The sequence below is a fragment of the Sipha flava genome, unplaced genomic scaffold, assembly GCF_003268045.1.
Source record: "Sipha flava isolate LNK unplaced genomic scaffold, YSA_version1 167_pilon_pilon, whole genome shotgun sequence".
NCBI classification, from domain to species: domain Eukaryota; kingdom Metazoa; phylum Arthropoda; class Insecta; order Hemiptera; family Aphididae; genus Sipha; species Sipha flava.
In genome coordinates, this window is record NW_020271856.1 from 54,083 (window position 1) to 126,171 (window position 72,089).

Below are 72,089 nucleotides of genomic sequence, written 5' to 3' on the forward strand. Positions count from 1 at the left end.
TACACCAACTTTTTATGTCAAAAATATAATTTATAGTTGACATATCCAGACTTTCAATATTCCATATCCTGCTCCGTCATAAACAAAAAATATGTAGTATAGTATGTATGTAGTATTAAAAAAACTTCGTGAAAAACTTCACATTGGAAACATCCGATTTTGTTTAGTGCATAGATTTGTGTATAGTTTAGATTCAGCTTAGTACACAGAAGCGGTTTGGATATGATATCTTCGAACGGTTGATCCTGTACGACTTGAATGCGAGAAAACATAACTGTACTGTGTATCAAATTTGAAACACAAAGATAAGTGCAGTTATTATTATGTTGGGTTTCGTTCGAGCGTGTACTGAACGAACAGAAACATGTATGTTTTATCGATATCGGTCCAAACTCGTAATAAATTATACAACGCGGCAGCAATAAATAATGTTTATTACACGTTAAATACAGTGGTAGTATTCGTTCCAATCCACGTGTAGCGTTTATTCACCGGCATATAATTATATCGAAAAAGACAACGCCCGAACAAGTTTTTTATTTTATTTTACTAACCGAATTCGCGTTTTCGATTCGTTTTTTAATGCACCTGCCGCCGAACACAATACACAAAGTGTATATGGTTCTTTATATAATGAAGACAATTGCAAATCACGATGTATGCACGTAAGAGCAGTGGCGAACGAAGAAACCTATTTCGGGAAGGGGAGAGGATACTTCTAAAACCTTACCTTTCTCCTGCGTTATCTTCTGCGCACGGGTACGAATATTTCAATATTATGTTGGTCTGCGTCGTGATCGTCCACATTATTATTATTGTTTATTCATTCGCGTTGACGCTTCGACGATACGACGCGTTAATAAATCAAATCGATCCGATGGCGAAGACATTCCCGCGGAGTAGACGATGACAATGCTGGGTCAGTCGATAATCCCGAGAAGAATATCGGAGTAACATCAACGCCATCGGGCCGACCCGGTTCCAAAAATGCTAAGTCCGAACTAGCGGTTAAGGATGAGATGTGAGACCATGAAGATAAACAATGATTTAACGTAATGTTGTTCAAAAATTTTCAATCAATGGCTACTCATTGTGTCTTCAAAATATTTTGACGACTCCCAAAATAAAATAATAACTATTCTTTTTTATGTGAATGTGAATATATTTGTTCGTAATAAGTATGCAGTTTAATAGTGAATTGAATTTGTTATCGTTTCCCATAACCGCAATCATCTGAGTGTTTATATATTGTATTAGCAACTTTTACCGACTTCCACGATGCTCCTACGCAGAGAACCGCGACTAATAGTTTGAATACTTAGTTCATAACCCGAGCGCTTATCGCAGAATAGCGCAAGTTTCATACATTTAACATTAGTTGTTAGTTAATAGTTAATGCATTTAATAGTTAATAGTTAGTAATTAGCTATTAGATCATTAGCCATGATCAGGGAACGTCGGGACGACAATCGTCATATAATATTTTCGATATTATAGTCTTGATAAAAGTATAGATATAAGACCATGAACTTAGATTATTATTAAGACATTATAAACGAATTTACTAAAAAAAAAAAAACCAAGCAATGTATTAATTTAGTTTATTTATTAAATTAAGATGTAAAGCTTAAATTGAACCTACTATCAGTTTTAAGTTTTTTATTGAAAAAAAATATTTCCATAATATATGGATGTATGTCTTCACATAGTATTAGTATTAATACTAATATTAATATTAAATTGAACCTGTTTTACCTTGAAATTGCCTACAATGATCCACCTTGGTGAATTATTTATTGATAACTTTTAATAATGATGCAACTCGACCTGGATAACGTAGTTTATAAATCCGACACAGTGAATACCTCTGGCTCATGGGCTTTCTCATAGGGGATGGATTCTTCCCATAGTCTTTTTTTTTAGGTAAGATGGAATTTCATGATTAACTGATAAGTGTAATTTAATATTTTAATAAAAATTAAATAAATAAATATTTTTTTTGACTAGATAACATTTTTCATGAAATTGGTATACAAATAACCGATTACAGACCACGGTTACAGATTAATATATGTAATCTAATATTATACTGATGTAAAATTTAAACAACAAATTAGTCTCACGAGAGTCTCATCGATAGTCTCATCGATTATACAAGTGATATCATTTATGTTTATCAATTTGTATAGCGTATTGACGAATTACCACTGACAACCGACTTGTATTTTTATTGTTGATCAAAATGCAACGAAATAATTCGAGTATAATAAATTATCTTTCAATAATTTAAAAATGAATATTATAACTTCATATTTTTCATAATTTGATATTATTTATAGAATCGTCTTACATTGTTGGCCGTCCATAAAGAAATGCCAATTGGTGCCAACGAAGTTTTTGATATGATGCGGGGACTTGGTTCCCATGGCTCACCTTTTAATACATTTCCATATCCCCCCCACCGTTAAAAAGTTCTTAGAACGCCTCTGATCTGGCTTAACAAATTAAATGCATCCCACCGAGCGCCAGAATAGTTTTCGTATTGAATCGGAACAGTTTTCGACAAAAATGAACATTTCTCATTTCAAATGTTCTACAATATATCCGTTTTCGATCGGTGTGCTATTGAAAAAATCATCTTTTTTTCAATACATTTGAAAAGAGTAAGCCGGTATCAAAAATTGTATACCGGTCGATGGTACTGGTACGGACGTTACACGATGACCGAAAACAACAAGGTCGATTATGAATCTCGCGGGCCCCAGTGAATCGGGTTGCGAGCGGATTTCTCGCGTGCACTCGGGACCAGCATTACATTTTGCGAGGCCCTGCGCAAAATTTATTTTACCCATAACAATAGTAATAAGTCATCTATAACCTATAGGCCGCAATTAAAGGCGATAACATGTAATCAGACTCGGTGACGGCTACATGCGATATCGGATAATGACTGATTAAATTTAAGAAATACGATAAAATAAATTTCCTATGTATCCCGGTTTTCCATACTGTGCGGCGCGCCGTACAGGTCGTCGTCGGTGCATACAAAACACGTTAAATATAATATTGTTGTTTTGTCAATTGGTTTATTATTACACACCAACGGGTTTATCTAGAAATCGCACTCTCAAGGCGATCCACATATTTCACGTTTTATTTTATGAGTTTTCCGTACAAAATATTTTTCAATGAAAATTTTAACACCCTAGATGCCCTGGACAAATGTTCCGTTTTGTCTCTCCTTAACACCGGCCCTGCGAGCACCTGTTCGCTGGTCGGACGCGCGACAACGTCGTGCAGGAACACGCGTGCGCTCTGTTCGTACGCGTCCCCGTACTCCGGAACGTGGACAAGAGTGTGCACACCCGCTGACGCAGCCTACACGTGACGTAGCGGCAGCGGGCCGTTTCGGTCGACCGAATCGCGTGCAGCGCATGATGGTACATGTGATCAATACAGCGTTCGGATGGTTCCGAAATGGTCCCTAAACCGCAAACGTCTAAATAAACGTTTCGGATTGATTGATATCTGGCTGTCCCGGCGTTGTCGTTTATAAATAATTCAAAACCGACGTCCGAACGTGTGTACGACACAAGCATTAGTGCGCTCGTGCATTATTCAATTTATTAATACATATATGATTCCACGACGCTCGCGTTTTGACAGGGATTTTCGAAAAATCAAACCCGTTGGACCGACCGTCACGTGAAACGTAATATTTGGACGAGAACAATCATCTAACCGTCGCCGCGTTGTCTTTCTCGCGCGGTCCGGACGTAAAACGATGATAACGCGGTTTACTGAAGCGTCCGATCGCCATCGTATTGTGTAATATATCTCTGGTGTTTATTCATTTACGAATGGTACGTTGATTTAGTTGTTTTTCCGATTACTTTACACGCAATCATATTGTGCTCGGTTTTTCTTTCGTTTTCTTCCCTCTGTTGTTTTCCTTTGTTCCGTTGATCATCGTCGTTTGTACGTTATACAGATTGTGTTTTGGCGTGCACTTGTATTGTAATCATATACGATTTATTATGATTAGTGTAAGAACACTTCTGGGCACCCGCACGAGTTCTCCTTAAAGTACTCGAATAAATGAACAATACATACGCGTGAGCGTGCGTGTAAAAATTGTTTGCCTACGTATCTATGTACCAGTGTTCACTTAAAAATTAAATTCCTTTACGTTCATGTTAATTTTCTTTCAAGTGAACACGTTCATTTGACCGTTGATTTAATTTTTTTTTTTTTTATATATATATATATATTTATGATTTACCAACCTGAATTCAGTATAAATGGAACTTTTACAAAATGTATAAGGTATATTTTAATTTATGTCTAAAACATATACTTAAACATATTATATAATCAGTGTTTATTACTCACACATATATTTTTAAAACGGTAAATAAATTTGAAAGCCACAAAAATCGTTCAAATTCATTAAAAAAAAAAAAAAAACGTTGTTTACGTTCACGTTCTATTTGAAAAAAGCAGGTGGTGTTTACAAAATATAAACGTGAATGTGTGTTCACGAACGACGTTCTTTCAAAAAACCGTTCTGTATAATAGGAAAACGAGTGGTTAAACACTGTGTTTTGTTCGTATTGGAAGTTTTTTACAAGACGTTATATAATTTATTTTTTTTTACTTAAAACATTTTTCCTGTCCCATTTATCGTTTAAAGAAATACCGATGACTTTCAATTTACAAACCGTCATCAAAATTACTACGAAGATTCAAAAGAAATCATTTTCCCTTTGCTATATCAATACGACGTATTACAATGCGGTCGATTAGTTATAATCGTTTTTTATAGTTCGGATCTCGCGTGAGGGAGTAGATGTAGAGGGGTTTTGTTTTTAATCTCTGCTCTGTGGCCTCCTTTTTTGCACCGTAATCTTTAAACGATTATTCGTCACTTATAAACAGTTGGTTGAATTATTAATCGGTAAATTATTAAACGGCGTATTGACAACAATTCGTTTGAGAAAAGTTAACGCCTTTTTCAGACCATCCGAATACTTGTTTCGGAAAAAAACAACAAAAATAACGTTATACGGACGTGAAAACGGTTTACGATAAGAATACAACAAAGGGAAAATAATTGATACTTTTTCCTGGTTCACGATGCAATAATATACGCGAAGGAACGCGTGCGTATGCATGTTTGTGTGCGTATGATTTATACTCGTACGTTGTAATGCATACACGTACGCGGTGGCGGATGTATTATTTATATTTTAGCGTTGCCGCGTTGTTGTTGTTGTTGTTGTTGTTCGAGAACAAATTATGTGTAAGCAAAAACATCGAGCGTTCGAGGGTTGCGCGAAAGGGGTTGAACGGCTGTTAAATTTTCGACCATACGTCGACGGCCGCGGCTAATAAGACATGATTAATGGACGTGCGCCGGTCGTTTTTTCCGCTAATCCGTTCGCCGCGTACACGTTACACGCACCCCGTCGTGGAGTTACTCGGCAGACGTGGAAATCATCGTCTCCGTAACAATCGGTGTACGGATCATTTTTTCCGGTCTCAAGCTTTTCTGCGTTCCGCCCGCATTCCGTCACGGTAAATATTGTTCGCGCGCAACTAACATGTTATATAGTCTCAAACGAGTTGGATTGTTTGATTACGAATATTTTACTGTTTCTATCCAATCGTAATCTCGTCAACAGTTGAGTTGTACACAAAATAGTGCGTTTTCCGTAAATAAAATCGCGTTTGTACATTATAATCATAATTTGATGTTACAATAGTTCCCTCAATCTCTCTCCCTCTTGACATATTATTTTCCAAAGATTTGAAAATATACAATTGTAATATAGTATTCCGAATCGAATAAACATGTCAAGTAATCGTCAATTATAAATCAATCGATGGGTACGTGTATGATATAGTCGTGTCAACAGCTTAACATTGCACATCATATTGCGATAAGTAGTGCGGTGCTAAGCTATAGGTATAACTCAACCGGCTGTAAGTGATGGTCAGAATTTTCACAAAATTATACTTAAAAAATTCTAGAAAAATTAACTGAATTAATATTTATTTGCATAAAAAAAATGTTCTCGTTCGATAAACGAGACCTAATATAGGTGCAAAAGCCTATACATCTGATATCACAGTATTATCATATTTTACGCTTATGTTTTCCATAAATCAGAATTTGAAAATTTGCATAATTTAAGCATAGAGAAAAGAAGTGAGCATGTTTAAAAAATCACACTGGATATTATACTGAACTGTACGTTCACGCCCCCGGCTATGTAATATTAATATTAATACTATAAACGGTATAAATAATAGTAGCATAAACGAACGAATTTATTGCATATGATTACATAATGCATATGTGATGTGTATATATATAGAAACCTGGTCGTATCGGATTTCCGCTCAACGACCTGTGGCAAATACGAATATGTGCTATGACGTTGCGGCTTTTCGCGCTTCGTCGGCCGCTGTATAATATAGTTTAACCTATTTACAGTATATTATGCCATGCACATTTGTATTTATTTTTTTATCAAGCCACAAAAACAAAGATTATCAGTTGTACATTAAACATACTCATTGCTAAAATACAACTTAAATAAAAAATGAAATAATAAAACGAACACAGTAGATAATTTATACGATATAACTATGTATTAAATTAGTTTTTAAAGTTCTAAAATGTCGTTCAATTGACTGGATCTGTACGCAATTCTGACTCTAATGTCTATGTATTCTCGACTGGGTTAAATTATGTGTGTTAACAGTCAGTGATATTCTCTCTGCGTTTAAGGTTAAGTCTAATGTTAAAAAGGGTCCATTTCAGTTGGCATTCATCAATTGCGCTGAAAATCAGCTATCATAAAATATTTTCGTATAATAGTTCATATCACATCATAATATATTAATTATAGAATACATTATATTATATTAATATATTATAATATGATTTTTGTGGCAATTTAAACAGTATTAGGTACTCGTATATTCAGTTGTAAAGTACAAAAGTACAAACACTGTTATTTTTAACGGCATTTAGTACGATTCATTATACATTTATTATTTTTTGGACGGCCGCGAACATGATCTTTGAAATATCAATAATATCTTATTGTTTTTGCATTATATCTGTAAAGTATTTATTGAGAAAAATTGACAAACAGATTAAGTAATATGTTGTGAGTTATGATAACGATGGTAACTGTTCGTAGCAGAAATGGAAAGATGGGCTGGACCACACAATGGTTATGTTTTTTTCCAAATAATATACTCCTCTCGTTCTCGTTACAACAGTGTTTTTTTATATTTTATTTAGGGAACATTTACGTGATAATATTTTATCCTACAAATGACTACTTGTATTACTTAATGTTGACTTTGAATCCAAGTAGACTCGGGAATTTTTACTATAAAATCCATAGCCATTAGAGAAGGAAAACAATAAAAACTTATATACAAAATGTACAAGTATAGTATACATTATTATAATTCTGTTCATCGTTTGAGATAGCATTGAAATTTATATTAATTTCTTTTGAAACAATGATTTCGAAATCGGAGTTAAAAACGTTGATGTTTTTTGTGTTTACTAAACCTGAAAGATGTGTTCTCGTATAACTGGACCTACATAATACATTGTATTAGTATATCGAAATGATTTTTCGATAGATAATGAAAATATGTTTTAATATTTAACACACCATTATGTACAGGTATTATAAATTAAAGGTGACTTAGCTATTATAGATGTTTCCAATACCTATATGTATAATAAATATGTATAATAAATCAAATAATATAACATAAGTATATATGTATGTAATTTTCACTTCCATTTTGAAATTATTTTATAAAAATAATAAATAGTTTCCTGGAAAATAATATGAATATAAAATACGCATTCTACGTTAGTGGAGATAATTTTTAAAACAGATTGATTTTTACACATTAAAATCGTTCAGGAGCCTTAAACAATGGCGTATTTATTATTATTTACGCAAGAAATATAACAATTGATTAAGGGAAGGAAAACTATGCTCTCAGGCTTGTGCTCAACCCTATGGTGAAACTCGGAAGTTTATTTTTTAAATTTGCAAACTATAGAGGATTTGCTTTTATTCGATTTTGAACGTTTTATTAAAAATGAAAATACCTTTTTAAAAATTCTGCACGCATTATGTTTTGGCTAGGGTTGTTACAATAATGAATGCGGTGAAACCATTGTCTACGTGTGAAAAATCAGTAACCACAAATTCGGTTCCATTTAAATTGCTAAAAGTAAAACGATTTCAATAGAATTGAACTTGTAAAATAAAAAATGATCGACTCACGTGCATGTTTTAATACTATACAAAAGCATTCGAATGATTTCACGTCACAAGCAGGCATGTCGTTTTGAAAACTGCTATAACGTTAGATTTGATCGCTGCCATTTATAATAATATAATCACTGTTTTATCATAAGAATATATTGTGCATATTGATCGATTAATATAATTCGTCGACCGTAGCGCGAAGTTAGGTTAAAATCTTTCGGTTCATAAGCTTCAAAAACATCAATGATTGATGATTGCATTGCACTGTAAGCCCAAGAAGATGATTGGTTGGTATCAGAAGCTATTTTGTCGTATTTCATTAAGCTAACTGACGAAAAATAAGACAGTATACGTGAATATTAAAATTCGCAAAGATGAAGGTTAGGTTTAAGGTTAGGCAAATATTTAAAACTTTGAAGCCTAACTTAGAAGAGGTTATGAATAAAAAATAAAATGTTTACCCATCATACTAAGTTCGAAAATCAACGTAATAACTATAATTTAAATAACTTGTAATTAAATTGTAATACTATTTTATGAAAAAGTAAGATATTTATAGAATGTGATCAAATAAATATGTATTCATATTATTACACAAATCATAATAATAATTTTTTTGTTCTTAACTTTGTAAAAAAAAAGGGAGTCCCGGCCCAATTTAAGTTGTAGTAATGAGATTATGGCTTCATAGCTATTTGAGAACCACTGTTTTAGAATAGTGTTAAACAAAAATTTTAGTCTTTACCGTAAATATTGTTATAAAATCTATGATAAAGAGAAAATGAAAATGCTGGCAAAGCAGTTTCTGTAAATATTAAAGACGATCAAATTAATTGGTTCATAAAAGGCATTTCGTCCTACACAACGTAGTACTCGTAATATACTTTTACAGTTTGACTGCTGTTGGATTCTATTAATGGTTCTTTGTTTTTATTTGCTACATAGCGTTCAAATGAAATTTAATTACTTGACAGGCTTGAATCATCCACATATTTTTTTTTTCTGATTACACGATTTTCTTATATAATTAAAAATGGCTATTAACTCTGTATTACTTCAGGAGTACTGGTTTTAAAAATTGTAAAATAAAGAACAAGAGTAAAAAATATTCAAATTCGAAAAATTATGGCTGAAAGTAATATACTAGCATATACGTTGCTGGTCATGAGCATGAATAATATATATATATATATATATATATTATAATAAACAAGACAAAGAATTGTAAGTAAAATATAATCGCATATATCACTTTAAAATCTATTAAATTACATGTTTTCATATTTTTATACACATGTCTTCATGATTTAACACAATTAAACCGTTAGAGATTTCATCAAAAATATTATTTGATTAAAAATCACAGTTAAAACTCCTTGAACAAATGAATTAAGACGCATAGATATATTACAATCTATTTTTATTTCGTGCATCAACTATAGTATATTTTTGAACTACGTTTTATTTACAGTTTTCAAAATATAACATTAAATAAACAAATGTTAAGAAGTTAAAGAGTGATTGTAAATTATGAAACTCCATACATGTATTTGTATGTTTTCTATTTGTAGTGTATAATAATACAGTTATAATTTATCGTAATACATTTACTGGATAAAGATGAATATTTTCACCTAAATACTTGGAAAATATCGTGAAAATTCAATGAGAACCTTTGGTAAAAATAAAATTGTTAGTAAAAAAATGCTTTGTTATTAGAAAATAATTAGGTTAAACTTTATTACACTATCGTCATTACATGCATCCTAAATCAAGGGTTGGTAACCAGCAAACCACATAACAATTTTTTATAGTGCACTCAAATATATTTATGTGTATTTCAGTAATATTTTTCATATAAAATTCAATATAATTAAATTTTTTTGACTTAATATATAAAATAAAATTTAATCGTTTATACTTTTATAACATAAACATAATGTATTATAAAGCATAGACGATTAGATATTATAAGATATTAATTCATAATATTAATTTTCATTCCCAATGAATTAAAGTACAGACATGTGATAAAGTTTAACTTTTAATTTATATTCGAGGGAATGATAATAATTTTAATGTTTACGAAGAACTAACTGATCTTTATGTCCTAAAAAGAACTACCACCAGTATTGGGATTATCTAGATAAAAATGTTTGTTATATTTATCTTATCTAGATAATAAAAAATGAACCGTTGAAAATTATTGAAAAAATTATCCAAGATAACAAAATCAATCATTTAGATGATTAGATAAATTATTCGTGGTCGTAAAAATATTTTTCAGTTTTCCAAAAAGTGTCCATACTAGTGCCAGACAGTAGACATATTTGTTCGTTATTATTACATTTGTTTTATACAGTAACCACTAATTGGTATAATTCGTGGTATATAATATAATATTATCAAAAATAGTGTTTATTTCAGTACCTATTCTCATTAATCATTGATGTGTTTACTTATTCAGAAGAATAGCTTACCTATCGATAGTTGGCGATTGTTGTAAATATTTTTTCTAATAAAATATGGAAATAATTAAATAACACGATATTATGAAATATGGTCAGTGTTGAGACTTATCTAGATAAATTATCTAGATAGATTTTTTGTCATCTTTTATCTTATCTAGATAAATAACGCTAAGTTATCTAATTACTTATCTAAGATAAAATTTTTACTTATCTAGATAATTTTTTCTAAATAAATGTCTGTATTCTTATCAAGATTAGATTTATTTTTATTTTTGTACGGAGACGAATTCAATAAATCATAGATCATCAAAATCGGTCCAGCCGTTTTTGAATTATAAATTCTATAAATAACCTGACTTTCTTTTATACATATAGATTTTGTATTCATAATCATAATTCGTGCATTGTTAATAAGTAATTATTATTCCTTGGTATGACATTTTTTTGTAATTTTCATGTCGGGAAAATATTTTTAGTATTTTTAAACTTACTTTCTTATTTTTCCATGGAAGTTCCAAACATAGTAGGTACCTATTTAATTTTAGTATACACATGTAACTCATACGCTAAATAGTCATTATTTCACTCATGGACCTCGTAAAGTCGTAACTATTTATAGAATAATGAAAATCATCAAATTAATATTATATGGAAAAAAATATTGTTGACTTAAAATAATTTTTTATGTATTCTGTATTCATCCTTTATCTAGATGAATTTGGACATATTATCTTTTATTTTTATCTAGATAAATTTTGCATTATCTATTCCCAACACTGAATATGGTACTGATATAATACCCCCTGGCCACTGCACTACTAAAATTTAAAGTACTATCTGCAGTCCCAAGGTCAATACCACTCAATTCGATGAATTGTTCGATTAAAGACTATTTATATTACAATATACATGGCGGAGCAATAATACAATCGGATAAATATAATAAATATTTTAGTCCCCAAAATTTAATAAGTATATACAGTGGTGTAAACTGAGTGGTGTAAATGTGGCACTTGCAACACCTCATCTAAGCACATCTAGCACCACCAGAAAGTTATTGAAATTTGTATACCTATAGTATTATTTTCAAGAGCCAAGGAAATCAGCGTACTAAAAACAAAATTTGATTGTTTTTTTTTTTTAATTAATATTATAATAATAAAGGTTTTACTGCTAAAATAATTCAAAATTTATTTGTTATTTAAAGAAATCTATGGGAAAATATATAGGTAGTTTATTAGGAAGAATTTTACTTAGGAAATTGGAAAATTGGTGTGTTGAAAATTATAAGCTCTGCACTAACAGAAATTGAATCCAATTTACGTCACTGAGTATATAGCAACGTGTGTACACCTTATCGACCTATCTATGGAAATTAACTGTGACTTTGTCTTACAATAGATTTTGGCATTTTGTTAATACTAAGTGCACGTCTATATAATATAATTGATGTTCACAAATTTAATGAGGCGGTGTTAATGCTTAAATATTTAAGTTAGTAAAATATGTTTCAAAATGTAATAAATAATTGTTATTGTAATGATTATTATGATAATTGTTATTATTAAATGGCGCAATAGTGCTAGCTGCTAAGTTATAGCTTTTCTGCACCAAGAACCAACATTGCTTCATTTTTCAAATTGTATTGAATGTTAATATGGATAAGTTTCTCATAAAATATGATGCAAGTACTCGTAAATGTCATATTGTAACCAATTAGGACTAGAAATCGTAGTACTCCCTTCTCATCTCTTATTTCTTTTTTTACTGGATGTGTATTATTTGGAGAATGCAAAGAAGATATCGCATATCCATATCAAAACAGTAACAACTCAAAAAGTTGGTGTTTTTAGTTAAACGTATATTCGGATTCTACAAACGAAATTACATAAATCAACAAAACAGGTTTATCTTTAATATTCTCCGTCAGATGGCAATGTAAGTACATTTTATTGAATGAATGATACTATGGAACCACCAATAAAACCGGCATTCCTGAAAAAAAGCGTTTTTTTGAGTTGTTACTGCTTTTAAATAGGTGTGCGATATCATGTACACTGGTTAATTATCCAACCATTTGAAATGTTCTATGTTATTATTACTAGTAAAATAATTTATTTATTTATAATTTCAGTAAAATAATTGTTAAGTATAAGTACCTAGTATCAATAGTCTGTGGTTATTATGTTCACTATTTATTGTATTATTGTTCAATTTGTTGAATTATAATAATTTGTGCCAATTAATTGATTATTACAGTTACCTACTCAATCTGCAATACTTCTACTGTAGTCTGTTGTAACTATGTCGATTTTTAAAATATCACTACCATATTGCTAATTGATAATGGTAGTAAATATATAATTTATCTCGAATTTATCTAGATAAAAAGTTAACTTTATTATCTTTATTTAAATAAAAGTATAATTAAATTATCTTTATCTTCACCTAGATAAAATATTTTTAGTTCGTCTTTATCTTTATCTAGATAAAATTTTAGTTATCTGGGCTCAACACTGACTACCACAAAAGAAGATTTGTTCGTAAATATAGATAAATAACTAAACAATTTAGTACTGGAGTGAAAAAAACTAATAAGTATAGCAATTTATAGTGGAAAAAACATGAGTGATACAGCTAAGGATGTGGATGGAAGAGTTAAGAAAAAAATGTTGACCAACGATTATGAAAATACCAATGAATTTTCACTGTATAATTCAACAAGAAGCATTGTGTTGTAAAGTTATAGTGTGGAAAAAATGTATGAGTTATGTAATTTCCTCTATATATTTTATTTGAGATAATAGTTTAGGTCATCGTTAATTTCAACAATTTTTGAATGAAATTTAATTGGAATATGGGGACGTTATATATTTAATACAAATCAGATGGTTAAGTAAATTTGCACTCAAATGAACTAAACTGTACTAATCATTCAATGCCTAGGCAAGAACAATTAAAAATAAAGGAAATTCTACATCGTCATCCATATCCGAATCCTCCCCACTTAATTCTTTAGGCATCTCTTTATTATTTATTATCAATATTTATGAACATGACACTTTTTTACATACATGTATTATATCTTTTATTGTTGAATTGGTCGTAGATGTAATTTTTCGTATTATTTTTTTATAAATATTAACTATTTTCTATGCTTATTATTTTTGGTTAGAGTATTATTCCACCTTTGATTGTTTAACAAAGCATTAAACTGTTTTGGACCACCAACTTTTGGTCTATTGCTGTTCGTTGTTGGTCGATGTGGAAGCCTAGCTTCATTAATTACATTCCTACAGTAATTTTCGTATATTTCTTTGCCTTTAGTTTGATCCGTATCACCGCATAACCATAATTTTGTACTGTAAATAACGGAACGTAATATTGACAGCATCCGTGATATGAACTTAAAGTTATCGGCAGGTTTTATGGGTCCACTCTGGAAAGCAAAACTCCTATAACTTCTGATGCTTTTTTTAATGTTGATAAAGCCTTTTTCCATTGAAGTATAATATGCCGTTTGACTAGTAAACAAGCAATTGATTCTTTCTTTCTTTATCAAATACGTGGTTACATCTACGGGATACAATAAGTTAGTTCCGATATGTCTCAACAATCTAAGGACAGAAAAAACAAGTATTATGATTTTTTACAGACATTTCTGTAAATAACCTTCTAAATTTTAAAATGCTATTACAATTTTGAATCACTTATCATCATATTAATACACCAAACGAACTATAAACGATTCAAGTATACATTTAACCAATGGTATTATTACTGTTGTTATTAAAATATGTGTTCATAAGTTTCAGTAAAACCATTGATTAAATATACCTAAATAGCCCACGCAACGTTATAAAGTGTTAATGAAAAATCGAGGTAATGGGAACCTGATTTCAGAGAGCGCTATAGTAGTTTTCAACACTGTCACAACCCCACAACAGCAACCATTATTGCAGTGCTGGTAGTTCATACTGGTATGTGTGGTTTTGCGTAACAACTAACAAATTATGATAAGCGATAAAATTTAATTTAGCTGACAACTATTTACTGTTTATACTCTCTGCTGATCAATGTTCATCTGTTAATTTTTCGATTTTTATTTGACATTTATATATTTTTACAGTTTTTGTTGTGTCGTTGTTTCGCGAAATTGTATAGCTCTATGTTAGATTATTAATTTCTCGATTTATTCATAACTACTTTTTACTGGTGTCGATATTCCGATTGATATTATGTCTCATGGTTGCGAAGAATAATTTTAAAAAAAACTGGGAACTTGCTTTGCTGTACAGTAGGGGTCGAGTGGATCTCGTCATTGCAGAGTAGGTCAGAAACGTGGCTTAGTTTGAAAATCGAATATTTAAAAAGAAAACTAATATCATTTAAAATCAATACATTCATGACACCGTTCAGAATCTAAAATGAACCTATTTATCTTCCAAAATATAGAGCAAAAAGATTTTGAAAATAGCATTATTTCGGTTGAAAAACATTTTAGGACATTTTTGACTATTATTTAAGACATTTTTGATCGATTCTAGGTCGTTTAAATTCTTCTTTAGAGTACCAACTCAAGAACATTACTTTTCAGAAAAGATGCTACGCTTGATACTTTTGAGCAAGTTTAGAGGGAGAAAAAGTGTTTACAGAATAAAAAATAAAAATAAACATCATTGTAAAACTATTACATTCCTCGCTCCGCTCAGAATCTAAAATCAGATTTACGAATTTCATCTGTTATTTCAATAATTGTTCAATCTGGATGTAATAATTTGTATTTCGTATATTTTGTTAAGTTGATTGGGTACCGGCCAATTTTTCCGTTAAAAACTACCTATTTAACTTCAATCTGTCCGACCAATGTATTGAAGCGATATGAGTTCTGAAAATGTATATGAATTCAGCATGAAGTCTACTTTGAGATCGGTCGAATTACATTTTTTAATTTTGCCCTTAAAATTCCACAAATTTGATCCAAGTTTTTTGAATTGAAAAATATTAATAAGTAATAACATTCGTTGCAATCTAAATATAATATTATTTACAAAACTTTTGTTTCCTTACCGCAGTTTATTTCTATCCAAATACTTAAACTGATTATTGAGTCTGTGTTTGTCATAAACATGATCCCCCATCTTCGTCACAACCTATATTTTATGATTTTAATTATTTCTCAGATATTAACATCGATAATGTCATCTATTGAGAGTTCGCGCTATTATGAGCAATTAAGGCTATTAAATTATTTGTATAGCAGTGGACTATCTATGTATATTTAATCAATGGTACAATAGTGCAAGTAAAATTTAAATACAATTACTTTTCTTTGAACGATGGATATCGAGCATTTACTGTATCTACCATATCGTTCGTCCAACTATTACTCTTTTTTTACTGTTCCAGGTTGATCAACAGCAGGATATTGCTCTTGTCTCCCATTTTCAATAAATCTTTTGGTGTAATAAATGATTTCAACAGTGGCGACGGTATGTGATTGAATATCTTATAAATGTTTAAAGATAAAATAATAACTGCGAAATATTTGGTAATCCTTAACACTTACTTTAGATGGAAGCAAACTGTTATAGATGTCCGAGATCCAGCGAAGATACTTGCAATAAGCTCTCTAACCTTCGTCCAATCTAGACCGTCAAACCCACAACCGATTTTGGAATCCCCAACTTGGTTGAATTCATCGCTTTCATTCTTACCAATAGAGGACTTAGGACCTTAGGACTTCTGATAACGTTTGAGTTGTTGGTTTTCCGCCACTAGTTTTCTTCGTTATCATGTAAAAAGTGATCTCATTACGGTCGTTAACAATCATACCAATCAAAGCAATCAAAATTAGTACTAATTTGATCAAAAGCATATGTATGACATTTATACTTAAATTCCACGGCGATTCCAACTCTCATCCGCAAGTCCTCGGCAACATAATGAGCGACAGAAATATCTCCAGGCAAGCTGAAAAGATTTTCATCGATTTTTTTCAAATAACTTGAAAATATTTAAAAATAATTTTTAATTTATTGAAGATAATTTTATTGATGGTATTATTGTACATATGAAACATTGTGTACTCTCCAGGAAAGAAACGAACCCAGGCGGTGAGAGCAAACCATTTTGAAGAATAACATTATGCACATTCGCTTTAACTTTTATAGTCTAAATGAATTACATTTCTAATAGTGTACAGATAATTATAATTATCAAAAATATTTCTTAAATTATAATATAGTACTTAGTCTGAAATATAATCTGTTATTGCTGTTTTTTATCCCTAAAACTATAAATAAGTAATTAACATTAATAATCATATATACCAAATTCTATCATTTAAAGTTCATTTTTGATTATATCAACAACTTTCGATTTAATTGCTTTGCACTTATTTGCATAACTTATGTTTTTTATTTTTATCGTCAATCTTCTGTACATTTTCATTCGAAAATTGGTTCCTATTATATTTCAAAATTGTATTACGACTTGTTAAACGTTTAATTAACAACATTATTTATAATTTCATAAATATTCTTAACGCCAAGTATAAATATCACAAAGTGTCTTATACATTTACAACATAGCTAACTATTGTTCAAAAGAGTAAAATTTGGTTTATAAAATCCTAACTATTTTGTAAATATGTAAACTGAAGAACAGAACTTTTAAACTTATTTTAAAAGGATAAAAAAAAACACTCATATCCTAGGAGTGTATTAAATTATTTTCTTTTTTTTCGTATACCTAAACAAATTAAATTATAATTAATAATAATAATTAATAAAAATAAAATTATATAAACAATGGATACATATACCATAGCAATTACGTATTTTAGGAAATAATAAAACCAAAAAGTATTTACGAAAAACAAATGATAAATTATTAAAATTAAATTTCCACTTACCGTGATTGCATTGTATATAATTAAATTATATTATCATACATAAATATAAATTTTAATTAATTGTCAAAACAATTACCAAATACGTACCTATGTTCAGGTGTCCCGGTGCAAGTTTCCTGTTTTTTATTAGTTGATTTTTTAACTTCATCTTCAGTTTTTATAATTTCCGATGGTATTTTAACTTGGCTTCTAGCCTGAGTTCTAAACAATAAAAATGTTTAAAATTATTACATTTTAAAAATTATTGAATGCATCTTATTTTTCTCTAGTAGTGTATTTTATATTATTTATAATTACTTTCGACGAGGATTAGATAAAAATTTAAAACCCATTGCTTAATTCATAAATTAAAAAAAGATAATACACAAGTCATGAATTAATTTAATAATTTTAAAATACTTCTGAATAAGTTGCTTTGACTTTGCGGATGCTTTAGGTACATCATGTTCTTCAATTTTTAACCTAACGTAGATTGATCTTGTTTGTTTAGTAAAATATTATTATTCATCTTCTTTTTTCCTTTCAATTCAGACTGATTTATTTTATTAACATTAGCTCTAAATAATAATAATAAAGGAATTATTAATTTAGTATAAAATTATTTATATAAAATTAAATTATTCAATAACTGATAAGAAGCAACGAATTTTTTACATTTATTTATTAATAAAAATATTTAAAATTAATATTCTAGTGATTATTTTTACTCTTTCAATCAAATGTAAGAATCTAATATTTCACCTAATAGTTTTTCTGGTATTTAAGAATATTGCACTTAATTTAAAATGAAGTACCTTAAGGTTATATCGAAAGAAAAATATTAATAGTACTTCTAAAGTGAAGAATTAATTAATACTTTTACATTTTTTGTTGAGTTTCGTTCTTTTTTTTCTAAAGACGCACTCCTAAAATGGAAATTATTTCTAAGTTAAACATTGCTGAATTTAAAAATTATAATATGTGCATTATAATTATGTAAACATCATATAATATTTATTGATTAAAGTCAAATTTTAGGGTTTAAGTACTTTAAATTTACTTTAACTTTCAAAATCTGACATAATCGATTTTGGCGATAAAGTTGGTTTAATTTTTTTTAATTGATTAAGGAGGCTTACATATGTATTTTGAGATTTATTTGTTAATAAGGCGTAAACAGCAGGTGTCAACAAATGAGCTGTCAATACATATATTGCATAAATTTGAGCAAAACGTATAGGAGAGCTCTTAAATGTACCGTCGACAAACCAATAATTAATTTTTTTTTTTTTTTTAATTTAATTTAACCCTCGGCAATTATTACATTTTATCATTAACTCTAAATTTTCTTTAGTAGAAAATATTAAAATACGATCATCTGATGAGCCACTATCGTACTGCAGGAACTGTCTTCCATCTTTGGTTAAAGTATACTTTTCAGGTATTTCGAGATTAAAAAGTGGCTGAGGATACGGCCACAACATTTTGGCGCCCCCAAAGAACTTGCACCCAGGGCAGTTGTAGCCAATTAATTCTTCACCTTAGAAGTACCATTAATATTTTCTTTCGATATAACCTTAGGTTACTTCATTTTAAATTAAGTGCAATATTCTTAAATACCAGAAAAACTAATAGGTGAAATATTAGATTCTTACACTTGATTGAAAGAGTAAAAATAATCACTAGAATATTAATTTTAAATATTTTTATTATATTGAATTTTAAATATCTTACAAACTCAAAAATAGAAATAGAAATGAAGTAATGCCTACAATTTGAGAAAAAAAGATGAATGAACTTTGAAGAATAACTCAACTCAAGTCAAAATTGAAGGCAAAATATTACTTAAAGATGGGTACAGACAAATTATAATTTAAATAGAAACATATCATATAAACATTTATAGTTAATAATACATTTCACTGAAATAATAATCTAAAATATACATTTAATTCAATTTTAAGAATTTATTATATATTAATTTATTAAATTATATAATTATATAATTTATTAAATTATTAATATATGAAAATTGTTTAGAAAAAATTAAAAGGATCACTTCATCTTATAGTACTAATGACAATATTATTTATTTGAAAGGTATCACATATAATTTGAGCTTATGAATGTAAGGATTGTGACTTTTAATTAATACATATTTTTGTAACATTAAGACAAAACAACATATGTGAATAAAAATAATCTTAATTTTTTTTTAACAATTTTTTATTGTTTGTTTGCATCATTTTAACAAGGCTGGGTAAGTTAACGATTTTTTTTAACTCAATAAGTTAAGCTATTTTAAAATAATAAATTTAAGTTAAATTATAAGTTACTTATATTTTTTTCGCTAACTCGTTAAGTTAAAAGTTAACTGAAAAAAAAAGTAACTTAACTTAGTTTAAAGTTAAAATTTTATAATTTGCAAAAATAAAAAAATTGCATACATAATATTAGTTTTTTAACGTTCAAGAAAATTACTGGGGAAATTTAAAATGATACATAAAAGTATTAACTAGCTAATTAATAAATATTAATAACTTATAAATTAATAAAGAAATAATAAACATTCACAGAAATATAATAAGCTAATAAACTAATAAACTAATAACAATGTACTATAAAGTCTAACGAGATGTGAAGAGACCACATGCTAGTTGAATAATGAAATTAAATTGGAAATTATACCACAGTTGTTTTGTGATTAATCCCCCATCGATAGTCGCTTTCATGGTATTTACTATTTTCACAGAATATTCTTAGGATTTTCATGGGTTAATAGTGTTTAAACAATAACAATGTTATAAAAATATAATGATAAAATATAGCCCATATAATGACTATTAAAGTTATTTTTCATATTATTTTCGTCTACAGGAAGTTCGTATCAAAATAGTAAATTATAAATATACTAAAAACCTCATTTAATAATTTGCATTATTCTTTACACTAAAATTAACTTAATTTAGATACTTTTAAATAAAATTAACTTAAAATTAACACGTTAATCTTAAAAAAAGTAATTTAAAAGTTAATTTGTAAAAAAAGTAACGAGTTAATTAACTTAATTTTAACTTTTAACTCATTAATGCCCAACCTTGCATTTCAATTAACTTAAATAATTTTTTTTTTTAGTATTCAATCCGTAGATTGGTCTACAGTAAATGCCTTCTCTATGACTCTTTGTCTTGTGCTTTATCTTAGAGTTGTTTGTATGAATTGACTCCTGCACCTTTAATTACTTGACTTATAGAACATGTTCTTGGCCTTCCTCTTCCACATTTCCCTTCTACCATACCTTCCAGTTTGAGGCTATGGAGTTCTTCATTGTGTCTTAATGTATGACCTATCATATGCCATCGTCTTGATCTTAAATTATTTAGCAATGTTCTTTTTTCTTTGGCTAAATCTAATACTTCTTCGTTTGTTTTCAATTCCATCCATTTTATTTTCTCCATTTTACGCCAACACCACATTTCAAAAGCTCCTAGAGTGGTTTCATCTTTTTTATTCAAAGTCCATGTTTCACAACCATATAATGCTGTACTCCATACGTAAGTTTTAATTAAACATTTTCACGGTTTTAGATCTACATTTTTAGATGTTTGTAATTTACTCTTAAGAAGAAATGCCTTTTTTGCTTGACCTATTCTACTTTTTTTTCCTTTTTTACCTTCCCTCATTATATATTATGCTTCCCAAATATTTAAACTAATTTATTTGTTCTATTCTGTTTTTTTTTTTTTTGTTTTTTTGTAACTTAAATATAAAATAATAATATTATAATAAATATAATAGTTTAACTTTAATATAAAATAAATTATAAAATATAAATAACATAAATAAATAATATTTCGCTGTTTTGGTTTTCGTAACAATGTAAAATTCGCTTTTTCTTATTTCGCTATTTTGCTTTCACTATTTTTCAATTCGCTATTTTTTTATTTTTTTCTCCATTTTGGCCTAGAACCCCCAATCGTACAAGAGTCAACGTTGTGTACGGGTTTATTTCTTAACAATTATTGACTTAATAAATTGTACAGTTTAAGAGAAAAAGAAAATAATCAACAGTATACCTATTAATCAATCAGACTAACTTTCTTTATCCAACTGTTAACGGGACGATTAAGAAACTTAAACTGTTCGAGTTTCATTGAACAAAAATTTTTCCATTTAACACTATAAACGCTATAATTAGTAAATTTCAATACAAATTTCATGTAATTTCCATAACTTATTTATTTTGTTTTCCATTGGACCATAGTCATAGATTAAATATAAATACATGTATATTTAATCTATGCTATAGTTCAGAGATGGGCAACTCAAAATTACTATTTTTTAGTCAATAACAAGCGTGTACCTAGTTTCCAACCTCTCTATCGACTTTAAGTCATTAATTACTGGTAATCAATTACTTTATTAAAAACAATATGTTCTAACTCAGTGTTTGGCAACCTTTATGGACCCTTGTATCACATTCACAAATTAAAAATTGTTCTAGGGCCAGACAATAGAAAAAATGTATATGATATTCAATGACATTTGCTAGTTTTAAAATATACTGTGAGCCGTATAAAAGAGACGTTAGTTACCGACTACTGTTCTACTGAATTAAAATTAAACGTATTAACATATTTAAATTAAATCATTTTTTATGCTGTAAAATTCATCTTAATAGGTAGGTCATTATATCATTATTATAGATAAGATATACGTATCATGCGTAAACTAGATTTATTTAAGATATAACATTAAATCTAAAAATATTCAAATGTGCCTGGGTTCTTTAAGTAACAAAGATACATTTTCAGTTAAACAATAATTTGATTAGGAACCTACTTATAAAGTTCCATTGATGCCGTTAGAAATTATTTTTCCCGGGCCTAGCTACAGGTTAGAGCTAGGTTAACCTAACCTTGGCCGCGGACACCCTTTTCGTTTGATATGTAATTATATATTTGCTCCCCCCCCTAATAAATTTCCAAGTTAAATTTCCATGATTGTCATTGTCTACGTTTCACAATAAAATATAATATACTCATTTGTAGACACTATCAGTACATTGTTATTATAAATTGTATAATTTACATACTATATATGTATAATATAGACACTCCGTATAAGATTTCTTGTTAAATAATCGTAGAGAGAAAAACATAACCTATTTGCTATATCTCTAGTGAATATACCAGCTCGTGAAACTCGTCAAATGAAATGACCTTTACGCAGTAACCACAAGGCAGAAATCCACAATGATAGTAATTATTATATTACGCCATTTCCGAAACATTTTATTTCTGAACAACTTAATTTTTGCGTATTCTATATAATACGAGTATATCGTAGTCTATTTTACCTCGATCATCATTGCTGTTGCCTTATATTGCTTTTAAAATATAGATGAATGGACATTCGTTTATTATTGCCTCGTATGGAGTAATAGCTTACAGTTATGATATTTTGTAAACATTCATATGTAGGTCATTACAACAATAATAATTCCTCATGCGAAATAAGAAATTATTTATTTTACCAAAAACAAATGCACGTTGTATTTTTACTACAATATTCATATTCTATATATACTATTATAAAATAATAATATTTAACCTATTTCTTACAGATTTATATTTGAAAAAATGCGTCTAAAATGCTTTGATCACTTTATTTCAAAATTCAAAGATACCAAAATTCGATAAAAATTAAACGTTCATATCATTACAATGAAATATTAAACCTTTTTGTCTTTAATAACTTTATTGTTCTATACAGTTAATTTCAATGAACATTTGCTACATTTTGTGCTTATAAAGATGACGAAAAAAAAAGTTTCAATTAACCGTATATGAGACAACGGGGAAGCTATTATATAAAGAGACAGAGAAATCGTTTTTCAGACTTTAATTTAGCTGTTCATTAAAATTTATAGTATCTACGGAAATGGAACTATTTCAAATGACAAGATTGAAAAAGCAATTTCATCCAAAGTTAAAGAAAACGTCAAAAACAAAAGATATTATTTACCACAGTTCGTATTTTCTAACGTGAATAAATAAAAATTCAATTAAATTTAATCTTTGTTATAAAGGAGTGTGTTTTATATAATATATTTATTTTATTTTATTTTTATTTGTTATCGACCGAGTTATTATTATTTTTTGAGTAACAAAAAGTATATCAATAATCTGATGTACGTTTGATGAAAAGTCACCCCTCTCCCTTAAAACCAGAATTAATTAAATGCGTGCATTGAGATGCCTATTGTTTACAATATTTTTCATTTTACTTGTCTTATTTTTGTTTTATTTTCAGAACCCAAATAAGTACACTAAAAAAATATATATTTCTTCGTTGGAGTAAATATAAATTAGAAACGCTTAAAACACATGTCTAATTAATAAAGATATAATCTAATTAAAATGTTTAGTGACTAATCAACTTCCAGTTATATATACGTTACTTGTTATCTTGTTTTGTTGTTCGTCATAGCTCTTCAATGATCAATGTGTTCGACTGCAAGATTTAATTTAGTTTCGTATTATTGGTAACATATATTATGTACAGTGAAACCTCCCTTAACGGATACCTCTAAATAGTGGACATTTTTTGGGGAACGGGGACATTTTCACTATTTTTCTACAGGAAAACCTCTAAATATCGGACACTCTAAATAACAGACACTTTTATGGAAATTTTAAATTTTGATTTTAATAATTTCTATCATAAATTTAGAAAAATAATTGCAGAATGTCTAGGTAAAAGTCTACACTCGTAAATCGTCTTTTATTTATATTACCCATTATACTTTATAAAACTGTTATACCTTATGTTATCCGTCCAGTCATGGAAATTTTATGACGTTGACGTTGGAAGTCTACAGGAGGCATTGGCAGCAGTGAAGGGTAGGTAAATATACCTATACGTAAATACATTTCTTCTATCGAAATACAGAAATGTACTTCATTATTCTCCAACACAGTGTAATTAGAAAATGCATTAACCTACGAAATGATTTTGTGTCAAAATACGAAACAATTTAACGTAACTGATTTTTTTAATACATCTTAATTTTAATTTTTATATTATCAATCATTTTATATTTTTACCTGCTCAGTTTTAAAAATACATAAAAATAATTAAAATTAAAATAAATTAAATTTATTATGTACCTATGTTTATCTATAAATAATTTTAAATAAATAAATTTTTTAATTATACTTTCAATTTTTTATTTTTCTAATATTATAATTCTCCCTCTAAATACCGAAAACCTCTAAATAGTGGACAACATTTCAGCCACCAAGGGTGCCCGGTATTTAGAGGTTTCATTGCATTATACATATTAAAACCTATATTATATGCTTACAAGAGCGGACCGGGACAACATGTCAGTGCAGGAAAATGGTTAATAGACCAGCACGCGGTCGTAGTTAATGATATTGAGTTACGGCCAAGTCTACAGAGTAGTCCAGTCCATCGTAAAAACTCTCGAATCTCCGAGGTCAATCTACCCCAGCATGATTATCGGCACGCAATAAGTAAATTCATTTACATGTAAGTCAACAAATCCAATAATCTCAAACGGCTATACCGTCAAATCGATAGACCATAAAATAAATGTTCTTACCACCGACAGTGCCGGGTTAACAAATTTGACGCATGGTACCAGATTTTAAATTTCCACCCTTCAACCCCCCTCCACAAACTAAAATATACATATATAAGTTAGTTAGTTAACATAGTAAAGATTGTTTAATTAATATATATTAATAAACATATCTAACATCGGTAATTTTTAAATTTATAGACCTTAGTAGGTACTAAATATAAACATTTTATTACAAATTTATTCAATATAAGAAATTTACAACTATTTTTTAGCTTTCTGTGCAGCAAACTCTTTAATAATATCATTCCAATCTGTACTTTTTATGGCAATATTCAATAGACATTGGAGCCAACGATGACATATTTTCATTTAATAATTAGGTTCTCTGGTAGTTCTTGACTCTTTTTAAAAATGAGAAGGATCTCTTTCCGCTAACATTTGAACATGGTATAGATATAAAAAGTTGTAAAGCTATTTTCTTAATATAATATTAATCGTTTAACTTTGATGCTGTTAAGGCTTCAAGAAAACTGTGATTATATAATTTTTTATCTTCTGAAAAATATTTCATTATTATTTTAAATTAGATTATCTCATTCTCAAGGTCCGGTTCTAAATCTTCACTATAAATATTTACTAATTGCTTTGATTTTTATCGTAAAATATCATCGTCAATTCCTTTCACTTTTAAAAAAAACCAAACAATTCACATATTTCAATATATGCATTTGTATGCGCTTTCCACTCATATTGATTGAAAATAAATATTAAGCACGTTTGTTTTTCAATCAATCGTGATTCGTGAATCGAACTCGACAACGACGACAACTATGACCACGAAACTCGAGAAAGATATAATAAAAACAATTGCTTTGTAGTGTATAAATTAATTATTTGAAACTATTAATATCAAATGTAATAATTTGACGGTTATAAATTATAATACACTTATAGACATTATAATACAACAAACACAATTGTGTGTCAATGTAACGAAAATAAATATGCATAGATCCGAGCACTAAATAATAATAATATAGTTTTACCGTTAATACGCTGAACGCCCACTGACGAAATAACTCAGCGGTTTAATATAATATAAAACAACTATTATAATTTTATACAATTTTATTAATATTTTTCAATAATAAATTAATAATTTTTCCCAAAAACCCTTATTAACCCGGCACTGTACACTGAAGATGAAAAGTTCTAACGTGTTAGCAGCACTACCTACTGCTGCTTGATCACCCGTTAGGATCAGATGTTAAAATATAAAACAAAAAACAATAATCCGTAGACCATCATTGAAAACTGTGATTTTTTTCACCGTGACTGATGCGAATGGCAATGTTGCAATGTTTCTAGTTTTCTTCGCTGTGGCTCGGCTGACAGCAAAAATAACCGTATAACATACGCCGGCGAGAAAAACACACCAGCATTATTACTACAATGGGTACATCGAAATAATTACGTGTAAACCGAGCACGGCTGTCACCTGTTAACCTTAACGCGTCAGCTTGAACGCCGTCGTGTTTTCGCTAGAAGAAAAAATTGCGTCGCGCCCAAAACGGACGGTTTAAAAATAACTACGTTTTCGCGTACGGATCGGAAACTCGCGCCCGACGAACGACACCGTGCCGTATTGGTCAGACCGTCGCGCGAGCAAATCGAAATTCGGCCGGGAACGCGGTCCGGGCGACCGTTCAACATTCAACCATCGTTACCCGGGTGTACGCGATACTAGTTTTTTTGCGGTTCTCCGCGCATCACTGTGTCTGTTTCTCTTCAGGATCGGTAAATCCGTCTTATTGTTTTCCAGAACCGATACGTACCGTTTGAAATCAACAACGCCGCCGTACTAGCATCTGCACGCCACGTAAGCTTTTACAAGCACTCCAAGAGATACCTACCGCGGCCGCACTCCGCCATTTCGTACCCGGGACAACGTGAACGCTCGACCGTGACCTTTAGGTGATTATAATCCGTGACCTATGAGCGTCAATACTTTGATTGTTGCTATATCGTAATTACGCGTTTCGCTGTCGTCGAACGAATGACGAAATTGAAAAAACTTTCCGTTTTTATCTGGCTTTTTCCAAGTCGTTGGGACCGCCGAACAATGTCGTGTCCCCTACGTAAACACGAATACCGCGATAATCGCAATACGATGCGGCCAATACGAGTTTTAAAAATACACAAATTGCCGGAAACGAATCGGAGCGTACGCGACCTGAACGACGCGATCACCGCAATATCGGATAAGCGACGAAATCGTATCGGATTAGAAGCATCGTATTGCGATCGTTTGATTTATCATATTTACATAAGAAAGAGAACACGGATCCGAAATAGCAGTGGCGCACGCAGGGGGGGGTTAAGGGGTTGTATTTATAGCTTTATTGGTTCTTCATAATATAGATAGCAGGTACATTGAAATGCATCGTCATACCTCTATAGCTCATATAGCTCATTATATACATAATTGAGCATGTCGTATAATAGTCCATATTATAATATGCATTTTTTTATAAATACGGTACGGGCTTGGGGGGCCTTGGCCCCTAAGGCCCCTCCCTGGAGCTGCCCCAACTCAGTAATGTTCAATTTTATTTTCACTATCAAAGATTTTACCACCCTATTGACAATGGCGTACCGATAGGATGGCATGACAGGCAATGGGCCAAGGACGAATGACTCTAGAGGGCCCATCAAGAAGAAATATAGAAAATTCAAAAACAAATCACCATTATAGTATATATATACAGTGAAACCTCTAAATACTGGACACTCTAAGTCGCCATAATTTTGTCTGTTTTTTAGAAGTGTCCATTATTCAGAGGAGGGAGAGGCAGGCACGCCCGCAGAGATGTAGCTCAGGTGCAAAATATTTTTAGTGCCAATATAAGCTGTGGTGGGGCTTTGCCCATCACACCCCCCTAATACTAATTAAATGACATATTATTTATCATTAATGATAGATATAACAAAATATATTTAAAACATAACTCATTTTATTTATAACTTCTAATAAAAATGTATATTATTGTTAACATTAATACATTATTAATCATTGAAAAGCAATGCCAACCGCCTGGAACTCAATCTAAACTTTTCAATAATACCTTCTAATTGCTGTTAAAAAAATTCCTTAATTTTCGTATCTTTGCCGATAAATATTAATCAGACCTAAACTACTTAACCTTTCATTTCCCATTCTGTTTCTCAGTCAAACGACGTAATGTACTAAAAATATAATGACAATTTATTTTATAAGAATAATATATCGAATAAAAAATGAGAAATATAATATAGAAATTGTTACCTGAAAGATCCTCCTACTGAACATGAAGTTGTAGGTAAAGTAATGGCAATTTGTATAGCCATACAACTTCACAGAACATAATATAGAAAAATGTTTCAATCGACGCGATGAATCAATGGATAGATAAAATAAACTATAATAATTCGTCGCTTAAGAAGTAACACCGCCCATCACACTTTTTGGGTAAATTGTGTTAGCAACACTGTCTTATAGGAAATTTCGCGCGGAATTCACTGGTGCTATTAGATTTAGAATAAAGTCAATAGATAACGAACTAATCGATAAAATGATAACACAACATATCTAAAATGTACCACCAATTACACAGAATTTGATTTGATAAAACTGAGATAGGCGGTGTTACTTCTTAAGCGACGAATTATAGTTTTACAATTATTAATACTTAGTAGTGAGATTAGATTAGATAGGCATTCAACGATTATTCTATATTTTCAATGAAATTGTGAAAATCAAAATAAAATTACCATAAAAGTGTCCGTTATTAGAGTGTCCGGTATTTAGGGGTTTTCCTATATGAGAGTAGTGAAAATTTTCCCGTTCCCATAAAACGTCCGCTATTCGAAGGTGTCCACTATTTAAAGGTGTCCGTTAAGGGAGGTTTCACTGTACATATAGTTGGTCGTTATGATGGAGTTTTTGCGCTTAAAATTAGATTTATTAAAATTCAAAAAGCTTGAACAAAATGTATACTTTGCTGCTCGAAGTTAGATGAGCGAAATGAAGCTGAAGAGATTAAAAAACAAATTGAAAATTATAATTTTATTTGCACTTTAGTTTTCAATGTAAAGTTTTAAAAATTATAAAAATAATATAACACTAAACATGGTTTTAATAATTTGTAACTTTAAAGGGCAGAATTTTTTAGGTGGTTATTTTTTTATTGGCTATTCATGATATCTCCAATATTTCCATAATACAGCAATTTCATAGCTTTGCTATATACTTATTAATGAGATTTTTAGTGCATTAACTTATGAACTCTGCTTGTAATATATTTATTAAAATACAGTCGTTAGTTTCAACCACCGCCATTTGGATTTGGAAACTGCTATCAACAACGGGTAGCGCTATCAGGCGAACCGAGCCGTGCGCAAAGAAAAGTGTAGTATAGATAGCGCTCGACGCAAGCAATTGACTCCATCGACCGGTCGGTCCTAGACATAAAGTGATTCCGGGCAATGGGTTTGTTTCGCCGTGTTCTGCCGACGTCCGTGTACATTTCTTCGACCGTTGTGAGTATCTTAAGTAAATTAATAATATTATTACAATTTTTGCGGTCAATTTCTATTTTAATATCATCTTGCACGCGTGCGTATTATTAAAACATAGCCGTTGACGAAATTCGTCAACGATTTGTCGCAAATAGGTACCTTTTAAGTCGCACGTCGACCGACATTGATTTTGTTGTGCCCTATGATGCAATATTTCATGTGGGGCGTATACAAACGTCATTTTTATTATTATAACTATAATTAACTTGGTTTTTACTGGGTGTTATCTAATTTTATTAAAGTCGTCGATTATACGAAAACAGCGTTTATCGAAAAACATTTGTTTGTCTCTGAATGTAAATAGCTACATTGTACATAATTTATTTCTATGATAATTATGTTCGAATAAAATACGATAATTATCTAAGTTGTGATGTCCGCTGTTAGGACCTATTGAATCTAGGTGAACGTCTCGTCCATAAGTTAATGTTCACGTAGTTGCTCAAATAATGATAAACATTTCAACAAGTAGCATTTCATGTGTATTTACATTGGTTGTCACATTGGCCTTGAGCTGTTGGTCTGTGAGTAATGTATTAAAGATTATTATTTTACGTGTATATAGTTTCTGTAACACAACTAAACTTTATAATGAAATAGGTTACTACATTAAAAATGTATACTGTATATTATAATATCATTTGTTTGGTTATTTTCGTTTTTACAATTTTTGTTATACTTACAGTTTCAGAGCAAAAGTCTAAGTAACTCAGCTACCAAAATGTCTGAAGATTGGAAAAATGCCACTTCTGTGTACGATTTCACAGTAAAGAACATCAAGGGAGAAGACGTGTCTTTGGAAAAATACAAGTAAAGATGAATTTTTTAAAAATTTAATCGCATTTAATTAATATGTAATTTAATATTTTTGTTTTTACAAAGGTTTTGTTTTGATCATTGTTAATGTAGCCTCTAAATGTGGCTATACATCCAAGCATTACAAAGAGCTGGTTGAGTTAGATGAGAAGTATCGCGAAAAAGGATTAAGAATTCTCGGTTTCCCATGCAATCAATTTGGGGGCCAGGTAAAACCAAATTCTTTTATAACAATTTCTTATAGCAATAAAAAAGTTTTAAAGTAAATATGTAATAGATAACTTCTTCATTGAAGTATCAAGCTGATTATAATATATATAATATAAATTTGCTCCTTTACTATCATTATTTTCTATAACTTCGATATAAACCTGTTGAATGTAACATTCTTTTGATTAATCATTAATCATGTACTTTGTACATGTACTATTTTATAAATAAAGTTTTAAATTTAACCAGCAAGGAAATATTATTTTTAAATAAGCATTGTATTTTATTATTTTAGAAATAATAATACAATTATAATGATTTATTTATATTTATTTTTAATTTTATATTTAATTATAATTTTGTTTGATATATATATTATTTTTATTATAATTCTACTTATTTAATTCGATTCAAAGTCAATGTTAATCTCTTAATATTTTTTAATCAATGATCTATTGATGTATTTAACTAAGTACTCTTAACCTTCTCAGCTATTTCAAATTAATATGTATTATTCTACTTTTCATTATAATATTGTGTATATTGAGTGCATTAATTTAATCGGTTTGTTATTTATTATCTTACAAATACATGGTTTGGAAGGACTGTTACTTTTCACAATTATTGTAACTGTATGATTGTTATAATAGTACTATAGCCTATAATAATAGTTATTGAAGTGTATTAATTATATGCTTTTTTAATTGTTTATCACTTCTTAAAATCAATATATTTATAATAGCTTATGATTAAACACAGATAATATTATTTAAAAACACCTAAAATAAGTCATAGTACACTAATATTAAGTAATTTTAAACATGTAATTATAAGTGAAATAAACTAAAAATAAGTAACTAAATTATATATATTTATGTGTGGGTGTGAGTTTGTATTTGTATAAGACTTAAATTACTGCATTTTCTGTGGCTCATAAGTAATTTGGAAAACTTTAAAGTATTCAGAACCAAGCAAAATGTACCTTAAATGTTAACTAATCTTATCAATCATTAACTCATATGAAGTATTTGATATAAAAAAAAATGTAATTGTTTTAAATATCGATAAATACAGGGTCGGTCTGGATACTAAAGAGCCTAGGCAGGAATTTTTACCTAGGGCCCAGTGACCTTTGAAAAACAAATAAAACATACCATAATATTAACTCTTAAAATGTATAATTTACTTTCGTTAAACTTACTATCATCTATTGATTATATGTAAAAATAAAGATTAATTATATTGCTCCTGAAATAACTGATTATTTGAATATTAAAGTTTTATTTATTATTTAAATAGTTTCGTATTATTCTATGAACGATTTAATTATAATCTTTTAGTAGAGGTCTATAGTGATATAGTGATTTGAATTTATACGAGTACTTATAGTTTTTTTTTTTTTTTATAGTGAACAGAAACTCTAGGAAATTTATATTTTAAAAAATAAATCATCAATAACTGTAATTTTATTCCACATTTAGAAATAATATTTAAAAATGTATTCAAAGTATTTTTATACACTTAAAATTTAATTAATTATTAACTACATTATTAGTACTTAACTGAATTAAACATATAGGGTAGAAAGATTGTGAGTAAAATGTTTATATAGGGCAACCAAACATTTATCACATCTAAAACAATAGTTACATATTATACTATTTTTACTGGCTTAGTATTTCTGCTCTGTAGTATATATTCCAAACACCTTGGTAAACAAAAGATATATTAGTACCATCTTTAATTACTTTTGTAATTAATATTTATATAGTTTAATAATCCCTTCATTATTTTTCAATGTTTAATGATAATCTGGTTTAATATTGACATTTATAGCTTCCATGTTTCTTACTTTAAAAAATTTAATTAAATTCATATTAATTATTGTAGTCTGGGGAGCAAGCCAGTATAATGCAGTGTTAGTGCCATGGAATTGACAATGAATGATGCTCATAGGTATTGATTTAACTCCTAGCGCTGTGCAACAATTCTTGCAGGTACCAACTTCTGCAACTTCTGTGTTCTGCTGTTTAATCAAATTATTTATTTTCCTCTTCAGGATTTTCTATACTACTTAGCTACATAAGGTGTTACTTCTGCATATGTGTCTCATTTTGAAGAGGTAAAGGAATCACAGAATTCCCTTCTAATAAGTGATAGTAATCATTGATAAAACCTTATAATAGTTCTAATAAACTACATTCCTTGTTCTACTCAAAAAAAAAATCTATTTTTAATTCTATAAAAAATTTAACTCTGCAATTGTATATTTGACTTATTGATGATTCATATCTTATAGGAACCTGGTGATTCTGACAGTATTTGTAGCTTTGCTGAGAAAAAAAATGTCAAGTTTGACATGTTTGAAAAAGTTAATGTCAATGGTGATGATGCACATCCATTATGGAAGTATTTGAAATCAAAACAAGGTGGCTTATTGATTGAGTAAGTATCTGTGTTGATTTTATTTTTACATACTGAAATTCAATATTTGAACATATTTATTTCTAAGAGTTCTGTATGTGTAAATAAATATTTATAAATATAAGTCATGAAATATTGAAAAATTTCTTTATTTTTAAGCTGAAAAATATATTATTTATAATAATATAAAAATTATATTTATAATACTATTTATCTGATCCATGTAAAAATATTACTTTTTCAGGGTATATTTATTTTACTAACCAGTCATACTTTATAAGTATAATAATACTCTAGGCTAAGCTTGCATTTATTTATATATTAATTTACTAGTATTAACCATTATTAATTTTAATTTTATTATGACTGTTGTTAACTATAGTCAACTCTCAATATAACAAAGTTTTTTTTGGCCAAAGTTCACACAATGTAATGAATTTTTACAATTTTGAAGATTGATACTCCACGTCTTACGAGTTTGTTTTGACTATTATTATGTGATAAGATAATATTCATGTATCGTTTATATGATACAGGTTTGTTAAATATAAATATAAATTTATTGCTATCGACAAAGATTTGGCTATCTGTGGAGTTTTCAATGACTATGAGATTTTGAATATAGCTGATGACTAGGGCAGAGGACTTGTAGCTCTAAATATGCAAGCACTTATGTACTTAAAAACCCCATAATATGCACTTAAACATTTTTTTAGCCTTTTTATTTAAAAGTATTAATAAAATAAATAGCATTAAAAACAAGGCAAAACAATTACATAATTTAAATATATTATATACCATAGCCAAATGAACAAAATACATTTTACTTAATTTTCTTAATTTTCTCTAAAGAAACGACATTAGATCGTTATCACTTCTAGGAAAAATGTGTGCCCGCGGACAGTCAAAAACCATATTATACGACAAAAATTAAAAATAAATAAATTTTTATCCAAACATTTTGACTGTATTGTTTGACATAAAAATGTCACTATGGAAAAAATCAATTTAAGTTTAATATGTCTTAAGAAGTATAAAATAGCGTATAAAAGTGTAAAATATGCCCTAAAAACAAAAAGGACTCAAAATATGCATCTATATGCAAAATAAAATTTCAAAATTAGTTTTGTGAAAGCATGAAACGTATTTGTTTCATACTCTGCTATTTTTGTGACTATGCAAAACAAATATGCAAATGCTTCAAGTCCTCTGCCTTACTGATGACGAAGAAGAGTATTCCGAAGATTCCCCGTAAGCTCGAATGAAGCAAAATTATGTCTCCGCGTCGCCTTAAATTTTTTACAAATACATGATATTGATGACTGTATTTTGTAATATTCTAAATTTGGACAACACTATTAATCGCGTAAGCTCAAGTGGATATACACAATAAAAAAAAAAATAACTGATTTTTTAAAAAAATAAATAAGTATGTATGTAATAAACAAAAAATGTATAAATGTATCTAATAAAATATTTAATAATAATCTAATATGTGTGTAGATGTGTAACTATAAAAATCTAATAAAATCTAAATTTTCTTTCAAATATCGTTTAAACAAATTATTTTGATTTATGCTTCTGATATAATGAATTTCGATGTAACAATCTTTCGATAATAATTTATGAGGCTCATTAATTATCATGAGATAAAAATGATTAGTGATTTAAGCCATCATGTACAAGAAATTTTACTTAAATCAATATATATGAAAATTTGTTATATTCATTTCCTTGTATAAGTTATAAAAATGTACACTACAGTATTTTTAAAACTATTAGACCTTCATTATTTTTAAAATATTGTCATTAAAATGATCAATTTCAAAACTAGAATTAGCACCACGCAAATATTTACTGTTTTGTATTATTGTAGATTTGAAAATATAATCTAGATTAAAATATATTTTTTTTAAGAGTTCTATAAACTATTACTAATACTATTATATTTGTAATTTATATTTATTATACCTACACTAATTGAATATCTTAAAATAATTTTTTTTTCAGTTCTATTAAATGGAATTTCACCAAATTTATTGTTGACAAAAACGGAATTCCTGTTGAGAGACATGCTGCTAATGTCAGCCCACTGGTAATATAATTTATTACAAAATGATTTTAGTCATACTATTACAAGGTTTATTTAAAAAATAATATTTTAAAACTGTAGTATAGGTTTTTAAATATATAATTGTTAAATTTAAAAAGATTGATACCGTCTGAATTTATGTTTTCCAATTTGTATTCCTGAAATTTTTGTTTTTCAATAAAAATTTTTAAGTTACTAACAAAAAAATGAAAAAAGTATTATAAGTACACATTATGCAATTATTGTATGAAAAGTATCTTTCTCATTTATCATTTTCATTATGACTTCAGTGTATTATTGTTTAAAAATTTTATGTCAGAACTATTAATCTACTGTTCCAAATATTTTTTATTTAATCTTCCTTCAATACTTTCCTTACTTAAAGGATTAGTATTTTATAATTTTTAAGTATTGTGTAGATCAGCAGTTCTCAAACTTTTTTTAGGTCACACATTTCCAAAACAAAAAAAAAATAATCACCACTCAATAAAAATGTTTTTATTATTTAAATATAAGCAAATTATTGTCAATTTAAAAATAAATATATCGTAGTACAATTTAAATATTTTCCTTGCGCTTCCCTTTATAAGTGTTTGCCTTTTCCAAGGGAGGCTGCCTGGCGTACAGTTTGGGAACCGCTAGTGTAGGTAGTGTAGTATAGTGTAGTATAAAAACTATTTTATTTAAAAAATGTATATCTTTAGACAATATATTATATTCTATCTTTTATCTTTTTTTTTTTTCAGGGTTTGGAAAAGAGTTTGGAAAAATATTTTTAATAATTTTTTCACTAATATCACTACTTATATTTAATATTTCATATTTTAATTCGTTAAATCAAAGTGATTCATTTATTTTCACAACCAACAAGACTGCTGATGTCATAAATAATGGATCAATATTTTTTTTTTTAATTATATACTTTTTATGTTATTAGTTTGTAGAACACAGCTTAAGTGTTTAAAACAATAATCAACTATACAAAGGGTGTTTTTTTAGTTATTTGTTTAAATAAAATATGAATTCAAGTGAAATATGAATTGTTTGTTTTTGTTTTGGATTTATTTACTTTGTCACGTGTCCTGTCAATTCATCAATCATCAACATATTAACAGTTGTGCTATAAGTACCAAGTTTCAATATACAATTATCCTATTCAATACTCGAGAGTACATGTAGTTATTGTCATCTTACAAATAGCTAAAAAGTATTTATTTTTCAAAATGAATCATAATGTGTGTACAATTTTATTTTTTGCAGTGATATTACTTTGGGTAAGTCGTTAAACCATCAACTATGAATATCTTAATTTACCATAATACTGATATCAAATAAGGGTAGTTATTTTTATTATAATATAATTTTAATTAAACACTTTAATATTTTTCTACTATTAATGATTATTCATTAACAACAATAGACAATACTAGTTATATAAATGCAATTTAAAAAATTAAATCTTCAATAAAAAACTTCAATCTAAAATGTCAAAAACAAAAATTATTTTTCTTTTCATATTGAATAAGTATTCCAAATTTTGATGTGAAAGTGTTTGATATTAACCCGATTTTATATAAATTATTAATAAACTGTAATTTAATTTTGTTTTCTGAGTTTTCAGCACTATTGTATTATAATTTATATCGATGATTGACAATCTAATACAAAAAAGTCTGTAAGTGGTATCATGTTAATGATTATAATGCCCCAAATAAGGTATTTACTCCATAGGCTAATGGTATATTTTTGGGGAGGTTTCTCAGATTTCGGCCCACCAGAAGAAAAGATTCATTTATATTGTGTGGTTGTAAATAACTTAATTTGTGTTAATAATTACAATAATAGAATAGTATAATTATTAATTCATGTTTAATACGTATTTTTTATAATATAAAATCAGTAATTTTTTAGAAAAATTTTAAGCCCCCTCCACAAATAATTTGAAAATACCCCTCTTTTTCCATTGGCGTTATAATTTATGAATACGTACACAAATTAAAGACATTAACAGTAGAAATATTGGTTATCCATGCCGAAAGAAGCGAGAGTAAAATAATAAACTAGAAACGTTTCCTGCTCGGTGTAATAGTATTATAATTGTATTTATATTATTAAGATGTTTAGAAAATGTATAACGTGTTTATTTTAAATTATGATAGTTCGAGGCGTAAGGCTAGATCGCACCTGCCGTAACGAACCGGGACAGATGTAGAAATAAAATAATAATTTTACGCTATCTGGAAGAGTCATAACACTACACTTAGTAAATTAGAACTTAATATTTTCGTTTCTTCGCAGCCGATCGAATAACGTATACATTTCGCGTTTTTGCATTAAAACGTCTTCGAATCGAATCCGTTACATATCAGCCGGGGTAGTACTACTTTACTATACGCTTGTATTCGGGGGAAACAAATTGTGTAAAAGATGTTTTTAATTTTCACATATACTAGTGTAACATGTGAGCGTGTGTTTTAGTCTTCGTATAAAATATTATATGTGTAATGATCAGTGCCCGGATTTCAATGCAAAGTGCGCTTAAGGGTCTGGTTCATATTATACAATATGTTTTCCAAGTATATAATTTGTAGAGCAATTTTTTCTCAGACATCGCATTAGATTAACGGATTTTTATACACCATACGGCTTAATAATTTATATTATCTAATGATAATTTATTAAATTTTTCAAATATTTTAATCGCTGCCGGCCGTCACATAAAGTCATATTTTTTAAAACCTAATTTTTTTTCTTCAAATAAATATTCAATGGTTTTTTTTTTTTTTTTTTAATTATAAAGATAACTTATAAAACTATATGCATTATACCTACATTTAATAGATAAGTACCTATTAACATGTAATTTTTAAGCGCACTTTTAGCGTTTTTTTTTAAATCATTTCTTGATGATTTTTAGGATATTTATATCCGGAGCCTGGGCTCTAATTATAGCTGTCCATGTTCCAAAACACATATTTTTTAAACAAACTTTATCTAAAGTTCATTTTTAAATTAACCCGGGAATATAAATGAATATGTATAGTACATAAAATAAATAAAATATGAGCGCACCAACCTAAACGTATTGAATTTAGGAACGGTAATTGCTTTGATTTAGATTATTTTTTATTTATTCGTATTATACAAATGTAGGTACCTCAAACGGTAAAATAAAATGTTTCTTAGGCGACCAAAAAGTGACGACCGTTTCGAAATATCCCTTCTCATTGCACATCACAGTACTTGGGGAACAACCGCGTCAAAGTTGCGGTTCGCACGTTTTGTCGGACCTCCTGTACGCCGTAAATATTGTAATATTGTACTAATCAGATATTCTCCGCGTGTACACCGTTCAGGTATTTTTTATGTGCACGCCGCGCGATTAATGCATGCGAGTGGTTGGCGAAAACCGTATGTTTGCTGTCGTCGAAATTACCCGGTTGTACATTTGTAATGCACCGGTAGAAAATAATAAGAGCACATATTATCGCGCGTATTATTCGCACGCGTTTCCGGTGCCGTCGGCCGTTTATCGCAATGGTAATTGTTTTTACAGCACTGCGTTTTAAATATTATCTCTGCGTTGTTTTTATTCGTTCGTCGTTTGTATTGTTGACGGCTGCGTATATACATCCGTAAAACGTAAAGTAAGTAAATAAGTACAAGGGCCGCGAAACGAATTCGTTAGCCTGGGAACGTGTTCCGCGACGGTTTCTCGCGCAACACCAGGGTGGGCCCGTACACAAAACATTTTCCAGCGATCCGACGGTCAGGTTAGGTTATCGAAAACGCAATAAGTTTTATTGTTATATAGTGGTGCTTGGAAACCTAACCTCACACGGAAGGTTTGTCGAGGATACATTTCATTTGTGCGATTTTATAATGATATTATCATAAATATCAAATTAAATCTAATAAAGTAGATTCCGTTTATCAAGTAACATCGGTCGTGTGTTATTTTGTCTCAGTAATACGAAATTACAAGATAAAAACATAACATTTTGTTGGTGATGGTTAATCATTGATTTATCAATATTGTAGAAGAATTGTTTTCTAATAAATATGTTACATACATACAGCTGTTATATAAAATTAAACGAATAATAAAAAATAAATACTCTATAACAAAAATAGATATTTAATTTGTCTAAATAAATAGCGTGATCAATATTACTTTATTAATTTTCTCTGGTTGTTGATGTATGTAGTATGAACAATGTTCATTGATCATACCGTCTTGGACGTCTGCGGGGCTTCTCTGGTTTCCATAGTTAGACATTAGAATGAGCAGTACAGTTGTCTAAGAGGAGATACTTTGGTTTTGTTCAAGTCCTTATCCAAACGCTGCAACCATTCGATAAAAATAGCTGATTTCATCCAAGCATTTATTTTTTATTTTTGTGAGATCTCAACGGGTAAACGTATTGTAAACCAATCCGTTAAAAACTACGAGGTTTCCGATAGTTTTCAATCACTAGAAATTCTTTTATTTTTCATCAGTCCCGATGTCGCCGTATTAACTGCTGTCTGACTGTTACACTCAACAAAAATGTCCCAATCATCCGGTTTCGCGACCCGAACAAGTTCTAAACATTTACAATGTAATAATTAGCTTGGTTTGGTAATTGAAGAATTGGTTCCCATTAAGTGGTCGTCCTAATTATTCGGTGTCTCCGTTAAGTGGAGTCTACTGTTGTACTGTATAAATGGTTCAAAGCATTTTTTTCTCTATGTATGCATATTTCGTAATCATAGATCTATAAACGAGTGTATGTACGAGCCAAACAAATTAAAAAGACACGCCAAATTACCATAACGTTGAATTTTAAATACGCAAATGTGCATCTCGTGCGATCCAAATGACGCCACTGGTGTCATAAACACGCGTTGCCTTTTTTATTTTTGGCTAAAGGCGTCAAAACAAAGTACGTTCGGTGTACGGTACACTGATGATTTACGTTGTTAAATTTTCAATTTAAACGTTATTATTATCAGTTGCACCATTGTTAACATTCACGTTGAACTTAAAATTTACACGAGTTGCAAAATACGAGTATTATATTTACCTTGAATAAAATCATAAATGGATTGTAGTAACGCGTATCAATTATCGTAAATGTTTTTGTTTGTTTATTTCGACGATCGAATTGGATCGTTTTCTACATTAGAAAATGATTACAGGGTGCAAATTCGGTTAGCTCAAAATTCCTGCGCTCGTCGTGGGGACAACACGCAGGTATCACAAAAGGTCGATCGCGAAATCCGTACGGTACACTAGGTATGTTTTGCATAACGACGGATTGGTTTTCCACGTGGACGTTTTCAATCAAGTACCGGATAAAGATTACTATGATCAAACTCGTGTCCGCCTTACTGCCCTGGTCATCTGCGTAGTTAGCTCACGGATTAGTTACATAAGTAACAAGTGAATCATTTGACGTTTTTATTGACCCGCCATCGTTGCAAAAACGATTCGCACTGTAGGGTTACAAATCGACTTCAGGAACTTGGTGGGTTCTTGACGTGCACAGGCTGTATCGCGTGCATCGTACGCTTTAATCGAAACGAATAAAAAAAAAAAAAAATTCAAAACACATCTGCTGTCAACCAACCTTAACTGAGTGTTTATGCGTTACGCTCGACTATTGGTGTTAACTGTCATCATCACGACTATTGATTAAACATCTAAACCAATATTGATTTACTTTTCCGTTGCTGGATTCGTATTTTACAAAATTAAAACGATTACTTTGACGACTCTACACGTAGTCGTGAAGAACAAAATGTAATCGTAGACCGTTAAAGACATCAATTTGTTTTGCAGCAAACTATGTGCGTGCTTTTCGAAATTTTAAAATAAATCGGTATTTGCGATTTGCATGAAATTCACGTCAAGATCGGACGAAACGCGGGGGTTGTATAAAACGTCTACATTGGCTATGTTTTTTTTTCTCTTTTTTTCAATCGAAAATCGTTTAAAAATATCAGTTTTTAATATTTTCGTTATACGATCAATTTTTATTTATTTTACCGGATGGCACCATACGATTTCGTACCACATGATTTTTAGTTCGGAAGTTAGACTCATATTGTACATTAACAGATGGTTTTCAACTTTTCCACACGAAATACTGTTGAAAGTAGCATTGAATCCGCATCACGTGGCAGTTCGAATATATATTCGATTAATTTATTTTGAAGTCGAATTCGTAGTTAAGAAAACGTTTCGCATGGTCAATCACGTCGACCTTGAGCTATGAACTGTATCTGCAGCGCTAAGATTTCGGTAGATTTAATCAAGCAATTTTTATTTGGATTTCGAGTGAAACGAGGAATGTATTTTCGTTTAACCTTTATGTGTGTGTTTGTTTTTTATTTTTGAATCTGTACATGATTTAGATCAGTAGGATTGCTCTGATCATCACAAATAAATATAAAATATAAGGAATCGGTTACAGCTGGGATATTTGTTTTTTTTTTTTGAATTTTTCAACAGTTAGAAAAACGAAGAAACCCGAAAAACGAAAAAAAAAATTAGGTTTGAACCTAATAATCGTCTATTATTTTGTCATGTACTATTTATTTTTATTTTGTATATGTGTGTGTAATTGTAACGTTTATTTTTTTCTCCAGACATCGCAACATACACAATCGTGCAAACCTAATTCTCCTCCTTCTCCTCCTCCTCCTCCTCCTCCGCACCATCCTCCTCATCATCCCCATCCTCGTTCTCATCATCCCGGTTCCGAGTCGACTTCGTCTTGCGCCGACGAAGACTACAGCGGTTCCTCGACGAGCGTTGAATGCGCCGGATCTACCGTCTACAGTTATACCGTGAAGGATGTATACGGAGAAGACATTTGCTTGCAACAGTACTCGTGAGTATAGCCCAAACAATAACGCGTCCCTGTTATCCTGTCCCGTGCACATACGGCTACTTCACCCGGACTTTTGATTTTCACCGGTGCAGGGGCAAAGTGTTGTTGATCGTGAACTACGCGGAATCGTGCGGTTTAACCGATAAGAACGTGAAAGGACTCAAAGCATTGTCCAAGAAATACAAAAGCCAGGGTCTCGTGATACTCATCTTCCCCAGCAACAGTTTCGATGAGGTGAGTCAACGGCACGCGATCGATTAACAATGATAATATTAATAACGTCATTGAAACGATCGCGTTCACCCGTCCGCAGCTTTCGTGCGCATCCTTAGCCCCCGAGAACGTCAAAAGTACAGGACACCTCGCGACGGACGGCCATCACGAATGTCACGGCCCTCATACGTTGAACGCATCGACGTTCGAATCGCACAATCGGTCGGTGAGGTGCGCATGGGAGATGATATGAAAAACACAAGTGCCCGCCGATCGTGTTGAACGTGTACCGCACAAGAAAATCATACGGTGATTAGGGGGCGGAGGTGTACGCTTTTTACATGAAAAACCTGTTTTCGGGTTACGGGGACAGAAAATATTTGAAATATCGATTATGGAGAACATGATTTCTACACACGCTCCGGTGCGATTCGAACAACGCGACAACAAAAGCGTTTCTACCATGATAATGAAAACAATGACCGTCTTCGTTTACGGATATAAAATCCAATGTTGCGACGAAATAAAACCGATTCCACAGGTATTCCACTTACAAATTATTTAGTAATAATCCATCACCCCGTTCCTGGACGGTTCGTGTTCAATGTTTCAGGTCATGCGAGAGCCTGACCCACGAGTTTAAGAGCAATTTTGTACGATATGAGTTTTTAACATTATGGTCTACCAGCCGATTGAAAACCCTCTGCGGTTGTCGCACGGTTTTGTAGAACACTAATGTGTTGTTGTCGCATGGCCGCGTCCTGTTAATAAGTAGACTCGTGAACTTCGCACCACGCGCTCGATCCCTGTCCATTGCGTTGATCCCGATAAATAAAAACGCGCCATACGCGCGTTATTATAAATTATACTATCATAAGATCACGTCTTACACGAGTTGCATTATCGATCTGTTTCTCGCAGAACCCCCGCGGTAACGAAGCGGGCTATCAGCTGGCAGAGAAATATCCCGAGTTCGTCGTGTGTTCCGAGGTCGATGTGAACGGTTCCTCCGAAGAACCGTTGTACAAGTATCTCAAAAAAACGACGTCCACCAGTAGCACAAGGTAAGCAGTCCGCAAAGATACAAACATTTCCTACAACCGGTGGTCGGGGTAGTAATAAAATGTCGGTGACGATTTGTATTTTTTTTCAGAGAAATCGAATGGAACTTCACCAAATTCTTGGTGAACAAACAGGGAGTTCCGGTCCGACGGTTCAGCAGTACCGACGATTTTGACGTAAGTACACATCGTACGACGAATAAAATAATATACCGTTACGGGCGCGACTCGCCGTTAAGGGGCAGATTCAGACAGTGGATAAATGGGGTTGGAATTGGAATTTTTAGGCCGTATACGTTTACTACGAAAACTGAATTTTAACGGTCAAAGTTCTACGAAGGTCCGAGTGGTTAAAAAATATGTCCGCTTGGATTAGGCTTGGGTGATCGGCCGAAACGAAAAACTCATACGATGTTTCAATCGAAGTTATGTTATTGCGTAATAAATTATGCACGTTCCAATCACAGTCGTACAAAATATGACACGCGAATATTATAAATGTATTGCACACTGCATATGCGGTTCCTTCGGTGTTGTTATTCGAATTTTTCAGTTAATAAAAACTCTTTCAAACGACCTGACGTGTTTTTTACCATATTCTCTAATGAAACCAAATCACAAACTTGTATTTCACTCAAACGATAAGAAAAAAACTTCATGCGTGTATAACAATAATTATAATACGAAATCGAATACAGTTAAAACGCGTTTGGTTAAAACTTCATTCCATCACACAGTGATACAATAGTCGAAAACAAATGTGATAAAGTGAAATAATTTTTTTTATCTTTCGTAAAGTGTATAGAGTCATCAGTGATCGAAGAGTGCTGATGTTAACGCAAACAACGTCCAGAACATTGGATTTCAACAATTGATATCAGATAAAATGTTCATTTAATAAAGATTTTTTCCAATATAATGTATTATGTCTTACGTTATTTCAATATAATAAAAATATATTATTACTATTCATCGTCCTGATCTTGTTTTATTTTTTGCTATTCATTTTTAAAACGCTCCTTATATACACGAAATTCAAACAAACGAAAAACATACATTTAGTGAAATTTAAAGGTACTAAAAGGGAGTTTATTTTATACGATAAAAACGTATCGAGTCCACAAAAAGTAGCAATATACGTTTTACAATCGAGAGAAATGTTTGAATTTCGTATCACACGTATGTATGGTAAAATTTGAAAAAAAAATGTTTGCGAAGAACATTTATTAATTGACTGTCGGTGAAATTGTGCAGTTTGATTAGATTAAACCGAGGTCCGCAAATAGAGGACGACAATATCGGCTTCAAAACAAGTTGGTAAGTAAAAAATTTGCTTTTGTTTGTCAATAAAAAAAAAAAATCTAATATGTATTTTGAAAAATAACAGTTGTTTTTTTTCCCATACGTATTATATGATTGTTGTGTCTACAAAGTGTTGTAAAGTACTCGAGAACCGAAGTTTAATTACACATCCATAAAACCTATAATTGTTATAAATATTTCCCGAGTTATTATTATTTCAAATATATGTATATTTTATTTTTTATTTGAAAATTAATATTTACACTTAGTGGCGTGTCGAAGGTACCGTGGTGTGTATATTATTACGTATGATAGTCGACCAAATAATCGTCTTACTGCGACAGCTTTATCTTCACAGTATCATTCGAAGCAAACATTTGGGAATAGCATTCCAAGTGGCTATTTAAATACGTTCTCAAGGCTAAGAAGTATTTTCGGAGATTGTTTTTTTTTCGCAGCGCTTCACGCGAGTGCGAATAAAAACACAAAAACGTCTATGCGTTAGATTAATGCGATCGTGTGAATCATAAAAAATGGTAATCAAACGATAAGTGCGCGCCATTGTAATCCGCAGAAAAAATCCGAAAAGTGGCGACTGCGACGGGTGAAAAACAATGCTCAGAATAACGTTGAAAATTCGCCGGTGGTGAGGAGGGCGAGAAAATCATACGATTAATTATTACTAGCTGTGTGGAGACAACATGATACCCCGTGGACGAGTAGAAACGAGGGAAAAGATCTACGATTTATTCGGACGTCCTCAGATGAAACGCAGGGATTTCAACGTGATGGGGTGACCGGACGGAGCGTGCGGAAAACCTCTGGAACACCGAATTGCGTTGAAGTGACGATTTGACAACGGACACAGACGTTGAAGGATAACGATAATGTATCCAGCGCCGTAACTATATGTCGGTGAAATTGACGGTTGCTTTCATCAAAGTAAGGGGGCACGTTTGAGTTGAATTCGAATCGGTCTTACCACATGAAATGAGCGCCGAAACAAAACTCGCCAAGAGCGCCACGGAGTGCAGTCACGGCACTGATGGTCTCCCGCGCAGCATTTAAGTTTCTCGTCACCACGTGCCCGGGGACGTAATTCGTATCGTCCGATCTCACGAAAATACTGTTCGGTCCGACGCAAACATACCACCGACCTCCGAACAGACGCGGAACAAGGAATCTTTACATTTGGGGAAAACATTAATATCACGCTATATCAACAATCGAACACCTTTTCTTAACATTTTTTTTTTTATTATTAACATTCAACAATAATTTTTAGGAAATTTAAACACTTTAAGTTAAGAATATCAAACTAGTAGTCAATGATAGATTATATACTACAAAACTTACACTATTTAATATTTTACGCACGGGAATGAATCATCGTCATCCTTCCCCCCAGTCCCGTCGCCACGGCTTCAAAATAATGAATAGTCACTTCGATTTTTCTTCATACCATTTTTACCGTCACAAGGGATGAAATACATGGTTTCACGAGATGCGAACCGCTTCTATGGACGATTTGATTATGTGTACGCGTATTCAACCTATGTGCAAGTGTGGCCAAGTACTTTTGACGGAAACGTACTCGAAACTTTATCATAGACAAATCGTTGTGAAAGGATAAATGTATAAAATAGTCGGGGGATACCCTTTGGGCGGAAGATACGTGTGTATGCGTGTGGAGTGCCGCTAAATCAGCGTTTATTCGAATATACATATTATAACTTCCCCCCCTAAACCAAGGCTCTGGCGCCAACCCTGTACGGACTTCTTACCCGTTGTATCACATTGCGTCGGTCTTGGCCGCGCGTTATTCCATTCGGTTATCTATCCAATAAAAATAACCGACCGTTTTCATCAGTTGTTGTCATCATGTTGTTCGTCCCGCCATAGCCTCGAAAACCGAAAGCTGAAAATTCGACAAAATACCATTCTCGGTTAGGTGTTTTTACATTCTCCCGTCCTCAGAATTCGCTTTATACCATTATGCCAATTATTTATTAGTATTAATTCCTCTCGTCACGAGTTTCTGGTCGCGAATTGCCGAATTAATGCAAAAACGTGGTTTCAAAAAATGCGTTAACCGTGTTTCGCCAGAGGTGTCGAAGTGATACGTATCTATATGTTATGCACTACACGACAGTGGCGTACATTCAATCTTGCTCTGGGGGGGGGGGGGGGGGTTAAACAAAAAATAATCGTTATCTTTTTTTTTCGTTGCACAGATAAATAAGATAAATAACTGCTATAAATAAATATTATTTTATACAACTTTTTTACCAATTTACAGTTTACTTTTACATTACAGTAAATTAATAGCTACTGGAATATAAAAACTAGAGCTCTTAATACACGTGAATTCACGGAATTCACGTGTCACGTGTCACGTGTAAAATCCAAAATAAAAACGTATATCCTTAACTTAATACTGTACTATTAATATTTTATTAAAACTTCAAGTGTATAACATAAAATTACTAATTTTACCATTGTAAAAATGAATATATATTTTGGATAAACATGTATTTCACGTGTACACGTGAATTCCGTGACACGTGTTTTAAGAGCTCTAATAAAAACAGCATAGTTAACAAAACTTTTCAAACACCTATCTATCAATATAATTATTTAATTATCATAATATTTGTATAGTTGTATATTTTAAGTTCAAAGCGTAATAATGAAACTACGAATATATTACATCAATAATAAAACAATTTTCTTTTCTTTTTTTTTTTGGCCCTTAGGGGGAAGGTTTGAATCCGGAAAAAATTGTCGTTAACGAAATACAAAAAGTTTTGCTTGGTTATGACCGACTGCAGTATTACCACGTGCATATTTCACAATGAAATCGCGGTTCGAACACGTTTATACGAGAAACATTTATGATTTCATGCGCAATGTGATATTTTATATCCACGCCGTTATTGCGTTTCGATATTCTACCGGTAATATCATTTCGAACGCATACGAAACGTATTCGCCGGTAATTATTGTCACGAGACGCGCGTCTCATTGATTGATCCACATTCGCGTTACGCTGTTACGCTTCGTGCTTGTTGTACGCGTTGGTTTCCAAAACATGTTTACGAAAACCTTGAGGGGAAGGGGGAATAAAAAATTCAAATTTTGAAAAATTCCCCTTTTTTTGCGATCGAAATGTGTTGCGTAAAAAACGTAATGCTCGTTGTCCCGCGTAACGATATTGGAACGTGTACGGGCATAATGCGAACCATGATGAATTTTATGATGTTTAAATAACGTTCGATCTGTTTGTCGGACGGAGAAACGAACGCGAAACATAAAACGTTTGACAAACATTGCGCGACCGTTAATCGGTTTACTCCGTTATTGCGTGGTGGTTATTTGCGTTGGATCCACATGGAGTTTGAACAGACATGTCTTTTTTATTTAAATTTTTTTTTTTTTCCTATGTTATTTGCTCATGAAGCCGTTTACACGATATTATTGTTGTTACAACGTTCGAACATTTGTGTATTAATTAAAGGAACACGCGTCATTATCGTTGACAAACGGTGACTCGTTGACATACACGCGGATCCGCGAAACCATCGCGGACAGCGTTATTAGGATATAACGCGTCATGAGCGTGGCATTTCCGCATAGTATCTACACGCAGTCACGCGCGGCGACAACACGCGATGATGAATGCTGGGACCAGTGTACGCGTGATCACCGCGATATTGGTAAGTTGAATCGGATTGTGATGGGTGCTGTGTATAAAATCATAACCGTATGCGTGGCGTCTTATTTCCAAAACGAACGAACGACATGACCAAAAATGCATCACGAAAAGTTAATAACGTAATCCGTCCGGAAAGAATAACCTTAGAACACAATATGCGTACATTCCGTAATAACTCCTGTAGGATATTTGTGTTTGTATACTTGATCGTATGTTTGTTATTTGTAACCGTTTAGAATGATTTCATTTGTAAACTGTGCAACGTCTAAAATTGTTTTTCTTGGTACAGCTAACGCAGAACCTGTTGGCGAAATGCGAAGACAATCATGGCATCGAAAACGGACAGTTACCATTTCCCATGGACCACTTACATAATTTTGAACATCACACAGGACAATCAGACCATTCATGTAGCATCAATGAAGTGGATCATTCAGATTTCTTAGATCATTTGAACGCTGTGGGAAAAAACAATCCTGAATTTGTGTCGCAATTGCAAACTAACATGTTACAGTCGAACGGTTTGAGCAAGACGATTTCGAATAATAATAATAATAAAAACATTATTCGGAGTGTTGAGGTAGTTCACCACGACGGTGATTCATTAACCAAATACGAAACAACACATCACGACGACGATATGTTCGACGAAACCTTAATTCCGTCGCTCTCACCGTCCAAAAAGCCGATCAGTTACACAAAAGTAGTGAAGAAAATGGTAATAAAACGTGGTGGTAAGAACGGCGAACAAAGTTCCGCCCTGGGATCCAGTCAGTCGGGGAATGAGATGTTGGACAGCGGTAATTTGCAGATCATCGGAATTGACAACGACATGATGTCCGAATCTCGAACTGTGTCTCAAGTCGATCGAGCGGGAAATGTTAGAATGCCATCGATGTCTATTCAGCAAGGTTCCAAACTATCGGATGGTTTGCAGAACGTAGTGCGAACAACGGTGACGAAAACCACCACTACAAATGAGAGAGACGCGTCGAACGACTCGGGGAGCGGATCTGCAAATGGAGTGCAGGGTCTAGTAGATTCAATGCCTTCGAATAATATCATGTTGACATTGAGCCCTTTGAAATCCGATTACAACGGCATCACTACCGACAGTTTGCGATCCAGTTCAATAGACGGAGATGGAATTTTTGAAACAACGTCAACCGCCATAACGGACGGGAATGATCGTAACGGTAAACGCCGACAACAGATACCTCGTAATAAACCGTTTAAACGAATGAAAACGACAATAATAAAACACGAGAGTATACACGACGATGAAAACGACGACGACAACAATGACGACCATCTGGGAGACTTGGAAAAACACGACAATGAATCTAACGCGGAATTCGTAAGACCTGCTAATAATATTGTGGTCGAAATAGAACCCATGGTGTATAGCCAATTGAAAAAAACCACTTCGATCAATGGAGATGATTTCAACATCGGTACTCAGATCGGAAGCGACTCACCACGAAAACGAAAAAATCGTGAAAACAAACCCAACAGCTTTGCGAATTCACTATCTCAGTCTGGAACCACAACCCAAACGAACCATGAATCCAGGTCTTCGGCCTCATATCCTGGTCTTAATTTATCCAAAAATCACGGTGCATCAAGACAAACACAAACGAATACGGTCGAACTACAAAAAGCGAATGACGAGACCGATTATAATGAGTTAAACGGCCCAATGATCAGCTTCAATGCTGATGATAAAATGGGTCAACTAAATGGTAACATGGATTTAGATAATATTTTAACCACCACAAATCAAGATAATGGTAATATGGTGTTTGCTGATAATATGGAACATATAGACGGATTTAGGCCTGGGGGTTATATTTTAGTGACAACGCAGGGAGTGGGCGGCAACGGTTTTAGAAAAGTTAATGGTAACAATCGTATGAAAAAATCTAAACGTGGAAGATCAAAGAAAATTTTGGTAAAAAATATAACGTATAATGGTAGAAACAAAAATGGAAAAAGAAACGGCGGAAGAAAAAGAAGAATAAATGGGAACAGAATGAGAACGAGAACAGGAACGAATGGGAACGTGATGGGAATGAATAAAGGCAATAGTGGGGGAAAGGCTACTAGAAGGAGAAGTGGAGTGAATGGGAAAAAGAGTGGTATTGGTGGCGGTGACAGTAAAAGAAGTGGTGAATTGAGCAGCGGTTGTAGAAGTGGTGGTGGAATGAGTGGTAGTAGGAGTAGTGGTGGAATAAGCGGTAGTAGAAGTAGTGGTGGAATGAGCGGTAGTGGAAGTAGTGGTGGAATAAGCGGTAGTGGAAGCGATGAAAGAACAAGTATGGCAAGAACCGCAAGATCGTCGGGACGTCAAAACGCTGACGGTAAACTGTACTCGTCAAGGGTGTACGTGATCGAGTCGCCGGAGACTTCGTCGTCATTTACGAAGAGCTATACGAACGATGCGAACAAGCATCAGCACGAGTCCAAAGTGTGCAACTGCAAGAGACAACAACGGTCGTTGAGCCGGAGAAATTTGAGCGATGAGAGCACCGGCGAAAAAGAAAACCGCGTTCCCGCGGGGAGTGACGACAACCAACCGTCTGCGACGGACTCTGCTCAGCCGGTGTTTTTCAACGGACGGTGGAAATCGATCGCTGGTGAAAGGATGACGGATGCGCAACACCGCAAGGCCGATCTATCGGATCTACTTCTGACCGCCGACAACATGGACCAAGGTGCACGACGTTTGGGTGGTCCACCGGGTCCGCAGATCAATGAATTGTCCGGTTCTCGTCCGTTTTTCAAACTGTACGGAGCGCGACATCTACAAGGTTCAGCTGCAAGCCAACATCCGCCACCGTCAGGAGACTCTGTTTCGCGGTTTGGTGATTTCAAAAACGACTTTTCCAAAATCGCGTTCGCAAGAATGATGCCACCGACGGCTCCGCATGGGTTCATGGGTATGCAGTCTGACGGGATAAACACGGTATCGTCTGGAGTGTATCAGCTGCGCGGTGACCGCGGTGATTCCGGTCATTTCGGGTTCGAACAGATCGATGAAACGGCGAATACGGACTATTCAATGGGATCTGCGACCGCCGTGAACGCTCCCGTCAATGACGCGACGATGAGCAATATGAATGGAGTAACGAGGTACACGAAAATAATCAGAACCACCAAGACCGTGGACGAAGATAACCCTGTTCTGGAAACGATAGACGTTGCTCGTATTCAGTCGGAATAAACACACCACTAATATAAATATAAGTAATTATATACATAGTAGTTATATGTAGGAAACTCTAATAATAATAATTTGTACCTGTAAACACATCGATTATGTTAGTAATGCAGTGCAAACAAATGTTACCAGTCGAAAAGTACGAAATGTTCAATATTATTTAGTCATATATCGTTATTAAAATATCTGTTTGAATAAAATCATTAATTATTGTTATTGCGTTGATTTTAATCGGAGAGGAGATTGTTGAAGACATGGAAATCTATTTAATTTCAAGTCTACGGTTTTATAAGCACGTTATATTATTCGTTATAATACCTATCTATTATGTTACATTATGGTGTTGGTATTTAGATAGTACGCATCGACGGCTTTAAATATTCCATAAAGTATTATAATATTATGTACGTTTTTGGCAATTTTAACGTAATTTATTTTTATTCTTAACTTCATCGTTCATTATTACGATTCGTTACGTAAATAAATAAAAAAAAAAGAACAAAAAGTAATACCGTGTACAGCTGCTGATATATCGCGAATCATTTATCAAAATTCTTGAAAAATCCTATACCGACCGAGGAACACTTCAAGTTACAACAACTGTTGATGGCCATATTTTGAATATCTCGTCGTATTTCGATTTCTAATCACTTTTTAAAATGATACACACGAATCAACCAGAAACACCGGTCATACGCACGCGCACATAGTCAAATACGTTAAAGTACCTACCGAGAAATATCCTAGTGCGCATAACATTATAACACTGTTAATCACACCGTTCTAACTACGTTAAGTATACAATGATATATGAAATTATTTTAAAATGTAATATCTGTTGTATTTTTTTTTTAATATTTAATTTTTTTTTTATATAAGTCTTTTATAATATCATTACTTATCTACCTGTACAGTGAGAAATGTACACGAGTAATAATACATAATAATACTACACTTTTGGCAGAACAGCAGATATTTTAATTCTGTCATTAAAACTAAATTGTACAGTAATCAAATAAAGTGTAAGCAAAAAACAATAAATTTAATTATGTTGTTATAAAATACATTTGACAAGCCGTAATAAATACGGAATGGGTTTATTTTACAGTAGTAAATGAGTAGAAAATTCTACTCGAGGAAAAAAAAAACGTTGATTGTTATTTTTATTTCACTTAATAAATTTCATATTTTCGTATTTTCCTCAACCAAAAAATTAACTAAATATAATTTGACCTATAGGTTATACTCGTATATTGTCATAATGTCTTATGATAGTATTTTTCCTTTTCGTCCGTAATAGATTTTTGCCATCAAAAACATTATGGATTCACGCCACGGATACTGCAGTAGAGACAGTCACAAAGAACAGGAAATTGCTTTATTTCAATATTTTTACAAGTGACATTAAAAATTGATCTCTTTTATACAATACACTGTATCAACTTCTTAGTCCCTTTCGGAATATTATTAGCTAAAGATATAGGAACACTTTTCTCAGTTTAATAACTCAGTTTATTTTCAAATTTAGCCGTAACGTACAGCACATATATCCTAAAAGTGCCCGATGTTCATATATATATATATTAGGGAGGTGCTTAGCTATAAAGGTAATTTTTTTATTTTTTTTTCTTATACTTAGCTGCAATGACCTCTAAAATATGTTCATTGTTTTAAATAAATAATTTTGGTTAAATTTTAACATATTACATCATCCCCTTATTAACCTCACGCCTCAAAGAGAGTAAAATTTAGTAAAAAGGGGCACATTTTCGGTTACACACACTTCATTTTTAGTTTTATACAAAAGTCATAAGAAGAAGAACCTTATTATTATTTTAAAATATTATGTATTTATATAAACATATTTTATCATATCAAAACGATGCATTGTTATCGTACGTAGATTTAAAACAAGCGTTAAACTATTATCAATCAATATTTGTTTTAATTTTTAATATTTAATCAGCTGAATTACGTCGATGTCGGGTAACAGTAAAAAAAATAATAATAATAAGTATTGAATAATTAAATAAATATAAATTATGTATATATTGTTATAATAATATACAATTAATGTTTAGGAAAAACATAAAATGGAAAATTAATTAATTTCTCAAGTTTTAAGTAAATTTATAGATAAACGCAAGACATTTACATACGGGAAAACTGCTAATATTTCACTCCATACGAAAAAAATAATAAGCAAATGAAAATGTAAATGAATTTGTGAATTATTATTATAGAATTTCTTTATATACCTACTATATTCATTATATCTTTTTTTGTTGTTTGGTATTATTTGTACATTTAATTTTTCAAAAGGTCAAATTTTGAACATAGAAACATAAAGTTGACCATAATTAAATACAGGTTGGAGTAAACACAACCCTGCTTTATCCAATATTTAACACTATGCTTTGTTGATTGTCATAGCAAAAGCTGTTCTCATTGGAGATTGACGCCTAGTAAATGAAAAGGGAAGAGTAAATGGGGTAAAATAAATCCTAAGCAATAAAATACGCTGACCAGTTATTGATTTTAAGTCTAAAAAATGGTCGTACATATTTCGTTCAATAAAACTTGTATCATTCTTTAGATTGGACATTACATTTAAATTGATCAATAGTATTACGTCACATTCTTTTGACACTATGTTTAAACATAAAGACGTTTTTCTTGTCCTCGAAACATATTAAAAATTGTACCATTTATTTCATCAAAATTTTAATTTTTAAGTGCAAGAATAGCAAATTGTGAAAAATAGATACATTTTCTAAATTAAAAATAATATCTCCAAATACGTATTTTATTATATCACTTGAAAATAACGATCGTTTTATTTCAATTGAATATTCATCAATGTCAATATTTATTAGTGGATATTTTTAACAAAAACATAGAAAATTTCATTTTATTTTAGTTTACTCACATATTTCTAAATAGTTAAAGAATTTTAAAATATGGTAAAATCGAAGAATAATTTATACTGTTTTGAATAGTAAGCTGTTTAGAGCTATGTGAGACAACTGGTAGAACTTGTCTAAAATCTCCTCCCAAGGCATTAACTTTTCCACCAAACAAAACATCGTTTTCAATTATATTTTTTAATAATCGATTAACGACTATTACTGTATACGCACTTGCCATAGGAGCTTCGTCCCAAATAATAAATTTTGATTTTCGAATAGCTGATACCTCTTTACTATTAACCTTCAATGATGAAACTGAAGTATCTGTCAAAATCAAAGGTAATTTAAATCGATTATGCACTGCGCGACCTCCGGGAAACAACATACTATTCCAGTCCAAGCAACCGTTAATATCGTTCACCATCCAAAGGTGATGAATGGTACATTCTGCCATTGATTGGCAAATATTTAACTCGTTCTTTCCATTGATTCCCAATCCAAACATAATGCATATAAGTCTCGAGATAACTATTTAGACTTTTAGTTTTTTTATTTTTATATAAATTTAATCATCCTATTAATGTAGTACTTTTCATCTCTGCGTGCATTAAAGCTTCTACTACATTATCATTGGTGAAATGCGCTTGTTGTTAATCAGGTAAATGTTCTGCGAGTCGTACTTAAGTATAAGATTATTCATCCAACATTGCACCAATCCAACTCCTACCTGAGTATACAAGTATAGCCCTGTCCTATTTTTTTTTTTAGTTTTTCTATTTTTCACTTGGTTTCATGAACACAACAAATATTAACATCCCACCTCTTCAATACTTCCCCCAAATTCTCTACTTCTACCTGTTAACTTTCCAACATGACACGTGTCTATTTTCACTGTATACCTATCTCTTATACTTAGACGCAGATTCAACCTGGAGCGCTATGGTGACGTCCCTACACCGTTGACATTGCCAGTGTTGGGTAGACCTCAACACACAACTCGTCAAACAGATACCACACTGGCTGTCCGGCTGGTATCATACTCTTCATCATCCATACCACCATCTTCTCTATGATACTTCCGCTCACTTGTCGTCTTCGTGCACATTCAAGAAGGGAAAAACCTCCCAAGTTTTTTTTCGGACTCCTCATATTCTTTGACAAAATGTTTACACCGGCTTTCAACCTAACGCAACCTCATTAAGTCGTCTCTTACTACTGACTGAGGAACAGTGGAATATTTTGATTCCTATCCACAGGAGGTTTAAAGTGAATAAAATTATATGATTGTCATTGTTGTCAACCAATAATGGTGACAATAATAATCATACATGCGTATTATAAAATAATAATAAACAATTTTAAAATCAAAATAACCGTCTATTGCATACATTATAAAATAGCATAGAAAAGAGTACAAAATATTTGGTTTATTGAAAAAAAAAATCACAATTTACTCGTATTAGTAAATTAGTTTGAAAAATCCTTTGTTTTTAGCCTTTTAGGTTAGGAATATTAAGGATTAAAAATAATCATGATTATCAATCACTCTTAAATGTCAATAAGCATATTATATTTATGTTATAAGTATAGTAACTCTCCTCTATACTGTAATAAATAACTTTAATATTAGAGTAATCTTTGAAATACTTTATGCATCTAAGGACTACGGTAGGGGTTATTCATCCCCCATAGTCCCCTATTGAGTAAACGCCTGATTATAACCTTCAGTGTATCTGATCATTTTCATCTGAACATCATAAAGAGAAAATTATTTATTTTAATAAACGCCGTCAGTTTTTAGTTTTTTGGTTCTCGATCGAAGTCCAGACCTATTCGTTTGAATCGTGACACGATGTATGGCAATGAAATGGTCTATAATCACGCGTAATGATGCGAGTATGCATATTATTTGCGTAGAAAGACGCTAGTTCTGATATATACGAACGCGTATGTGAACATGCTTACGGAAGCCTACGGTTATTGATCCTTTATCCCGTATCTGTTTACGAAATCGATTACTATAATACGTTTACTGCAGCAATGATTCCGGAATTCGGTGGCTTTGTTTCTGTTAGCCGAACGTTAGCACAACGTTTTAATAAGTAATATGTACTGCCGGAGAACATGCACGCATTAATACATAAGTTTCAATGGCCAACCATCGCGACTACAGCATGGTTAAGGTGATTTTTATTTGTTTTAAAGCAAAAATAATTAATCATCCGGCGTGAGGTTTGTTCGAGTCACGAATGGTCGAAACCGGTCATTTCTGTTTTCAACGACCAAACACAATAATATGATAAGTCTACCAGGTGCTGTGATTCAACACGGTATCATATTAAGCACAATTCAGTATTACGCCGTAACCGGTGCTGGGCTTAAGTCTTGGGAGGTCACCACCAATGTTACTATTAACCGGAGGCCGTGTTGAAAAGGTAAAAAAATTATTTTATACGAATCTTATATAATTCTTTAGTATGTTATGTTGAAATTGAATAATAATAATGTATGAATTAAAAATGAATTAATGTCCACATAACAATCTTAAGGTACCTCTACAGTGTACACAACAGGGAAAAATCTAGCTAGAGTAGAACTTCTCAAACTAGACGCTTAGAGAGCACGTAGATCTAATCTACCCAGATCAGTTTAGCTCGTGCATATTTGCTCATGATATTTAGGGCGTAGATGATTGATTGCAATATTTGGTGCGAAACATGTCAGATCAAAAATGTACTGCAGCTGCAATTAATTATTGATTCTAACAAAAAAAAAAATCAAGAGGTTTTGGGTGAAATTTTTTTATTTAAAAAATAAATAACGAAGAGCTCACGCAAAGTTGCTGAAAGAAATCGGACTAGAAGATACTACTTCGTATGAAAATTTTTGAAAATATAGCGCAGTTAATTTATATTTTTACGCCTCTGCGTGTACTTATTTTAAACTTGAACAAATATTGTAAACGAAAAATGTTATTTTTTTATTTACGAAAATTTGACGCATATCCAACGAGATTTTACCATTTGTTGTCAAAAAAAAAAAAAAACTTAAAAATAAAATCTATGCAAACGCAGCCCGCTGTTGAATAGCTCGTCGTACAGCTCCAGATAATAAGTGGACGTTTTGTTCCAAATTTGGAGTACGACGTTTCAAACTTGTCTTACTGCGATCGTCAACTAAAGAAACTAATACGATTATGACAATAATGATATCATGGCTTTAATAAATATGTAAATTATAAGTAAACGAAAATATATTTAATTTTAGTAGGATACATTTATTTTAAAATACAACGAAAAATAAAACTGAAAAGACCCCGCATTGTTTTGTTGCATCTCTCGTATTATTTTAACAAAAAACAAAGTTAAATGTTAAAATTAAAAATAATAATCTCCACCCCTTGCTGGAACAATCGGTTATTCGTTTAAAAACCTTTACAAGCCAAATTAACGTTATGTTCCAAATTTTAAACTTTTACCGAAATAGCTCGTGTTCAACGTTATAATCCTTTCAAGTCGTAAAACTAAACATTTCGTTCAATAGAAGTATGAATTCTTGCCGGCCACGTTTACAAAACCGTGAATTTCCGTCAATATCAGAAAAGTTACCGAGTTACCAACGAAAAATATAATTCGTTCTAAAAATCACCGCATGTACCGGATTTTCATGATTACATTTTATCCGAGAGAATTTTATCGGTCGTGTACAATGACATATAATTTACTACCCAGTGTTTGAAGGATAAAGGGAAGAACTTCTTCGTGAAACCGATGTACGTTCCATAGGTACTTCGCTCATGATCCGAAAAAACATTATTAATTCATCTCGACACAGAATATAAATGGGAACTATTATGTAACTCTTTAGCGGTCTCGCACACCACGTACGTACGATATTCCAAAACAATTTAAACATACACCCAATATACATGTATGCTATCATACATGTATATTGTATGTATGTATGCTGCGCGTCGTTATTTATTATATATTGTGTTATCATGTGTGCAGTCGGGTTACACGTTTTATAATTGCGTTCGTTAATTATAATACAACCGGTGACTTTTTTGGGTATCACGTTTTCTCGTTCGACGTGTTTTAATTGTTTTTTCATTTCTCCCCCCCCCCCCCCTCTGAGCGCTGTTGACGTTACAATACGCGTGCAAACGGCGTACCGTAATAACAACGTGTCAATCGAAAATCACATGGGTTTTTTTTTCTCTCCGGTATCGCTCCCGACCAATAGCCCTCGATGACCCGGGTACACCGTCGCTGTTCCTCATCGTCCACGTACACGCAGGCTCTTTGTTCGCCGACCGAGGTTAATGGAAATTATTTTTGCTTTTTTTGTTTCCCCCCTTAAAATCTTTCAACTGTACACACCGTCGTGAGTATCGTCCGCGACCGCGTGTCGGACCGTACACACGTGCGCGCGTCGAAATCGCTTCATATTTTACAGAGGCGGTACGCCGTAATCGTACGGGGTATTACTGTCGGACGATTATGTGTTTTTCGAATTCCCGAGCGACCATTGTACAGGCATTCGTCGTGCAACAAGGAATATTTAAAAATACATTTGAGTCGGGTTCCGTTCAAATTGACGTTTTACGTTCGAACCGGCTTCGAGGTACGTTTTCCCTGCAGCGTCCAAATGCATTATCGCTAGACTGCACGTTTTTTATGTTTTCCTAGTCGCGCCAACGTCGTGCATCGGTAAAATGACGCACTACTAGTCTGGACCGATGCGTCTACACATTAAAAATGTCCCAAAAACTTGTGTTCTCATCGAACGAGCATGAAATATTAATTGAATTACTGGCACGAATTAGGAGATTTTTGACAGTGCTAACATATTTTTCATTACAATACTTTATATAGCTGTATGAAATTCGAAAATTAAACGACAAAGAGCAAAGCATTTCACCAGTCACCAAATATCTGGAACATAATTAAAAAAAAAAAAAATGATTTTTCTACATAAAATTGTTTTAAGCCTCGAGCAGTGTAACCTATGCTGCCTGCGTTCAGGGTAGCATAGGGTTCACGTCAATAACAAATTCATTAAATTCGAAACCGTACATAAAATCTGTTTGATATCAGTTATAATTGATACGCTTTACTGGGACGTCCGTAAAAGACGACGACGACGATGTGTATTTACATTTATTTATTTGATTACGCAATCGAAAAACAGATGTCACGAAAACGTTAATCACGTAGATACGGCTCATGTCCGCCAACACGTGTCTTCTTCACTTTTGTACTAGAAATTAATCTATATATAAAAAAAAAAAAAAAAAAAATCAATTACATATAGTCTATTCGCCGATGGTCGCAATGCAGAAATATGGATTTAGTGATGTTTTATCAAACGTAGCACTCCGAGCGAGTACGTAATGAAATAAATAATAGTTGTTATTCCGCTGTTTGTTGCAAATCAAAAACGCTCATTTAATAATAACACCAAGCACGTGTACATATCACAATTGTTCGATTTTCGATAGATGCGAAATATTTTTAATTCAAATACGACTAATAATGTTTTCGTCGCGTTTCGAATTGATATTTGATTTTTACGCGGTTGCGTATGTGGACAATACGATGGCGAGCATGTGTCTGTTTTTTTTTTTTTTTAATTGTTGCGATATGAACGCTTAAACGTATAATAGTTTCCCGAAGGACAAAACACATGCAGATATTACGTATTATTGAACCGTGCAAGCGTAAAATGCTTTGATAAATCAATGTATAAAGTCTTGGCTGTACAAAGAGAATCGATGCTGACGATAACAAAGATTATGTACTGTTTTAATTCTACGTCAAGTCCTGTGTTGGATAAATCGATTAAGAAAAAACAGATAAACTTTATTAGACCGCAGTCATATAAGGATAGAAATATAGCTTCCTTCTGTAGGATGAGCCTATTTAAGTGATAATATATTATAATGTAAACAACAATATAGTATGATAATAAAATTATTTCGTTTTCAAAAATTGCGGTTCAAACTGTTTTTAAGTAAAGTCAAGAGATCTCGATATATGTAATCCATTGGAAACTATGCGATTTAAATTTAAATTATTGGAAAAAAATAGAATAACTGCAGTTAATGCGGCACGTGTGCAATTATATTTTAAAACCCCGATGGGTATACCCACGAAGAAATCGTCCATCATTACAGAGTTTTAATAATATTTTGAAACATTCCGATTCGGAGTGAAACTCGCTATAAACGCCATATCTGATTGGTCGACATGATATTTTAATCCTAAAGAGGACGCCACACCTGCGCATGTGCTGTCTCCGTCACGAAAACATACAACACACCAAACGTACGCTTAGTAAAACTAATTTTATGTTGTTAGTTTAAATATTATAGTAATCCGACCGGTTATCATACTCAAAAGGAAGAACATTATCTGTATTTGTAAGTCAGTTTTTTATCTTAAGTTTCAAACGAAGTTTATATTATTAACAAACGAATATGAGAATGTAAAATATTAAAAAGTTAAAAAAAAATACTCATAACTCGATTAAAATTAAAATATTGCCAAAAATCGATGTACAAACACATATCATGTTTATTCCTTTATGTTTACTAACTTATTAGCTCATATTAATATTAAAGCTTTCAATACAAAATGGATTTTTACTGAAAGCAAATTTGCTATCTAGTACGTTTGTAACCAGGAGAGGATCTATGAGGAGTTCAGGAGGTCAGTTGATTCACAGTTAATATTTGTTGATGAAATTGGCCTCTTGAAGACTTCTTATATTTTTAAGTGTGCCCACTTTAGGTCGAAGTTAACACTGTCGAAGTTTAAACTGGGACCAATGTATGTATCACATGTAAGACTGAATAAAATAAAATAAATGTGAAAATTTTCAATGAGAATTTTGAATTAACTTACAAACACATATTGTATGATCTTATTGTGTACTTTTTTTTTTTTGTTTGTTACTAGGTATACATTTATAATCCAACTTCAGCCCTAATAAGTGACCCCTTGAAATAGCCTAACCCACAGTTCTTTAACTGTGAATCCACCCATGGAGACAACACATGCAGTCGAAGATTAAAATATCTAATAACCAGATTTGTTGTGTGTGTTATCCGCTGCAGTAACAGACAAAAGGTATCTGTTGAAAAATTCAGAAAAATTCCAATTAGTTAAAAATACATAATCTTCAGTACCTCATCGTTCAAAATATTTAAAAATAAAATAATACGAAAATATTAAACTGTATTGAAACTGTAAATAACCACTTGGGTTGTAATCTATGTATCCCTATATACCGTAATATTTACTCATATTTTGTTGTTTTATTGGTTATTTCTTTTGAGTACGTCATAAATAAACTCTTCGATCTTATATTAATATTTTTCTGAAAATAAAATCCTCAGCCAACGTACGCGATTTTGGCGCAAATGTATATTTTGTTACATTTTAAAAATCTAATATTATATACCATATACATATATGTAAATATTACCACTAGAAATTTCATCATTAACATAGTAATACTGCGTTAACGACTGTTGAAACAATTATACCGTGCTTATTAAAGACCTAATTTTTAAACTGGTTACATTAGGAATTAAAATTGATTGATTGACCTCTATTGAATTTATATAGTAAAATTTTAGAAACGGTCTTTCAGTCACGAAGCCCCCTGAGCAGCGAACGTTTTAAATTATTTACGTATTGTATAAATTATAGATACCTAGAGAACCCGGAGAACGAATTTTCTTTCATTAATATTACGCACGTATATGTATGTAGTTATAGTTTTTAATTTTGAATCGTTCAGTTGAAGTAATATTATAATATTTTTAAGTACGTTTCGAAACATTTCGTAAGTGCCGATATTAAGTAATGACAATTTAATCGTACAAGTGCATGCATTAAAATTTTTTAATAACGAAAAACGTGTTTTGATGGACTGGCTGTATACTCGTGCATTATGCCACTATTACATATAGCTGTGAGTTTTGTTTTACTATAATCCCCTACATAGTTTTGACAATACATCTTAACGCTGGTAGAAGATATTACACGCAGCCAAATTTTGGGTTCGTGAAAGGTTACCTTTAATATAAAACAGTCATAATAGTACAGGTACACGCAGTTACACTGGCATTAAGTTGCGTATAACCGCAAACAAAATATTAAAATATTAAAAAATATTAAAAATATTATAATACGCTAACATTTTACTACCGCTCAACCTACGATCCGTTACCATAATATTACTTTGTATTATCACAGTGACGACGATATCGGTTTTCTGTGCTATTTTCGACGAATCGTGGTTGTATCGTCATAACTCGAGTTGATTGGATACAATTTTTCTACAATCGATACCACGTTCTATATTTCCTGTATGCGCATAATAGACAACAGTGGCGAAGCACGAGTATTTAAGTTGGGGAGACATTAAAATAATACGTTACAGCCCCCCCCCCCCATTTATAACTTTATATGTATTTATGATAAAAGGGACACGGTCTTTTATTTTTTTATTTCATATTTTTTTTTCGTATGAGTAGTTTATTATTCCATCATTCAACATTTCATTAATTAAATCATCAGGCGTAGTAACGAATGACAATAGTACAATATTTTAATATTTAGATACGAATATCACACCAGAAATAAATAAATCGTATAATAAAAACCAACCAATAACTACGATAACAAAATTGCGTTGAACGAAAACGCATCGACGCGAAAAGCAATGACGGTTACAATAATGTACCTAATGAAATAATAAATACGAACGCGAGACATGTCATAGCACAATGATAATCCTCACTCAATAACCTATTCCCCCTGCACAGCGTGCCTTGAAAAACGAGACGCTGCAACGCGTCGTCTCATAATATTAATTTTTATATCTGTATTTGAAAGTTAATAGAATTAACCATTACACTACAACGAACGACAGCTCGTGTGCACGGTCCGCAACTAATCTATTTTAACAATACTAATACGGTTTGGCACAAAAGTAAAACTATGATAAATATTGAAATATTTATTATATAAAAATAAATAAAATATAATATAACCAAATTATGTATCCGTATTAAAAGTAGGTAGACATTGTCTCATTGTCGCCTATGACGCTTCGCCACTGATAGACGACATACAAACCACATGAACACCCGTTCAGCGATGTATATATACCGACAAGTTTTTACGCGTTATATATTTAACTTTATTAACGGGTGGAGCCCTAAACGAAAACTTCAATCATAATGCAAATTGGATAATGAATAACTTACAGTATCTTCAAACGCAAGCGCGTGCGCGTTTAACGAGGAACGATTAATATATAAAAACATTTGATCGGAGTTCTACTACCGGCGGGAAACTTAAACTTAAAATCTACGAGCCTATTATAGTATAATAGAAATGTTAAATGCATGTTCGTATAATAATTATATAATATAATAGTTATATAATTATATAACTCACCTTAATATTGTCACAGAATATATGAAATCAAAATGGTCACTGATAAGATTTTACACCGAAAAGTTAAAAAGTCATTCGGCCGTTGTTACGGAGTCCCAACAGTGTATATATTTCATATATTCTAAGGTTTAATGAACAGTATGAGTGATAACGATGAAGTACATTCAATGTTTTCCAGGGGCTAAAATACTGTGTACCCTGACACTCTTTGTGTCCCCTAAATGACAAATGCGTGTCCCAAGTGTTTTATAACGTGTTTTTAGTTTTGATTATAAAATTAAGTAATAACAAATATTTAGGAATTTCAACACAATTTTATTATAATTTTTATTTCAAAATAAATCAAGACTTGACACTCGAATAATTTATTCGGGTTTCGGGTTTCGGGTGTTTAACTATCACAATACAACATTAAAATGAACGTTTGGGTTTTAATAACCGTTATTATTCGGGTTAATATTGGTAAATAATACGGGTGTTAAGTAATCAAGGAAAATCTTATTTTTCATTGGTGGAGGGGGAGGCTGAGCCCCCTCCACCAATAAAATATTTATATTTTTTATTACGTGCCTATGTAATGAAATATCAATTTCTTATACAATTGTGCAACAGTTTTTTAGACCAAACTATCATTATGTTAATTTCAAGCAATAGTGTAACTACGATTTATTTTGGGGGAAAAGGGGATTATTTTATATGTGTATGAAGCTCATAAATTATAATATCTATTAAAATTAAAAATACTTACATAATGTCTTACTCCTAGTTAGTGCGGGAATGCATATCGCATGCAACAAAAAAACTATTTTGCATTCTATGTTTGTATTTTTGGTGCGTGCACACACTAAAAACGCACTAGCTAGAACATAGTGCGATTCAAAAATAATAATATTTGTACTTACGAACGTTACGATGAAATTAATACACCAACAACAATTGACAATTACACGCCATACACTGAACAAATACGAAAAACGCGAACAATTTAAGGTAATCATACGTGAAACATCAATTCTATTTCGGACAGTATTACAATAAATAACGACTTTGTGATTCGCAAAAGTAACTAACCATTATCTATTAAATTATAATAATACGAGGTATCCGCATAATTTAAAAATAGTATACCAGTTATTTACACTTGAATATTCAACATACCATACCATTCACGCACACCTGTCAATATGATATAATGCTAATATCTTTATTTAGATAATTAATTAATAATTTTGTATATTATTTGTAAAATTATTCGTGTGAATAATAATTTTACTATTAAACAACTAATAGCAAAATTGAAATAAACACAAAAAATACATACAAAATGATATATCACATAAATATTGTAAAATAAAAAATTATTCGGATTTCGGGTTAAAACCAATATTTTATTCGGGTTTTGGTTAATTCGGATGTTTTTAAAAAAAAATCATTCGGGTTATATGGGTTTTAGGTATTTGATTTTTTAAGAGTTTTTAGGAGTGTTACGTGTACGGGTTAATTCGGGTGCAAAGCCCTGAAATAAATTGAGAATTATTATCAATTTTTGAATTTTATACAAATATCGAGTGATAAGAACTTGTCTTATATCATACACTAGTGGGATATTGCATATTGTTCCGCATAACACGTGTACCCCGGACAGCATTTAGGATGATACAACCCCCAGATGTGTTTTTTGCTACAGAAGTCTGCCGAAGCCCAAAAGTAACAGTTAAATTAATAAGTGTGTCCTCTGAAATCAGATGTATTTTAGGCCCTGATGTTTTCAATACAATTACCACAGAACAAATGTTATCGCTTTTAAAGTTTTAAGGAACTAGGACTCCATAAATATGGTGACTGGATCTTGTTTACATCTACGAGCCACCAATTTCATATATTCCGTGATATTATTCACGGGTAGACGCAGGGAACATTTTAAATTCCGCGAGAACAACGCTTTTTTTTTTATTTATTTTTTTTATTTACATTTTTCCTCCGGTAATGTTTTCTCCCGCGTTGGTTCAACGTATTATAATAATACATTACGTACGCACAACACTCGACAAGAGATGTTTAACACGCATACACCACGTTAATACCTATACCGACTGCTTGGCTCGCGGGTTCGGTTAAAAATACGTCCTCACTGCCGACCAAGGGGGTAAAGTAGAAAGGTATTTAGTCGAGAAAATTAATGTTTGTCTTCGAGACGAATAAACAACAGCCAAACGATGACGACGCCGGATGTCGCCATGGCGACTCGACCGTCGAACTAACACGACAATAATAATTGGGAAACACACACACGTACTACGTACACATGCATTCGGGTCCAAAAATTCTGATCCAATCCCGAGCGCGAGAGGTACATGTGTATCGTGTATCCAGGGCCATGGATAGAGAAACCCGGGCCCGGGAGTATATCTTAAGATATATCTTAATTTTTTCTGCAGTGTTCATAAAAATCCTTATCATTAATTGTGTTTAATTTTTAATAATTTGTAATACCTAATTTCCTGGCCCTCTCAAAAATTCCGGATCCGGGAAGGGATCATCCTTTTTCCCTCCTTCTCGTCAGACCTACGTGTATAGTGCGTCGAATATCAATTCGACGTGCGATGCAGTGCGCACACGAAAAACCGTTACATAAGCTTGAGTTGATCTACGCGTTTTAACGAAAAAATACCGACACAGATTCCGACGGATGTACAAGCCGTTTTACATACAATTTACACGCGTTATTAATTACTGTCATTCTATAAAATACCAGTTTACTTTGTTGAGTACAAGTTTTAACTATGTTTTCCCAATAACTTTAATTAAAAAGAAGTAGATTCACGATCAATAAACGTTGATCCATACCGTGTACGATAAAAGAGTCTTGGTTATGCCGCACACCAACACACTTTTTAGTATATTAAAAACATGAATACTCAAGTATAAACATTGCCATTAAAACGTTTTTGTGTACAACATAATGATATAATGTCCAAATAATATTTTGTATACATTTTTTGAATATATTTTGCTATGAAAAAAAACACGGATCCAGTATTGAATACATTTGTTCAAGTTATGTATTATTTCACTTGATGCGCTTGCGCTAGGTCGGAGAATAATACAGTATCAGCATTTCGAGAGCCGTATTGAAAATGACATAATGAACATGTTTTAAGATAAGTTTTAAGCGATTGAAAATAAAATATTATAATACACGTGGAAAAATCGTTAAAACGTTTTGCCCTGCGTGCAAAAATGTTATTCGATTAATGTCATAATATATATATATTTATATTGATATTTATCTCAGCTCAGGATCAATATTGTTTACATTTACATTTTTACAATTGATTCATGGTTGAATAATATAATATTACATTTTGATTTTGTCTATGTTATAAGTATCACAGAGACTCTAACAGTAACGTGTTTATATAGGATTATCAATAAATATTATTGTCGGTTAAAATATTCATTATTCCTAATACGTATCGTACACAGATAACAATATTGCGAAGACGGGAAAGAGGAAACAACTTGATAATATGTGCGTATTTCGCACGGTGCCGCCGAGCACAATAACGCGAACACTCGTAATACGTAAACGGTATAAAAATGTATTGTGAAATAAGAGAGACAGGTGGTGGACGCGTTTGGCTGTTTCTTTTGTTTTCAAAAAACACTGCGCACAATTGTACAATACGTCGCGCGTACGGTTTATTTCACGTCGTTGTTGAAGAACAAAGCAGTCCGTTCGATCTGCAAAGTTGCGGATTGGTTTGATGGTCGGACGGGAAAAATTTTTCACTTTTCCCCCAGTAGAAACATGTACTGGTACAATAGACATGGTATAGTTTGAATATACCATATATATCATATAGTTCCGACGGGCATAGGCGTGAGCTGACCAACATTTCAGGAGGCGTCTACAATTTTTTTTGGGCCCCATCTTAACAAAACGTGTAGGTTTATTCGATAAATCACGATGTATAAATAGTTAAATGAACATAACTTTAATTTTTATTCGAAATTGTGGTCACAATGAATATACTTTCCTTAAATCTCGTACATTTTTCTCAGACACATTCAATAGGTACCTTTTATGATTTGTACTTTTGTAGTTGACCGTATGCATAGAAATTTGGAAAATTTAGTTTTTTATAACTTCTATTACGAAACGTCATTTATTTTTTACCAAATGTCTAAGATTAAATTACATTTAATTCGAGCAAAATCAGTTAAGATATTATAAGAGACCCTTACTCTTATACTTAAATTTTAGAACCCCATTTACAGCATAGCGGGGAGTGCTCGGGTACACCATGCAACGCCTATGCGGACGCGATCTCATCATTTGTCTACTCCTGAATTGCACTGAATAATAATGTACGTAGAACGTAAAACATGTCCGCAAAGTACCGAAAGTTTACAAACGTGTGGACACGAGCCATATGAATTTTTCGGGATGCGTAGCTTACCATTGTGCCGTATTCCAAGACCGTACGTGGTATTTTGTACAGGCGAGAAACCTGTATTTTTAGGCGCCGACGAGTGTAATGTTGCCTTTTCGTACGTACAACCTAACGCAACAATTCGATCAATAATTTCGTTGTAATCCACATCCGTTGTGGGTACAAACTCGTATACCTGTACAAGAAGGGGTACAAGAATTATATTACATCTTATAACTGAACGGGAGAGAGTTTGGGTGGTTTAACCTCATAAAAATTTTGTTTTTTTTTTTTTAACACCAAAGCGAACATAAGATATTCAAGTGTACCCTTACTGAAATAAATATTACACAACGCTTATTAATATTTTATGGACCGCGGATCGCGCAAAAATTAATGATTTGATATGATGATAAATTAAACAAAATCCACATTAATAAAAAAAACGATTATTATGGCAAACACGTACGCAAAATAAGATGTTTAATCGTTCGATAAAGTATACTTGAAATCGACAAACAACGTGTGTAAATTATTACTTTGGAGGTTATATTTAATTACTTTACACATAATACAAGTTATGGATAATAATTTTAAACTGTACATGTGATTGGAATTAATATGAGTTGATCGCTATACGCGCTTATTATTTTTTTTTTTTTTTTTTTAGAAATATTTTTAAACAAAATACACGATTTACTAATGAGTACGGTATGAAATTGGTTGTTTTTCAAGGGTGATAGATAATTAATTATGAAACAAAAACATAAACATTTAACAGTTCACATTATGTTGGTAAGGCTAGAAACAATATTTACAAAACGGGCAACTGTGTATGTTAACTAATATATTCTTTTAAGCGAATATTCAAATAAACATTTTTTTCTGATACGGATAAGTAATGTAAACTAAAAGTCTCATGATTCGTTAAAATGCATAATAATTATTTAAGTACGACATTTGTACAATAAAAACCATACCATAATAATTGGACCAGAATATTACACAAACAAAATAACTCTTCGAAGCAAATATTCACTAACAATTAAATTGCTTTCTTTTTTCTTTTGCAGCAAATAAAAATAATAATAATCATTTGTACTGAAAAGTCAAGTTTCCTGTAAAATATTTTTGTATTTCAAAAACAAATGTATAATGAACAAACGAAAAATAATTTATTTAATATTAAATAAAATACCCAGGGATTTCGGATGCACAAATTATAATGAAAATGTGACAACCGAATAGATTAAATTAGAATACCTACATTAAGTACGATGTTTTAACACAAATTATGAAAAACTTTTTTTTCTAATAGTTAACTTAAAATTTGTTTGTAATAAACAATTATTAGTAGTATTATAACATTATTGCAATTTTTTTCTGTATGCATCCGAAAATAATTATAAACATAATTGCGGTTTTTGATGCGATATGTGAACATAATATTTTGTACCCATTATAATATGTTAAAATTGTGAAATTGCCTTTGAGACCAAGTACCTTTTTGAATCGATTGATTTTTGTTGGCAATGAGCCTATAAGTCTACATGGGAATTGAAACACGTCACAATCGATTCGATTTGTTATGTTAAATTATTTTATTTAATGTATTTATTTGGATTTCGATTCGGAGTCCGTACTATTTCCTCCACGACCAACTGCAACGGAATATGATTTAAGTGCTAAATATCCATTAACAAGCCAATTATAACCAGATGATTACCATATCGTCATAGGTTTAACAAGGCATTCTGTTTGCCATTTTTACGTTGTATTATTTCGGTGCACCTTTACTGTTGGTTAGCTCTCCTGATGCTTCTAACATTTTCCGCGCATTATTTTTCCACAAGATACTAGTGATTCTACACGAGTTAAAAGATGATGTCACGAGATTATTTTTGTTTATTTTCAGAAAAAAAATAATTTACAGTTCGTATCAAAATTGTAAAACGAGTTATTTGATTAACGTTTATGTATACAAATATAGGAACTGCCAGTTGATTTTTAACATCATTTTTTACTTATTCAATTTCACATAATATTGTTTGATTTATTTTCCATTGCAGTTTATAATTTATTGTTAATAAGTTAAAAATTAAAAATATACGTACCAACAACATTTTCTAATATCACGATTAAATTGAAGAGTTAGTCGATTGCCAAAATAATATGGTAATTCATGATGAATGCTTGGATAATGGTAATTTCGACATTTACCAGAAAATAACGTTTTTCTCCCATAAACATTTAATTTATTTCTCACGATTTTCGTCCTATCTAAATGTGTATGATATTTTAGCTCTTTTAACATTTCAGTGACTTTTATGCTGCACACGGAAATCGGCTTAATTTTTAAAACCGTCGATGAATTCGATACAAAATCACGAACATGAAAATATTAATTTTTCATCGTTGGTGTGTTGCCGAAATAACGTACTCGGGTAAATTTGTTTCGTAATTTATTTCAAATTATTCTTTGCTTATAATTTTGACCTAATCAACAAAACTCATATTTCTCAGCCAATCTTGAAATGTACGTTTATATACGCCTGATCAAAAAGTTTTTCAAGATCGTTTAAATTGTTTTTACACAACAATAAAGTATTTTGCCTTCAAAAGGGGGTTAATATTTTCGAATTTTTCGGTAATGATCAATTCGATTTATGTAAAATTTTACACAATATTTATATTATATTACTATATTTCTCATCGGTACAAACCAACGTTCGCGCAATAAACAGAATAATTATCATAAACATACACAGGTATATAAATTGCATTGGCTGCATCCGAATTGCATGCCAAAAAAAAAAAAAAATTGTCCGAATTGCATGCCGCGTCTTAGAGGGTTATGCCGTGTACCCACAAGTTTATTTAACATGCACATATTAAATTTTATTTTGACTTAAACTCTTTATGATATGGTTGTTACAATTGATTAGTTTCTAGATTGAACAATTTTTTATATCCGAGTACACATTTCCATAAATCCGTATTTACATTTTATTTTATTATTATAAACTATTGAACTATCACCTTTATTATTTTTATGGTTGTATATTTTCAAAAAAAACTCCACCACATTTTCTATTATTATTTATTTGAAATGCCATATAAAAATGTAAAATACATTCATTTGATTACCCTAAACTACAATCGTTTTATTTAATGTTTAATATTCACACTTATCTAATTTGGTAAAATGTTTATTCTGATATAAAAATATTTCAATCTAGAAACTGATCGGTTTTTATTCAACCGTTTTTTTTTTTTTGAAAAATTATAAAAGTCAAAAATAAAGTTAATAAGTTAAGCTATACACATAAGTGCATGATAAATAAACTTGGGGTACACGCATGTAATTTGGACAGATCCCTTTAAGACGTGGCATGAAATTCGGACATTCCTTTTATGGTTATTT

At 31.5% G+C, this 72,089-nt stretch overlaps 4 protein-coding genes across 6 annotated transcripts; 3 read left to right on the forward strand and 1 right to left on the reverse strand.

Moving 5' to 3' along the window:
* Positions 1 to 13,887: 13,887 nt before the first annotated feature.
* Positions 13,888 to 16,516, reverse strand: LOC112679723. Its single transcript, XM_025549613.1, has 2 exons — positions 16,359 to 16,516; positions 13,888 to 14,406 (listed from the first exon to the last, which is right to left on the reverse strand). The coding sequence occupies exon 2, from the start codon at positions 14,289 to 14,291 to the stop codon at positions 13,935 to 13,937; it is 357 nt and encodes a 118-aa protein (XP_025405398.1). The 5' UTR covers positions 14,292 to 14,406; positions 16,359 to 16,516; the 3' UTR covers positions 13,888 to 13,934.
* Positions 16,517 to 26,979: 10,463 nt separating this feature from the next.
* Positions 26,980 to 36,243, forward strand: LOC112679720 (probable phospholipid hydroperoxide glutathione peroxidase). 3 transcript variants are annotated; one of them, XM_025549609.1, is made up of 8 exons: positions 26,980 to 27,270; positions 29,652 to 29,874; positions 30,301 to 30,437; positions 30,599 to 30,723; positions 30,794 to 30,938; positions 33,239 to 33,384; positions 35,374 to 35,458; positions 36,202 to 36,243. In XM_025549609.1, exons 3-8 carry the CDS (start codon positions 30,363 to 30,365, stop codon positions 36,232 to 36,234), a joined length of 609 nt encoding a protein of 202 aa, XP_025405394.1. In that variant the 5' UTR covers positions 26,980 to 27,270; positions 29,652 to 29,874; positions 30,301 to 30,362; the 3' UTR covers positions 36,235 to 36,243. The 3 variants fall into 3 exon arrangements, with proteins under 3 accessions (XP_025405394.1, XP_025405395.1, XP_025405396.1); XM_025549610.1 differs by lacking the exon at positions 30,301 to 30,437 and having other exon boundaries at positions 26,987 to 27,270; XM_025549611.1 differs by lacking the exons at positions 26,980 to 27,270; positions 29,652 to 29,874; positions 30,301 to 30,437 and adding an exon at positions 30,512 to 30,530.
* A 350-nt stretch (positions 36,244 to 36,593) lies between these two features.
* Positions 36,594 to 44,530, forward strand: LOC112679719 (probable glutathione peroxidase 2). The gene is made up of 6 exons (XM_025549608.1): positions 36,594 to 36,729; positions 42,089 to 42,333; positions 42,426 to 42,567; positions 43,468 to 43,610; positions 43,700 to 43,784; positions 44,406 to 44,530. The coding sequence occupies exons 1-6, from the start codon at positions 36,679 to 36,681 to the stop codon at positions 44,436 to 44,438; spliced, it is 699 nt and encodes a 232-aa protein (XP_025405393.1). The 5' UTR covers positions 36,594 to 36,678; the 3' UTR covers positions 44,439 to 44,530.
* Positions 44,531 to 48,116: 3,586 nt separating this feature from the next.
* LOC112679718 (AP2/ERF domain-containing protein PFD0985w-like) lies at positions 48,117 to 52,676 on the forward strand. Its single transcript, XM_025549607.1, has 2 exons — positions 48,117 to 48,625; positions 48,914 to 52,676. The coding sequence occupies exons 1-2, from the start codon at positions 48,581 to 48,583 to the stop codon at positions 51,845 to 51,847; spliced, it is 2,979 nt and encodes a 992-aa protein (XP_025405392.1). The 5' UTR covers positions 48,117 to 48,580; the 3' UTR covers positions 51,848 to 52,676.
* Positions 52,677 to 72,089: the final 19,413 nt, after the last annotated feature.

Bases quoted from the DNA above. Each gene is read 5' to 3' on its own strand.
- LOC112679720 (XM_025549609.1), top strand. From the start codon at position 30,363: ATGATAAACATTTCAACAAGTAGCATTTCATGTGTATTTACATTGGTT. The intron at 30,939-33,238 runs GTAAAACCAAAT...CATATCTTATAG, and splicing joins GCAATCAATTTGGGGGCCAG to GAACCTGGTGATTCTGACAG. The intron at 33,385-35,373 runs GTAAGTATCTGT...TTTTTTTTTCAG, and splicing joins CAAGGTGGCTTATTGATTGA to TTCTATTAAATGGAATTTCA.
- LOC112679718 (XM_025549607.1), top strand. From the start codon at position 48,581: ATGATGAATGCTGGGACCAGTGTACGCGTGATCACCGCGATATTG. The intron at 48,626-48,913 runs GTAAGTTGAATC...TTCTTGGTACAG, and splicing joins GCGTGATCACCGCGATATTG to CTAACGCAGAACCTGTTGGC.
- LOC112679719 (XM_025549608.1), top strand. From the start codon at position 36,679: ATGAATCATAATGTGTGTACAATTTTATTTTTTGCAGTGATATTACTT. The intron at 43,611-43,699 runs GTAAGCAGTCCG...ATTTTTTTTCAG, and splicing joins ACGTCCACCAGTAGCACAAG to AGAAATCGAATGGAACTTCA. The intron at 43,785-44,405 runs GTAAGTACACAT...TCTTTCGTAAAG, and splicing joins GCAGTACCGACGATTTTGAC to TGTATAGAGTCATCAGTGAT.
- LOC112679723 (XM_025549613.1), bottom strand. From the start codon at position 14,291: ATGGAAAAAGGCTTTATCAACATTAAAAAAAGCATCAGAAGTTATAGG.